Source organism: Sander lucioperca, chromosome 18, assembly GCF_008315115.2.
Source record: "Sander lucioperca isolate FBNREF2018 chromosome 18, SLUC_FBN_1.2, whole genome shotgun sequence".
NCBI lineage: Eukaryota > Metazoa > Chordata > Actinopteri > Perciformes > Percidae > Sander > Sander lucioperca.
Genome location: NC_050190.1, coordinates 20,002,751 through 20,063,698, shown reverse-complemented (window position 1 = coordinate 20,063,698; position 60,948 = coordinate 20,002,751). Strand labels below are relative to the sequence as shown.

Here is a 60,948-nt window from a genome sequence, read left to right as displayed (position 1 = left end):
TCTGCGTCACACTGAAATATGACAGATTTTCTGACAGCACACACTTCCTTTTTACACCAAAATGACTAGACAGTGAATTTTCTTCAATAACTTTAAGATGAGCAGTATGGATATCCTTGCTTCTTACACAAAATGCTCCGGACTTGACTTCTGTTGTTTGAATGTCTACATTTTCTGCTGTACAAAATCTGCAAACATATTTACCTGCAAAACTTTCCACAAAACCTGCAATACCATGGGCTCCGAGATTGTCTGCTACTACACAATGAACAAAGCCTTTCAGAGATTTCCCCAACTTGGCAATGAATAGTCCTTGTTGTTCTAATATAATAAGATCATCTACTAAGGGCTTCAAAACACTCTCAAATCCATAGCACTTAACATCCTCACTATGAATAAGTGCAGCTAAATATATATTAGAAAGCGATGAGTGACAACTAGCAGGCAAGTTCCCCAATGCCCAATATACACCACAAATTTTATGTTTTTTTTCTGGAGGTACCAAGGGGATTACATATTTCAAAATCATCTACATATAAAATAAGTGAAATAGCACACTCCTTTGACAACGGCAAATTTTCTCTGTAATTAATACCATCATAAAAAGACTTACACCAAATGTTATCAGATTGAATTTGATATGAAGATTTTAAATTAGTTGCTTTGTCCAAAAAAGTTTCACAACTTAGAATCTGCTGTAAAGATTTTAGAATAGAGATATACTGAAATGATTTTTTGTTTTGGTAGTCAAGCACAAATTCTACAGATTCTACAATAATAAAATGTTTTTTGTAGTAAGTCTTTCGCTTCCAGGCAGTGGAAAGAGGGCCACGGCCACTACAAGAAGTAGTGATTGGATTTGACTTACAGAGAGTAGATGCTAGGTCTTGCAGAATAGTTTCATCTACTTGACAGTTACCATTCTGTAAGTGCTGAGCTAAGGTTTGATGGATAAGAGGGACCGAAGCAGTGCCTATTAAATAGTCAAACTCTTGCAAAAGTTCATCAACAGCCACACTAGAAACAAGATAAATATGTTCTAGCTTTAGTAAAAGGGAGGCAACTTTGAGCTCAACATTACATGTCAAGTCATTTAAATCCTGCACATCAAAACTGGAATCACCCAAGTCATCTGTACTTAATTCATCTAAGGGCTCAGTACCAACACTATCAATCTGGATACTGCTACAATGACTTTCAGCAGAAAGATTTACGCTTGACTCCTTTTTCTCAACTACTTCAGGCTTTAGGTCAGTTTCAGAACAATCCTTATGATTTCTGCTTCTGTGAGTTCGGAACGAACCATAAACATTTGTTTTGTAGGAACACCCCTGAAACACACAAACTACTGTTTCATGTTTTTTCAGGTGCTCCGCTATATGTTGAAAATAATCTTTTAAATTTGAATGTTGATTGCAACTGCATAAAAGACATTTAAATGTGGTAAGTTCCGTTTGTGAGGATTGCTGATGACATCTTGACAAGTGGCTCAAAAGTGCATTCCAAGTCTTGCAGGTACATGGACAGTTGAAATAGATGCAGTGATAGGAATGGTGACGTCCATAATGTCTGTGTTCAAGCTTATAATGTTTAAGTAGCTCAGATCTTCGTGAAACAGATGTACCACAGTCTTTGCATTTCCACATTCATCAGAAGACTAGGAAAGAAAGAAAAGTAGACCCACCTTACCAATGTGCCACTTAATACAGTTTGCATGATGCAGAATGGTACATTTGCATGCAGTTTATATAAACAGTTGTGTTTTTGTCATTTACTTCAGCAGGAAAGCAACGCCTTTTTAAAGCAACAGATATTTCATTTTACTAGTTCATGGTGGTAGAGGTATCATTACTTGTCACCATATACCTCTACAACTGATCACACTATCCAGAAATATGTCCCTACTTTGCAATTATTCAAAAGCTGTAATACGTGAATAGGTTTATACAGTATGAAACACAATAAACTGATGTTCTTACAATTACTGAAATCATTTAAATCAATTGAAAGGTTACTTAAACTGCATGAAATGACTTACTATTTATTTAATAGTTTATTGCCTGGTCAAATGAACTTACAGTAAGGTGGGTAACTTTGTGATATTTGTTTTGACTAGAGATGTGACGAGACACTTTCATACTGCCATTCACTATATTATAAATGTAACTAAAGCAATTTTAATTACATTACTAATACATATTACATTAGTATATTGAAATATATTAGGCTATCAGCTGCATCTCTATTTTGGGTTTTTAATTCGTAATTGAACATACATGCAAATGTTCACTTAATTCCGGGACTTACCGAATTCAGTAATGGCTAAAATTGTGACCTTTTCAGGAAACAGCAAACCTGTAAAGACAAAGAAAAAGGCGAGATTTCACATTTAGTTTTACATGGGGATATTAGCATTATCCATTATTGTCACTAAAAACTATCAATTAAATCAGAAATATTAGCGGTATTGTATACAGACATATTATAGAATTAAACAAATTCCTTTTTAATCAGTACTCATGGAAGAGCAAGAGGACCAAAGTTATGATATCCCTCAAAGTAAAACTGTAAATCTGGATTAAAAAGTCTCTATGGCACAGAAAACGGTCACCTATTAATCCCTCTGTTGCTAAACTGAACAGATGCACAGGTAGCGATGTGCAGAGCACTTCTTTAAGTGTCATTAATCACTAAAACTAGTTAATTAAAAGTTGTTCAGTGCTTGAGCGGAGCTCCGACTGCGAATTCCAACTCATTGAACTGAAATACTCCCGTTTATAATTCTGGACGTTTTTTTTTCCATCGACTTTTAAAAGAAAATTGACCAGGGTGCATTTTATCAGACATGAAGCCGACACGTTAAATTGCTGTCGGATTAACACAAACCGACCACGAGCTGTGGCTGTGTATCTGCGGTGGATTAAAGACAAGGCGGGCAGGCAAACGTCTGTGACCACAGTCAAACTAACGTTACATTTTTATTTGTTAAATACACTTTTTTAGTAATTTGTTCTTTAGTATTTTACTCCGAAGGTTTATGCCACTTACAGTAACATGCATTTAAGCTGTCAAATGCGACAAAATGTCGACGTTGACGAGTTTTACCTTCTTCGCCTCACTGTGCTCTGCTGCCAGCTCTGTGAGTACGGCGTGTGCGAGCCGCTGTTGTGTCGAAGTCTGTTCCACCGTCGAATAGTATTTCCCTCCTGTTTAAATGCATATAGACACAACTGTGATTAGCGATAAGGTGGTTCAAATTCAGGTATTGTTAGGGGAAACATATCGACGGGGGAATAGTATTCCACATACAGCTTAATTTATGGTAGCGGCGGTGTTCCGGTCGTGAGGTGCACACCTCCCCGCCCTCAGTAAAAACACGTTTAGAGACCAGAACAGGCCCTCTCCTACTTTTTAAGCACGATTTAAATACGAGCATTATCATACTACCATTATTTTTTTCACACAGATGCAACAAACGAATCTCCCTGTGCATGTGTAAAGAATGCAAATAACTTCGTTTAGCTAACGTTACCTAGCTAGCTAGCTAGTGTTAGCTAAACATGTGCGCAAATTACAAAAGCAGTTGTAAAGTAGTTGCCCTTCCTTCCACTAACTTTAAATGAACATGGAAAACAAACGCTACCATTAAAACAACACAATAAGACTTCTTACCTTGTTTAAACGAGTTTCCTTGAAAAAAACCAAACGACGTCTTCATCGAAGCGAGGTAATGGCGGACAGTAGCAAAACTCAGAATGATGCGAGGTCATGGCCATGGGGTTACGCATAGGGGTTACGTCGTTACGTAGGTCACATGACATGAAAACCTCTGGTTTAAAGTGAAAATATAATTTAAGTACAATTGTTGCTTTTAATTTTTGCTATGGGGAGTGTTATCTGCTTTTATGCAAACGGAAATAAACAGGTTTATCCTAGAAACCGTGATTTTCAACTAGACTAACATAAAAATGCACTTTAAATAAATGACAGTGGTTTCACTTTTTTCAGTGTATACTGCAACCGATTAAGCCGCGATGAGCGGACCACACTAAGTCAAGCTGCGCTTTTTCAGTTATCCTGGATTTCTTCATTCTATTTTTGTGCAACAGGCCCATGGACTCAGGAGTTCTTCACCTGGTGCTTCGATTTATTTCTTCCCCATTCACAGGGAAAGTGCAGTAGTGCAAGGATGAATTATTACAAAAATATATCAAAAACAAAACAAGGAAACTAAGTACAAACTATTCAAATTATCATACTAAACAAATATTAAACAATACAAAAGCCTAAATCATGCCCTGACAATTGGGCTCTAGCACCTGCACCCTTCCAGGCCAAAACCGTTCTGCCCCAAGGAGCCTCTGCCTCCTTCCTTTATACCTGAAGCCCCTCCTACAAAACAAACCAAAGTTAATTGGAAATCAATCAAACCCCATCATGTTACCTCAACATTCCAAAACATTTCTGGCTACATTAATACACAATATACCAACTATAAAACCAGAAATTAAATGTTACATGCTGAACAAGCTTCTCAAAACAGAAAACTTTAGGCACTCCAGTACCCCCCTCTGTACTGGCTTACACTTGGACCGTTCCAGGTCTTCCCCCCTATAAATTACTCCAAACGCTGTCACTTCCTGTTTACCGCTTCGACCCAGATTGTCAGTACCATGGATGTATTAGGAGAACTGGATACAGTGTTCGGCGGGAAGCCCCGTACGTTCCAATGAGAGTGCTCAAAAGTGCATAAAGCAAACATGGAGCCAAGGTGGTAAGCCTCTCCTCAGACCACGAACCTCCTATGGCGCCATTTTAATGCTACAAAGCGATCACCTCCCGTTAGCATTCCATTGACTGCCATTCATTTTGGCGCCACTTTGACAGCGAATAACTTTACATCTGAAGCGTTTAAAGACTCTACTGTCGCATAGTAGAGGAATTACCGTATAGTACAGGAGAAGCGCGCAGGCAGTTTCGTCTCACATTAGCTGTTTAAGTGCAATTACTAATGTTAACTAGCATTTTAGTTAGCAATAATTAGCCTGTGCCTATGTTATCTCCTTACATATACCTACGCTCTCCGTCTCTGCTAGATTGGGAATGATTGAGATTTCTCTTGGCACAGCTACCAGAAGACTTACAACTTTCAGACACGTTGCTCACGTCACATTTACGTCGTCTCTCTCAGTTGGAGGCTGCGCAGTAACGCTCAGCGCTCACCGGAAAAGTGCTTCTAACGGCCTTCACTGGTCTCCGTCCAGGGCAACGAGATCTGTTGGTCCACTCTTATATACAGTCTATGCATGGAGCTCGGCTCTTCCGCATTGTTGGCCCATAACGCTGGTTGGCTCACGATGGGCATGCGCACTAGCAACAATTTGTTTGCGTTGTCGTAGCAACCGGTAGCAACATGCGCGTTCATGAGCTTCTCTCTCGTGTCTCTTACTCTCTTAGTGGTGAACTCATGAACTCGCCGTTTTCACTGTCTAAAATATTCACTAACGTTAAGCATTGTGTTTTCGTTGTTCCCTATCGTTTACATGCTTAGCTAAATAAACAATAGATGTATTTAGCTAGACAACCAAGGAGATTTAATAATTATGTTGTGCTACTAGCTAGCTAGCTACTAACTAGCGCTAGCTAGCAGTTAGCCTGCAGTTTTCGTGACTTCAGCTCTCAGCCACGTTACAAGCTTTACAGCATACGGCCCTCGGATGTATCATAAGAGAGAACCAAGGCGATGTAATCACTATGTCTGTAATAACGTTATGTAGGCATATAACTGGCTATGTATAGATCTTAACACAGCCATGCTAGCTACCCCTGATGTTAGCAACTAGCTAGCTAGCCGATAGCCCGCCAGTTTGGGAAACGCTAATGACGTTACATCCACGTAGCTAACAGGCTTTACAGTATAGCCACATACATCCATAGGGTGTATCATAACTTCATAAGATAATACCATGGACGTATTAATAGAACACATGGTGAATTACAACCATTAGCTATATCCATTATTACAGCTAGCTACATGAGCTCGGGAAAACAGTCATGTGAGCGGGCGGGCGCAGTCCCGCGGCTCTGCTCGCGTCCACTATGCACGTTCATCATGCCAAATTTAATAATTCTGGATTCGCTTCTAGTGAATGTTAAAAATTTTAAAAACGTAACGTTTTAAACAAGGTCCCTTTCAGTGTTCGGGCTGGTAAGTTGATATACCCAGAAACAAATTATCTGCTGAAATATAGACGTTTCTTTCGCCATGCAAAGTCTATGTGAAAAGTCTTTCTGGGCCATGGGGTGCAGTACCACCGTTATCCGCTAAGCCCATGGTGGCTTTTAGACTCGGCGCTCTTCCTGGGGGCTTGGTCAGTACCATAGACTGTATATAAGAATGGACCAACAGATCCCGTTGCTCTGGACGGAGACCAGTGAAGGCCTTTAGAAGCACTTTTCTGGTGAGCGCTGAGCGTTACTGCGCAGCCTCCAACTGAGAGAAACGACGTAAATGTGACGTGAGCAACGTGTCTGAAAGTTGTAAGTCTTCTGGTAGCTGTGCCAAGAGAAATCTCAATCATTCCGAATCTTGCAGAGAAGGAGAGCGTAGGTATATGTAAGGAGATAACGTGGACACAGGCTAATTATTGCTAACTAAAATGCTAGTTAACATTAGTAATTACACTTAAACAGCTAATGTAAGTCCAAACTGCCTGTGAGCTTCTCCTGTACTATACGGTAATTCCTCTACTATGCGACAGTAGTCGCGTGGTTATGACACAATCGTTAGCCTATTTTTACAAAAACGTATACTACGGAGCCATAACGTGAGGTACAAGGTAATGGAGCCTTTTATACATTGTCGTGTTTCTTTAGAAATAAACAATGGACAAATAAAGTCTTTAAACGCTTCAGATGTAAAGTTATTCGCGGTCAAAGTGACGTCAAAATGAATGGGTGATCGCTTTGTGGCATCAAAATGGCGCCATAGGAGATTCGAGCTCTGAGGCGAAGCTTACCCCCTTGGTCAGTACCCGATCCGTACCGCCTGTAAGATCCGTTCTGCGCATGCAACGCAACTCAATGTGTTTTATGACGCTGCCTGATCAGTTCTACGCTTGCGCACAGCTCTATGGTTACCAGAAGAAAACATTAGACAGTGACAGTAGATCGTTATGATGGCAGAGATGAAGTTTACAAGGTGTTTGCTGGAGTTTCCTAAAGTATCTGTTAATGATATACGGAGGGTCGTCCGGCCATCCAGTACAACACCATGTAGCAAATTAAATAAAGACTTCAAATTTTACGTTTCATCATTTCTTTGAAACTTTGAAGGTAATTTGCTAATGCTAGCTAGCCTGAGCTAGAAGCCTTGCTTTGGTGTTTTAAGTCATGACCAGCATACTCCTAGCTAACTATTTTGTAGCTCAATGCTGGACATTTCACCCCAAATTTCGGTCACTTTACTGTATTTGTATTTGTTTAGCTAGTATTTGGTTTAGAAGCTTTTATTGGTGATTTTTTACGGTACAACGTCCTGCTACATACGTACATATATAGCTAGCTATATATGCTCCGCTATGTCGCGTTAGCATGCAGCTACAATAGTTAGCTATGAGTATGCTAACGTTAGATTGTAGTGGAACGAAGCAGCACTTTCTAACGTCAAAAATCACAGATAAAGGCTTCTGAACCAAACACTACACAATCGGACATGTTTCAGCAGGAATGTGACCCGGAATTGGGGAGAATTTAACAACATTGCCAGCTAAGATGACATGTTTACTGCCGTTAGCATGTAGCTACTATAGTGGTACACAGCAGTGGTGTCTGGAAGAGCTGTCATCCCGTCTTCGAAAGGACACTTATGTACGTTTACACTTCATCGCATTAATAATATACAGTCTATGGTTATTAGTCAAGACGAAGTATTAAAAGTAAAAACATTAACATAAACAACACAACAACGACGTCGCTACACGGTTTTGGATCAGTGACAACAAGTCTTGATTGTTTGTAGCTATGACTATTGTATAATAAAGATTTAATTAAAAAAAAGTTGTGATGTTTGGTCGTAAAGTGTTTCAACGCATGCGTGGCACAAATCGCACAGGGACATTGTTAGTTTTCTACTACGTAATCATGCGCATGCGCAGAACGGATCTTACAGGCGGTACGGATTGGGTACTGACACATTTGAAGATGAGAACAGGTGAATGAGACATGCAAACATTTGGATGACCTTGGGTAAATCCAATAACCTAAAATAAATAACTTGAAATTAACTGTGTATGTGTCATATTTATCAAATCATGATTTCTACTCTTTCGACTAGTACTTAAATACACTGAAAGGAAATAACATGAATTGACAAGCCATGTGTCCATTGATGCTAGCCCACATGCTAATGGTAATACTAATGCTAACAGTCCTATGCTAATGCTCATGCTAGGGTTAGCTTAGCATGCTAGGACCAATGCTACCACTGACTTAAATGAAGGCATGGGGTAACCCCATGACAGTGTTCATTTTCAAACAGGTTAAAACTTGCAGTCTTCAGATCCAACTGACTATATATATATATATATATATATATACTATAGATATGAAGAACATATCTAGAGGCATTTAGTAGACTTTAAGCAGCTGCCTCTGGAGCTACTCCCCAAGACCTTTAAACAAACTTTGATGTGTAAAATCGGCACACATCAAAACATAAAATTTAAAGATCCCTCACAGCTCTGGGGGTAGGGACTTGGCTTGGCAACCAGAGGGTCACTGGTAAAATAAGATAAGAGATAAGATAGACTTTATTAATCCCACACTGGGGAAATTCCAGTGTTACAGCAGCTCAAAAGAAAAAAAGAAAAACAATGTACACACATCAGAATAACACAAATACACATTAAGTAGATGTGTGTTAGTACGGGTTTAGACTCGTAGCTGGAGAGGTGCCAGTTCACCTCCTGGGCTGGGAGTTCCAGTGTAAAACAAAAAAAAAAAAATACTTTTGGAAAAACATCCGCCCACTCCGATCTGTGCAACATACCCAATCTTTAGTATTCCCCAGACTTTATTTCATATTTTGGGCTACTCTTCCTGTTGCAAATAAAAAATTGTTCTTACTAAGTTAATTGCTCAGATCTGGGAACACAGCACATGGTTCAGGTTACTGGGCAGGTGCCACCAGTTATTAGATTTTAAACAAATGACATGCTTGTGTTTCTTACCCAGTCTGACTCATTGTTATGTCACTGCTTTCACCGTTGCTCATTTTGGTAGTGTTTGCTTGTTTACAACCTGCCTGATTTACCACTGTTGTAGCCATGACATTCTGTTCCAAGATCTCAGCAATTAACTTGGAAACAACAATGTTATAACCGAGGAAAAGAAATCTATGAAAATAATAACCAATATGCAATATACAGATATTATACTTTAATATTTGTGTCACGTTGAAAAGGAAAACAACCAGCCTTTTGCAGGATGGATTATTATTATTTTTTTTATAACATTCTATACTTAACTACAAAAACTTTATTCATCGTGAAAAGATGTCACAACTTTGCAGTGCTGACAAAAAAGAAATCATTCTAGAATTCATACAGTCACATAGGTGTAAGTTTATATATTTAATTTAATATTTGTTTTTGGGTGTTCAACAGTAAAATATTACAATACAGTAACAGCAACACCACGTAACAGTACAGAGACACAGAAAGACATATATACAGAGACATGCACACAGATGGGCGTGGGACATCTTACCATTAAAGTGTCATATAAAGACCTTGCTGTTACACAGAGACACAAAGTCTGTTTCTATCTCTTTGGTACATTACTTCCATTATCTTAGTTTGATGGCCATTACTTCTGCAATATACCACACAATCTGGTAATGCTGTTTAATTATGTAGCAGTGTTATTATTGTATTAAGTCTGAAAGCATTTCTAACGAAACAGTTAGGGCATAAGTGTTAGAATGGCATATATATATATATATATATATATATATATATATATATATATATATATATATAACGAAAGAGTCACATCTTCTCCCATGCATTAAAAATGGTCACGCTTTCCTCTGGTCTGTTGATATGACCAGTGAGGAGTGTTGATGTCTGGCCGTATGTGATCATCCAACCCGGTCTCACGGCAGTTTGTGTAAATGTCACGTTATTTTTAATCTATTGATACGTGTGCACGTGTCTCGCCCTCCTTCTCCCTAACTTTCCTCCTGAAGTGCTGCCTGCCCAGATAAGACATGGGTTCAGGACACTATTAAGAAAGGCCGAATTATGTTCCCCAGAAGACCTCCCTCCTCTTTTAGTCTTTTAGGGTTACAGTATGTCCCATGCGGCGCAAACAATCAAAGAGGGAGTTCAAACCTCACAGTGTTGAGCAGGGTCTTATTTAATGTGAATTCAGATTACATAAGTACTACTTCAAATAGTTTTCTTATCTTTTGTGAAAATGACTAACAATTTCATTATGTGAAATTGTAAAACAAAAAAACTCATTAAAACAATCCTGCAGATCAGATTGAGTTTACTTCAGGTTTAACACTTCTCAACAGGTTTGAGTCTGTAGAGGTGGTGCGGACGGTCATTGTTCTGTTAATGCTCCATTGCTTGAAGAGACCCCTGACTTTTTCCCTGAAGTTCTTTCCTACAATGACGTAGAGGATGGGGTTAAGAACACTGTTGAATAAAGCTAAGTACATGGAGATTGTGCGGCAGATCTGTAGGTTGGCGATGATGCTACATCCTTTCAGGACATCAGCTCTTTTGAGTGTTTCCAGTATCTTTACCACGTGGTGTGGCACCCAGCAAATCACAAACGCCAAGAGGACCACCAGCACCAGAGTGGTGGCCTTCTGCTCTGTTTTCTGGCTGTTTGACCTCTCAATTAACTGGTTATTCAGAGAGTGAATAATAATGAGAGTGCAGTAGGAAATGATGCAAATGGGTATGATTAAGCCAAATGTATTCTGCATCCCTTCAAACAGGAACTCTTCCTTGATATCGCTGTAATTAAGAAAGCATAGACTTCTATTATATTGAGGGAAGTAGGACACTTTCCTGTACATGAGTGTGGGGATGCTCAGGAGCAAGCCGAAACCCCACACAAGCAGACAGCCCAGTTTGGCAAATTTTGTCCTACTTATTCCTTTATGGGACAGTGGGTGCACCAGTGCAATATAGCGATCTATGCTAATCAGAACGAGGAAGTAGATGCTGCAGTAGGTGTTCATGTTGATGGGAAGGGAGAACAGTGAGCACAGGTAATGAGAAAAGGGCCAGTCGTATCTGTTGATTGCATATGCAGCCCACAAAGGCAACCACGCCATTAAGAAAAAGTCAGCAGCAGCCAGGTTACTCAAGTAGATCTCAGCCACGGTGCAGGCCTTCTTATGAAGGCAGAAAACCATCAGGACAAACCCATTCATCCCGATTCCCAGCACACTGATCAGCAGCATATACGCCGGGACCACAGTTGACTGCCAATCTTTGAATTCTGCTGGAGGACACTCGTCCGTGGTGTTGTTTTGGTCTCCAAATGTAGTCGCTGTGCTGAAATTAGCAGAGTCGCTGTGGAGAGTTAAAGGGAAGGCAAACCAGACAAGATTTAAAACAAAGACGATTTGAAAGTAACTTTAAAGCTTTCTTTAAAATGTTGCTATTATCATGAATACTAAGTTAATACTGTGAAATATTCAATTCAATTTTATTTATAGTGTCAAATCCTAACAGAAGTTATCTCAGGACACTCAGATAACGTAGGTCTAGACCACACTACCAGAAACCTGACAAAACCCCCAAGAGCATTCATTTGGTGCGACAGCGTCAAGTCAGTTTTACAATGATCTTATCACATCTCGTTGGTAGCTTTTCAAATAAATCAGGTTGGGTTTGATGAGTTCTCATAAAACTCTGCAGGTAAATACATTGTTATGGCTGTTTGTGGTCTTGCCAGAGACTTCCAGAGCATGACCTTGTATGTGTGTAATATTTTAGACAAAAACTTAGAGAAGAAAACACAAGGGTTCAAAGTTGGCCAATCCTCAACGGAGAGAGAGAAAGAGAGCGAGCGAGCTAGCGGTGGTGGTGGAGCAAACTAGAGAGTAAATTAAGAGGGGGAGCGCCACAAAGCAGTGAGTCAGAGGAATAAAATGATCTTTTCAGATTGTTGCATGACAGAATTGTTCTAAAGCACAACTATCCATACACACACCTCCGCAGAAAGGTGCTGTATTATGAGTGAATGCAGAGCTTCATCATGTCTGCTTCTTTGTGAACAAATGTTCCACAATCACCGAAAGAAAAAGAAAAGGGAACACATATGCTGAGGGCAGGGTCTCTGTAGATACAGACACCACCACACAATTCTAGTGGGTCATAAGAGAGATTACTTTTGTATTAGCTTATACATTGTGTTTTTTTTTAGAAGCACTGCATATCATACCTCTTAAGGTTGTATGTGAATTGTGAACTATATTTAAGGCCCGAGCGCTGACAGCGGCTATTGAAACTAAAGGAATTATTATTCCTTCTTTCTTCCGGCAAATGAATTGCCTTTTTGAGGGTTTTAACATACTCAAAAACTCACCAAAATTGGCGGTCGCATCAATCCTGGTGAAAATGTACGTATTTTAAGGGTTTCGGGAATAGGCGCACAAAAATGGCTCGCTAGCGTCCACTACAAAGTTAAAAAAATTGCATTATGTTTAATGTTGACTAACGAAACTTGGTACACATATGTAGCATGTCAAGACTTACAAAAAAGCTCATTGGAGCCATACCCTTAACCCAATAGGAAATCCGCCATTTTGAATTGAAAGTTCGAAATTAGTGTGATTTTTGGTCATTTCCACGTCGTACTTTAATGAACTCCTCCTAGAGATTTCATCAGATCAACTTCAAATTTGGTCTGTGCCATCTTAAGACGTTAAAGAAGAAGTTATTAAAAGAAAAACTTTTCGGCATAGGGCATGGGTGTGGCGGAGCGGCCATTTTATGCGTTTCGCCATAGAAACAGGAAGTGGGTGTAACTTGAGTGTACATTGTCCAATTGGCTCAAAACTTTTCATGATTCATAAGAGTCTAACCCTGACGACATCTACAGGCCAATATTGGCTCAAAGTCATAGCGCCCCCTAGTGGCAACAGGAAGTAGGCCTAAAACTATAGGTGCTATACTTTAACAAACTACTAGAGATTTCATCCGATGGACTTCAAATGTGGTCTGTACCATCTCAACACCTTGTTGTAACTTTAGTGTATATTGTCATCTGCCCGAAATTTCTCACGTTTGACAAGGGTCCAGGCCTGAGGACATCTACAGGCCAAAATTGATTTTTGGTCATAGCGCCCCCCGCTGGCAACAGGAAATACGCCTTATATGACAAACATCATCCAATTTACATGAAACTTATGTGTGGTCTACATGGGATACTGAGCTGCCCCCTATACTTTAACCATGCCCATGTACTTAGGCCACGCCCCCTCTTAGGGCTTTTGAACCGTTTAAGGCAGAATCTTACGTGAGTTATCAATGAACTCAGCAGAGACTTCTTTTTTTATTGGTAAAGGTTTGTCCCGACCCCTATGCTTTGGCCACGCCCCCTGTCACAGCTAATGAACTGTATGACGTAGAGTCTTGTGAGGTATCATTGAACTCAGCAGGGAGTTCCCTTTTCATTGGTAAAGATTTGCAGTGTATGAGTGCCGCGTTAATGCACGGTCACAAGGAGCGGCGTCCGCCAGTAACCTCGATGCGCGGAGAGGAGCGAGGGCCCATCCAACGCTGCTTGCAGCTTTAATTTGAGTTATTTTTATGTAATAAAAGAAACCATTTTGATTGATTTTACCTGGAATGTACAAAATGAAAGAAATATTCATAAAAAATAATAAAAATGAAAATCCTTTTCAAAAAATTCTTAGGGATAAATAAATTGTTTGATAGACTTATTTTGTGAGCTGACACTACTCTTAATATAGTGATGTTGGTGTGTATGTGTACGTTCCGAGAGTATGGCATAGTGTGTGACAGCATTGTTCTCACGAATGCCAATACAAAATTCTCCTAAGGAAAACAAGAAAGTCTTGAGGATCTTACTTTAAAAAAAGAGTGGGCATGATAGAGAGGGCGGAATGTTTGCAGACGTGAGAGACAAACAAAACTATCATTGTGTAATATATATATATATATATATATATATTGAGAATTTGACTGATCGTTTTCCTAAAGATTCACTCTATTTCTGGGGGTGATAGTGCAAAACCAAAAATCACTTGTGCAAGCAAGGGAAACGAAATTCTGGAATCAAATGTTTCCATAAACACTTAATAGTGAAATAAAAAAATAATGGAATAATATCTGAGTTACATGGGTAGGTGGCAGCTTCCCTGTCAAATGGGGGATGAAAGATGACATTCACTGGGATGCCGAGCTTCGGGGCTTAGGGCACTGAACATGAACAGTCTGGATCAACCGAAGTACATTTCCAAGCAAGTTTAGAAGAAAATTTGGATTGTGCAATAAGCCAGGCCTGCTTGGCTCTCTCTGGGAATGATTGTAAAGGTTTACCAAGAATATGTAAGTATGTAGTATCTTACTGGGATGTTTTGGGACAGATTGGTGGAGATTGCTATGGGTGAAGTACACACAGTGATACACTGGTAGAGCAAATTACGTTTAACCAACTGTGGTTCATTACATTTCTTTTGATTCCAATAAAGAATAAATTCATTAGAACTGTGTGGTACTGTAAAATTAGTGAAGATAGGGCTGCCACGTGAAGGCTCAGTACCGCTAACCCCTTTTATTTTTCATAGATGTTTTTATATTTTTTATAATGCGTTTAGTTTTTTTATACTGTTTTTAATACATTTCTTATTTATACATATCTTTTTCTATTTTCTTCAGTTGTTACCTCTTATTCTGGTTTATTTTTTATACTTATTTGCCCTGTGACCTTCACTAGATTTACCATTAGTCGTCACACTTCTCCTTCCATAGAGGTTGAATATAGTGATTCTCACAATTCCCAACTTGACATGGTCCACAAGCAGGCATGCATGGTAGTCCATATGCCCTGCAACTGCACCGTTGTGTTCGGCAGGCAGTTGTGCAATTACAGTGGATCATAGTCTTACTGGACATAACTGGCAGGAACCGATTGTCCACCGGTTTCCATCCCCAATCCACTGTGTTCATGTCACCTTCCTTTCCAATCAACACCATGATCTGGAAGTAAACTCTTTGTCAGTGGTATTTAGTTGAGGACTCAATTGGAGGCAGACGTTATGGGTTAACAAATTATTTTGGTTAATAATTTGGCGGTAACGATTTTCTTGCTAAAAATGTTGTAGGGCAAAGAGGCAAGTGAATTGGTACTCTTTCCACCAAACAACACTGCCATTGCCGTGGTCCCATGGTCCTCTATTACATTCCTTGCTTGATGTGGGAGCAGAAACACGTTTGCACAGGACTGGATGGTTGATTCATCATTCACAAGTTTCTGGAATGCTGTCTGTTTGCCAACACTAAAAGTGCGTGAAGTTGTATATTCATGTTTTCACAGGATGTGAAGGCATAACAAGCAACTCTCCATTATATGTACATACATGTTTATTTTATATAAACTTCATTTGACAGTAATAACAAGCAACACCAATATATCTACAGACTTTTCTTATAAGTGCATGGGATTTACTTCATAAACATTATTTGACAGTAATTACTATTACTATCCAATATATGTTCACAACTTCCTCATTAGTAAATGGGGTTTTGAATGTACAAAAACCAAAAGGGCTATGTAAAAGTGCATTTGCATCAACTACTTTTACACGCAATAAATATATACATTTTTCTGCTGACATTTTACAGCATTGTCCAATCCATTCACTGCAGATCCCTAATTGAGATGTATGAGATTTTAAGATGTATCATAACCAGAAAGTATTATAAAATGACCATTTACTGCATGCTTTACAAAGAAATGCACTATTTAAACAGTGCTATCCTTAAAGTTCACATATGAATAAACTTATGGGAGCAAAAACTGTCTGGTACATTGTATTATAGCAAAAGGGGAACTATGGGCAATTTGGGAATTCATACATGTGTGTTAAAAATGTCAGTGAACATGAACAACTCTCTCCAAAATCTAAAAACTCATTTGTGATGTCATCTGATATGTCTGGAGCTTTTCCAAAAACAATGAATTGAGAAAGATTTTAAAGATGACACTGAGAACACCCAGGGGGATGTTAGGAGGTAACGGGTAGAGTTTCTGTTTCAGAAATGAAACGCTAACATAGAATAAACCTCATTTGGGTTTTTTTTTATTCTACAAAATTAGTTTCACATTCATTGTCTATGAAGCAGCTTAGTAATTAGTACGATTATTTCGCATGTCAATATATTTTTTCGAACTGTTGTTTTTGTCACAAGTAGTGTTTACTTATGAGGATCACCAAACAACAACACAGAGGCTGCTGTCCGAACTACAGACTGTCAAGCAAACTTTATTACTCCTTTCAACCTTTACAAAGGCAGCGTATGCCAGAAACATTCTTTCCGTTTTTACCTTTCACAATAAGCCCTAGACATATGCTACACTGTTTTTCAGAGGGAATTCAATTGAGTATTAACTGTATACTCCATTAGAGTTGGAGGAAAGTCAATAAATAGCTTATAGTAGCTTAGTGTTACAGCTTTTCCTGGGACGTATCTGGAGCTAACCCCCGTCCCTCCACTCAGCAGCCTGGAAACCAGACAGGACAGCTTTTGGTACTTTTGAGGAGCTGCAGCATTTATTTGTTCTCAAACTGCAGAATCTAGCTGCTGTACAATCACTTTATATCTTCACCACTAAACGTTAACTCTCCTCTGCTCCGACTGCTCTCTCTTTCTCGTCCGCCCACACCACATCTTCCGTCACTTTCTCGCTCTCTTCAGCATCTGTCCTACCAACATGTTAGATGAGCTGGCGCGAATATCCAAAACTTTTATTGAAAACTGTTGCGAATTTGCATCCTGCAGTTTTGATGTGAAATATTCACAGGCGATTATTTTGCATATTGGCGTCGCTTATTCGTCACGCCCCCAGTGTGTAACGGTCTTAAGTCACACATGTACAAGTCACAAGTCTTAACCTTCACTGTCTTGAACAAGTCCCAAGTCACTGTGTTTAGACTCAAGTAAGGCTGTACCAACAAAAAGGGGTGTAACAATGTTACAAATCCACGTCCGGTTTGTTTTTGTTTACAAGCACAGACCAGGTAAAGCAACCGTTAACACTGCAGGGGCCCGTTTCAGGAAGGAGGTTTAACAAACACTGAGTCTAACCCTGATATCTGAGTTGCTTTACCCTGAGATGGAAAACTGAGTTTTCGGTTTCAGGCAGCATGAATGGAGCCATGATACTACGATTCACCATGGTAACAACCACAAACAAACTGGTGGGCGGAAATACTGCACATACAGCGAGTTTGAACATGTATTTAGTTAAAAAAGCAACACAGCGGCTGCTGTAAAAGAGAGAATTTGCGTGGGAGAAAAATTGCTGCTAGAGTAAATGCATTCCAATATAATGTATATCATATTTAATCATAAGTATAATATTACTCATGAAATGGTATTGAACCTATAATCTATAAAAGTCCTAGACCTACTAATCCCATTCTGAGGCTGCAGCACTATCATTAACAGAATTATAATTCATAATCTTTTATTTCAAAGAGTTTACATCATTCACCTGCAATACTGTGGAACTCCTTTTTAATGTCTCTTACTGGTTTGTGTCCAGGGAACACTACAAAAATGTTTAAAAAACGTTTCAGAGCGAGTCACACTCTTCTGACAGTGCTTTGCTATACAGTGGTTTTACTAATATGCTCCACATCACCAATGTTGTAAAGAAAACTGCCGTTTGCAAAAAAATGTAATGTGACACAAATAATCTACTGGGATGTAGAGCACGTCCACGATGGGTGACGTTAGTGAAATGAGCACGGATAAGGTTATGTAGGCTACATGACTAGACTGGGAAGAAAAACGGCACCGCTCAAATAGGTAGTTATCTGGAAATTAAAATGCGTCGGGGCCTCAATATCATCTCCCGACGTATGTTTAACACCCTGAGAAGTAATACAGCTTCTTCATCAACGGGATCGTCGACAAAAGGACATTACATGTTTTGAGAAAAAAAACAACGTTTTATAGTCTGCCTAATATGGTTAATAAACCAACCCTGTTTTTTCATTCATGCAAATAACAAACTGCGCTAAAATGCACCTGATACAGACTGCAATTATGAATGATGAAATGAAAGAGCGCTGTGTCAGAGGGAGGAGACTGAAAGAAGAAAACCTGCTCCCGACCAGGTTAGGTTCACAGAGTCCAAGGTTAAGTTACCTCTCTTTCTGAAACGGAAAACACAGTTACCCTCATCTCAGGGTTAACAAACAGTTTTCACTAAACCTGCTTTCTGAAATGGACCCCAGATGTCAGCTGTATGTGGGTTTGTGAACTCCTTGCTGCCTCCTTCTTAGCCTCTGCTGGGCTCCCTTTTGCTCTGGGCTATCCTTTTCTCAGCCATCTGATGCACGAGTCTTCAACTTCACCCAGGCTATTCAGACCGTAAAGCAGGTTCTCAGGCTAGCTGTGGGAGAGCTGTCTGGTCTGTTGATCCTTGTCAAACTGAACACCGAATGAGAGCGATAACATGGGTGAGAAAGATGTGGTAAGGTACAGCTGATAACGTGTGATACTGTATGGTGAACATCTCTTTACTTATAATTGTCTTTATCTCCTTGATCTTCTTATCTTGGTATCTTCCTTTGTTCCATCTTGCCTAAACAGGGATAAAGAATTAGGGTGAGATTTGGAAATTACTGTAACAGTACTATACACAGATTTATTTGTAGAGGCTTGCCAGCATTGACCACCAGGTATTTATTTATTTAGATTTACAGCAAAAATTAAACTTAAAAAATACATAATTAATTACAGACTGAGTGCAATTGTCTGGAGGGAGAAACACTTATAAATAGAGCAAGTAGCCAGCCTATATCTTATTTCTGAATTTGTTCAATTCCCTGTCCATTTATTTTTATGTGGAAAGCTAGAATGGAAATATTCTCTCTGGAAAGACAGAATGGTAATGTTAAGTTGGACACACTGAATCATGAGTTCAAATTAAGATGTGGTCCACAAAGCAGACGCTCCGTTTAATGTCATGTTGTAACTTGTTACACTTGTAAATCTCAAATGTAAATTGACCCTTCGCTAAGCCACGCCCTCCTTAGTTACTGTTGCTACACCTGTCAAGCTTTCGTGCCTGGCACGTCCATTACAGTATGTCTGCACCGGTGTCAGACATTCCCAAGGAGATAATTAGTAATTTTTGGCGAACAGGTGAAATATCTGAGCGAGCAAGACAAAAGGGACTGCAGTATGCATTCGAGGGATATATCCACGACATAATATGCAACCGATTAGAGAATAATTTCATCAAAATTTAAGCTAAAGCCTATAGGTCATGCAATAATGTGAGCCGCTTCATACGCTGACCATTCAAATGGGAAACACACAAATTGAGGAACAGCTATGTTCATGTAAGTGACATTTGAAAATAATGTAATAATTATAAATCAAACAGCTTATCCATAAATCTTGTGGAATAAACACAAGACATTAGCTTGAACACTTTGCAATGATAACATTCTCCTGCTTATATTTTTATCGATTAACAAAATGCTGAAATATATTTGAAAGTATGTCAGTGAGCCTCCGTCTTGCCTTTAATCATCTTAAGGACGGGTTAATAACAGATGTGTACCCACTCGATCGCTCTCTGGGACATGTTTTCATGCTAATCAAATGTGTTTGGAGCTTGGAACAAGCTAGCGTGGATCGCTGATTAGCTTACAACGCTAGTATTCGTAGCACAGGGAAAGTAAAAACAAATCGCTATTTATACTACTAAAAAGGCTCAAAATATCACCACACTTCAACGGTATCATAGCGAGGGTCCCTAAATGTTAACTGAAGCATTGAGAACTTTGTAAGTGTACAGACAGTTTGTTAAAAAGATAGTTTAGAAAGACAGTAGTTCCAAAGACGGTGGCCGCCTGTATACGAGAACGCAACTGTCTTTATAATCTATCTTTTTAACAAACTGTCTGTACACTTACAAAGTTCTCAATGCTTCGGTTAACATTTAGGGAACCTCGTTATGCTACCGTTGAAGTGTGGTGATATTTTGAGCCTTTTTAGTGGTATAAATAGAGATTTGTTTTTACTTTCCCTGTGGCCCGAATACTAGCTAGCGTTGTAAGCTAATCAGCGGTCCACGCTAGCTTGTTTCAAGCTCCAAACACATTCGATTAGCATGAAAACATGTCCCATAGAGCGACAGAGTGGGTACATATAACCCCTAGGTTTGTTTTGCGCCGGAATGGTCCTTGAATGGTCCAAATATATGCATTATGAACAAAGAACCGTCATTATTTCCAAGCAATGCTGTGCTGAGTTAGCTAGCTAGCTAGCTTAGCGTGTTTTTGCCTTGGAGCAAACGTATGTGTTTTTGTTAATACTGTCGACATTTAGCTAGTTGTGAATGGGGCCTCCTACACTGCTTGATCCACGCCCGGCCTTTCTCCCATTGGGTTTTAGGTTTCGGGAAGGGAAACTCCACCACCCCTCCAAACTTTTAGGATACCGGGTATCGGATTTGCACAACGCTTCGGCGTACGGTGTTTCCCTCGCTCGAAAGCTTGACAGACCTCACGCGCCTAGTTACGGTTGCTAAGCCACGATTGGCCTGTGGCGGTTTTCGGGTGTGGCTTAGCGAAGGGTCAATTACAACGTGTGGTTCACTGTTCATAAAGTAGAACCGACTTAAAGTTAGTCAGCTGAGATAGCTTATGTAAACTTGAGGCATAACCTAGCTAGGTAGTAACGTTAAACAGCGGGTTACCGGTTAGTTAACAGTAACGGTAACTACCTAGCGTTAGGAGCAACGGAGCGTTATAACGTTTCTTTAATTACTAGTATTAGTACCCAGCTAATCAAGCTAACCTGCTAAACTGTCTACTACTAACATTACGTTACTTAGCAAGTTAACGTTACTAAGCTAACTGCCACCTGTCTTTGTCAGGTCCGTGTTTGCACGAGGAAATAGAAACATGTAAACATAGTAAACATGGAACGTTGATGTTACTAAATTAACGTCAGCGTTAGTCAACGGACCAATATAATGTAGTTAACCGTTATATATATATATATATATATATATATATATATATATATATATATATATATATATATATATATATATATATATATTTAGCTAGCTAGCTAGCTAGCTAACATTACGATTGGTGCATGGTTCACATTCAAGGCTAACATTACGCTAAGGACAGTCTTAAAGGAGAATTCCGGCCAATTTTTACGTTAATCTTGATCGTTATAGCTACGCGAGTACTTTCGATAGAAAAAACCATGACCCGAATCAGTGCAGGTAACACGGAGACGCTGCAGCTATGTACTACAAGCGTCCCCTGAGCTAAAACAGCAGTGGTCGGGGCAAGTTTTAGAGTGCCTTTGTGCCTCTTGACAGACACAAAATGCAATTAATATGTCTGTGCCACATGAACAGGGCCCTTAAGTGTCAACAAGATGCGTTTTCAGCTCAGACAGTGTTTAAATTCACCTACCCTGGTCCCTGTCTCGATCCTGCCGGTAGCTAGCTTGCCCTTCTAGCTGATAGCCGTTAGCTGCCGTCCGGTGAGTGTATTCAGACAGGCTTCTGTGATAATCATCCCAATAACAATCCATGGAGCGGCGGTGGTGTGGCTATGTCCTCCAGAGGACAGGTCATGTCACTTCTTGAAGTGTATTCCCCCCTAAAAAAACAGTAGTGCGGTAGTAGCAGTTAGCTGCTAGCTGCCCTCCAGTGAGTGTGTACAGCCAGATAGCCGTTAGCTGCTAGCTGCCGTCCGGTGAGTGTATTCAGCCAGGCTTCTGTGATAATCATCCCAATAAAAATCCACAGAGTGCCCGGTGGTCTGGTGGATGTCCTGCATAGGACAGATCATGCCTTCGCAGCGAAAGGTTTAGATTATTTCCCCTCAAAATAGGTAATTGAGCACTGTAGTGGTTATGTCTCCTGGGAATTCAGTTGTAGCAGGAAAAGGTAAACCGTAGTGTGCAGATTGGAGCGTAGTGTGTGAAGAGTGAAGAGCGGAGTTGTTTATAAGGGAAGAAGCTTGGAGTAACGTAACTATGGAGAATATAGCAGATATACAACACACGGAAGAGCCTTTTGAGTTTGATGGTCGTCCTTATTTATTCAAACCCGAGTATACAGACGAAGAACTAGCCTCACAAGAGTTGGAAAGAACGAGACAGACAGAGGGGAAACAGGCAGATGAACTTGCTGCTACAAGCGCAAGCTAAAGCTAGCCTTCAGTAACTGGAGGACATAGCCACACCACCGCCACTCCGTGGATTATTATTGGGATGATTATCACAAAAGCCTGGTTGAATACACTCACCGGACGGCAGCTAGCAACTAACGGCTAACGGCTATCTGGCTGTACACACTCACCGGAGGGCAGCTAGCAGCTAACAGCTACTACCGCACTACTGTTTATTTTAGGGGGGAATAAACTTTAAGACGTGACATGACCTGTCCTCTGGAGGACATAGCCACACCACCGCCGCTCCGTGGATTGTTATTGGGATGATTATCACAGAAGCCTGTCTGAATACACTCACTGGACGACAGCTAGCAGCTAACGGCTAATGGCTATCAGCTAGCAGGGCAAGCTAGCTACCGGCAGGATCGAGACAGGGACCAGGGTCGGTGAATTTAAACACTGTCTGAGTTGAAAACGCATCTTGTTGACACGTAAGGGCCCTGTTCATGTGGCACAGACATATTAATTGCATTTTGTGTCCGTTAAGAGGCACAAAGGCACTCTAAAACTTGCCCCGACCACTGCCGTTTTAGCTCAGGGGACACTTGTAGTACGTAGCTGCAGCTTCTCCGTGTTACCTGCACTGATTCGGTTCGGGGTTTTTTCTATCGAAAGTACTCGCGTAGCTATAGCGATCAAGATTAACGTAAAAATTGGCCGGAATTCTCCTTTAATGTAACGTTAGCTAGCTAATGCCAGACACACTTTGATAAGGCACATAAACGGCAAATGCTAACGTTATCCCTGCCGACATTTTAACATTGTGAAACGTATGCAAGTGTTATCTTAACTCCAGTCCAGTTGATATCTTGTGAGGAAACTGCATGTAAATAAAAAGAAAAGTATTACTTTACCTTAAGTGAAAGCTGAATGTGAATCATCGTAGAAAAGTCCTGACTCCTGCGTTACATTATTATCCACACTGTCTCTGCATCGAGATGAGTTTGACGTTAGCACAGCCCCCCATGAAGTCAAACAATATCATTGGTCAAGATCGTCTCTGCCCGGCATGATTCATCCAATGATTGTGCAACATTCAATTATTTGAATCTGTGCACACTTTCTTGATATCTGAAGCACAGATACTAAAGTGACAATTTCTGTTTACATTTCTGTTTTTTCAACCATTTTAAGTTCTTACATCGCTTCACCCCCAGATTATCAATGTTCACGTTGATGCTAGAAGCCTTGGTTGAACTGTTGAGCCCTAGCATCATTTCCCAGTCTTTCACACATTGCATTTATTGCTAAATTAAAAAAAATATATAGCACACCAATGTAAAGCTTTATTCATACTGTGTCCTCCCTGTCTTTATTCACCTTATATTACCTCAGGCCATGACAAACTCTTTGTTCCCTTTGACCTGTAGAAATTGGGGAGAGGCAAAATGATTTGAGGGAGCAGTAGACTGCACAATGACCTTGCCTTTTGTTGAACACTGTGACTCACTTTGGGTCTTAATATTAAGAGAAAACTGTTTTTAACAAATGTATCATGCACCTTCATAAGGAAAAGAAGCAGCAGCTAACCCCACAGACGCTGGGTTATGACCGGGGGGTGGGATATCGCGCCGTCCAGCTATGACAGGGCGTCCTTCCGCCACGGCAATTGCCAGGGGGGGGACCCGCCAGCAGCTGAACCAGCGTCGGGAACCACGATGCGCTGGTGCGCTTCGGTGCCACCAGGATGACCGACAGATTCTCCTCCTGGATGCGTTCCAGGAGACGAGGGATCAGAGGGACCGGGGGAAAAGCGTATAGGAGGGTTCTGGGCCAGGGGTGGTGGGAGAAAGCGTCCATGCCGAGGGGTGGATTGTCCCGTGCGCTCAAGGAAAACCACAGAGCGCACTGCGTTTTCTCGTGAGGCGAACAGATCCACCTCCGCTTTCCCGAACCTGCTCCACAGATTCTGAACGATAGTGGGATTCAATTTCCACTCGTTGTGAGAGGGCCCTTCCCTCGACATTAGGTCTGCCGCCCGGTTTAGTATCCCGGGGATGTAAACAGCCTTGAGGGACAGCAGATGACAGTGTGCCCACAGCAGAAGGCTCCTGGCTATTTCCAATAGCCTGGCCGAACGTACGCCGCCCTGGCGATTTATGAACGCTGCTGCTGTAACATTGTCTGTCTGTACGACAACATGTCTCCCTGCTACCACTGGGGCGAAGTGCTTTAAAACCTTCAGCACTGTGGACAGCTCCAGTCAGTTTATGTGTGGGAGAGGGGGGGGTGGCCATTCTCCTCCCACCATCTGTGATTCGCACATTCCTCCCTAGCCAGTGAGGGACGCATCCGTGTACACTGTCACGTATGACGTCACCTTGCCCAGGGGAACCCCAGCTGACAAGGTCCGGGGGTTCCCCTGTGGTATATTTAGTTGCAACACTGCGTTGTTGATGTGTGGAGAAGGAACTTCTTGACACTGCTCTCATTATAAAAAGGTTTATTACAATCAGAGATTCAGCATCAATTTACAAACTCCTGCAGAGAGCTTGGAGAACGACCAACCCGAATTCTTCCACAAAGTCGTTCTGAAGTTCTGCTGTTAAGACATGATATATATCTGTGCATTTATGTAACCTAAAGTGGGGGTGTGAGTATATGCTTGGAGTAGGGAACTGACCATTTAAGGCCTTATACATAGTATAGATGGTGTTTTGCTCCCGCTGTCTGCATAGTGAGAGAGCGGTGGAGCTCTGTGAGCAACGGTGACCTGGTGTGTGCTTGTGTGGAACATCTGTCATAACATCAGTGTAATGTTCAGTGTGAACAAGGGCTGCTTGGTTGAAGGGAAACGGCTCTTTAGAAAGACTGGAGTGGCCCTTAAAAGGGCCGTTGTGTTTCCAGTTTCCAACCGTGGAGGGACAGATGTTCCCCGTGCCCCGTCATTGCCACCGTCGCCGCTGTTTGCTGGGTGGCTCCGGGGGCGGGTTTGACCAGGTGGGAGCCGCCTTCATGGTCCTTCGGCCCCGTGAAACCTGCCGGTCAGGGGCCGGCTGCCGCTGTGGGGAGGCAGGCGGAGGAGTGGAGGTTGAAGCCTGGGAGGGCGCAGCCGCAGCAGAGGCTGTGGGGCGTTTCCTCTTATGGTGGTTGGTGGAGCGGTGGCGCTGCTGATGGGGAGCCGCTTTCCAGGAGCCAAGCCACTGTAGCTGCCCAGCTTCCTCGGTCGCCTGGTGAAGGTGGGACGTGGCCGTCTGTAAGCGAGGCCCAAATAGCCCATCAGGAGCTATGGGGCTGTACAGAAGCTCATGTCTGACCTCTGTGGGTAGCTGTGACATGTGGAGCCAGATATTTTGCTGGGCCACAGTCTGCCACGCCTGGATCCTCGACAACACCACCATGGTCGCCGTGGTGAGGGTGAGGATGGCGGTCATAGCCTTGCCGATCTCCATTGCTAGCTCCGGAGGAAGAGCCTCCAGGTTTGTGGCCATGGCGAAGACGGCGGAGGCTAGCAAGGCTATGTTGTTTTCAGTGTTGGGCAAGTTACTTCCAAAATGTAATACATTATAGATTACTAGTTACTGTCATTTGAGAGTAATTAGTTATATTACAATATTACTGTCTCTGAATTGTAATGCGTTACACTACTTTTGCATTACTTTTGAGTTACTTTCACCAAAATAACAGGGGAAGTTTGATTTGGCAGCTAGCTTGTGAATTTCACCACCGGATCAATGAAGTCTCGTCTTTATCCACTTTAATACATCATAGATTATTCATATTTTGTATAATTAATATAAATATGCAAAGTAACTAAAGCTATACAAAATAGATAAGTAAAACATATAATAGGCAAGTAGGAGAAAATGAAAATACTCAAAAGTATGGCATTGTTGTAAAATGTTTGTTTATAGCACTTCAATAAGAAATTCATGTTTAGGTTAAAACACTCTAAAGGAAATGTTCAATTATAGTGTGATTAAAACTCACTATTAACATTATTTACAGTACTTGATTTACAGCTGATTTGTGAAAAGGTAGCCTACACAACCTTATTTAACAGTAATTTAGTTTTACTGCGAAGCGTCACAGGAAGTGCTTTTATTTTGAAGTAAGCTACACGGAAGTTGTCTGTTGTGTAGCCTACTCTTGCTAGCTTACTGAGAAGCAACATGTCTGTCAGGCTGAAGTTGTTCACTTTCTTGTTGTTCACAAACTGCAACATATTGAACAGTAAATGGTCACAGTAAAAGACAAGCGTTTTTGGTCGTCATTCGAAGCCATTCCACTACAGGCATAGTTACTCTCCACGGCTGATAAAATGCAATGATATTTACGTGTAGCAAGCCTCAACATTAATTCCCGACATGTTTATATCTGTCAGCCGCTGACGTACCGTCACCTGTTGGGACATACATGCTGTCCGTACCGTCTCTGGTTCTGACCACGGGAACAGAAACAGGACAGCTCACTTCAACGCAGCGTAATAACTCCTCAAAATAATATCCATCTCGCAAATGTATTTGTCTCTGCAGTCATCTCAACCATCGAATACAGCGAAAGGAAAATAATACGGCTTTTTTTTTTTTTTTCCTGTGAAGAAATGTGTCGCGGTGTTGGTGAATTCTTAAAAAAACCAATGCACCACTAAATGTTGCGTTAAAATGCGTTGTAACTCGCGTTACTGAGATTGTAACGAGTATAATATTACCGAAATTTAATTAGTAATGCGTTATATTACTGCGTTACAGAAAAAAGGGCATAACATACAGTTATGCGAATACATAACTGTAATTGCGTTACTTTTGTAACGCGTTACTCCCAACACTGGTTGTTTTGCGCCGCCAAGCCCTGGGCCGCACATTGGTGAGACCGGTCAGTAACCTGGGCGCAAACCTGATCCTGGGGGGATGGGGGGAGGTCGGCTTCCAGTGGCCAAAAAAAGTAGCCTTCGGAAGTAGGATCGACGCCAGACTCTGCTCCAGGGGGGGACTGAAGGGAAGCCCGCCTCTGTGTCGCCATGAACCCGTGTGAATGGGGCATAGCAAGAGACTGGGGCCCTCAGTTTCCCGGGCTGGGAGAGAGCCTCCTCCACGAATGGCCGAAGCTCCGTGAAGCGCGGGCAGAGTGGAGCCCGTTTGGACGGCAGTTCCTGAGAGTAGACGTCACCGCTCAGGAGGCCGCGAGTGGGGGCTGGAAGCTCCGCCGGGAGCGCTATGCCTCTCTGGTCCGCTGCCTTTTTTTTTTTATTTTTTTTATTTTATTTTAACTTTTTTAAACTTTTACAAAAAATAGAAAAAATCTGATGGGTATACAACATCTGACATTTGGTCCGCTGCCTTTTTTATGATGTCCGGCAGGTCCAGAAAAAGAGCTTTGGTGGTGGAGGGTGGAGCCGCCTGTGGCAGAGGGGAAGACCGCCGAGGTGGTGCCCCTGGCCGTTCTGGAGACGGGGAGAGCCGTAGTGGAAAGGCATCGATCCCTGTCTCGTGTTCCAGTTCTCCCAGCGGGGAAGAGGGAAAGCCGGCGAGGGAATCGTCATTCGGGGTGCCCGTCGAAGACGCCCTCTTCCAGCGGTTCCAGGGCGTCGACGGTGTCACGTCGGTCTGCCCAGCTGCCATCCCCCTCTCCGTCGACAAACGTTGGAGCAAACGTATGTGTTTTTGTTAATACTGTCGACATTTAGCTAGTTGTGAATGGGGCCCACACTGCTTGATCCACGCCCGGCCTTTCTCCCCTTGGGTTTTAGGTTTCGGGAAAGGAAAAATTCCACCACCCCGTCCAAACTTTTAGGATACCGGGTATCGGATTTGCACAACGCTTCGACGTACGGTGTTTCCCTCGCTTGAAAGCTTGACAGACCTACGGCGCCTAGTTACGGTTGCTAAGCCACGATTGGCCTGTGGCGGTTTTCGGGCGTGGCTAAGCGAAGGGTCAATTCAAGATTCCTTTATTGTTACATTAATTTACAGGTATAGGACACTATCAAGCAACATCTGACATTACACGTATGGTAAGGTGACCAGATTTCTGAGACAAAATCCGGGGACATTTTCACAAGCTCCCCTAGGGGGGGTCCATGGGCATGCTCCCCTGTAAGAAAATTTTGTGTATTTTAATGTTTAAATGCATCAATCTGGTGCACTTTGAAAAGAAATTCAGAGGTTAGACTTGATTATTCATACATCTATGGATGGGAATATTTGTGCTGTAGCCTGAGCTATTTTGCACTTCAGAATTTTAACCATGCACACACAGGTGGAATAGTTTTTTTCTTCATATTTTTGCATTAATGTCAAGTTAGTGGGATTGTCTGGAATCTGGCAGTATAATAACCATTATGGTGGAATACACTGGCTAAGCAATTTACAAAACATATCTGTGCTGACATAAATAGTTTACATGAGAATACATTATAAAGTTGTAGACCATGTAGAAAGTTTGTTGCAATTTCAAAACCGGATTACTCAGGGACCGCTTGTTGTACTGATGCATGTGTTGAGTGAAGAGTTTGTGAGATATTTCACAGAGTAATGGGTGTGCAGAGATTTATGCAGAATGCAAATATGATAACATTTCATGTAAGTTCAATGTTAATTGTCTTGCAATTTGTCACAGCAATGGGGTTAACACTTTTGCATGCGCCATATCCATGTCACATTCTCATTAGGGGCTGAGCCCCCCTAAAGGTCTGATCCTAGAATCGCCCCTGCTGCTACTTCATACTTGTACTCCACTACACCTCAGGAGGGAAATGTTGTAATGTTTACTGCACTACATTTATCTGACAGCTTTTGCTTTATTGCTTCAGGCTGGGCTTGTTTCTGCAACAGCTCATTGAGTATCGGATACAATTAAAATTAAAGCTGCAAGCAGCGATGGACGGGCCCTCGCTCCTCTGCGCGTGTCGGGGTCACCGGCGGTCGCCGCTCCTTGCGACCGTGCATTTGCGCGGCACTCAGACACCGCAAATCATCACCAATGAAAAGGGAACTCCCTGCTGCGTTCAATGATACCTCACACAAGACTCTACCTTAGATGGGTCAGCATTTATGAAAGGGGGCGTGGCTTGAACATAGGGGGCGGGCCAAACCATCACCAATGAAGAAGTAACTCTCTGCTGAGTTCATTGATACCTCACACAAGACTCTACCTTAGATGGGTCAGCATTTATGAAAGGGGGCGTGGCTTGAACATAGGGGGCGGGCCAAACCATCACCAATGAAGAAGCAACTCTCTGCTGAGTTCAATGACACCTCACACAAGACCCTACCTTAAACGGTTCAAATGGTATGAAAGGGGGCGTGGCTTAAGCATAGGGGGCAGGCCAAACCATCACCAATGAAGAAGCAACTCTCTGCTGAGTTCAATGACACCTCACACAAGACTCTTCCTTAAATGGGTCACCAGTTATAAAAAGGGGCGTGGCTAAATTATAGGGGCCGGGTCAACCCATCACCAATTAAAAAGGAAGTCTCTGCTGAGTTCAATGATATCTCACACAAGGGTCTACCTTAATCGGTTCAAATGTTATGAAAGGGGGCGTGGCTTAAGCATAGGGGGCGGGCCAAACATCACCAATGAAGAAGGAACTCTCTGCTGATTTCATTGATACCTCACACAATGGTCAACCTTAAATCGTTCAAATGTTATGAAAGGGGGTGTGGCTTAAGCATAGGGGGCGGGCCAAACATCACCAATGAAGAAGCAATTCTCTGCTGAGTTCAGTGACACCTCACACAAGACCCTACCTTAAACGGTTCAAATGTTATGAAAGGGGGCGTGGCTTAAGCATAGGGGGCGGGCCAAACGATCACCAATGAAGAAGGAACTCTCTGCTGAGTTCAATGACACCTCACACAAAACTCTACCTTAAACGGTACAAATGTTATGAAAGGGGGCGTGGCCTGAGTAAGTGGGCGTGGTTATATTATAGGGGCCGGCTCATTATCACATGTAGACCACACATTCTAAGTTTCATGTAAATCGGATGATGTTTGTCATATAAGGCGCATTTCCTGTTGCCAGCGGGGGGCGCTATGACCAAAAGTCAAAAATGGCCTGTAGGTGTCCTCAGGCCTGGACCCTTGTCAATCTTGAGAATTTTCGGGCAGATACGACAACGTACACTCAAGTTACAACAATTTATTTGTTCATCGCTCAACACTCAAAATGGTCGCCACGCCACTCCCACACCGTCAGACGAAAAGTTTTTCTTTTAATAACTTTTCATCTTTAAGGTGTTGGGATGATAGAGACCAAGTTTGAAGTACATCGGATGAAATCTCTAGGAGGAGTTTGTTAAAGTATAGCACCTTGACTTTTAGGCCTACTTCCTGTTGCCACTAGGGGGCGCTATGACTTTAAGTAAATATCGGCCTTTATTTGTCCTCAGGGTTGGACTCTTATGAATCCTGAAACGTTTCGAGCCAATTGGACAATGTACACTCGAGTTACACCCACTTCCTGTTTCGGCGGTGAAACGCACAAAATGGCCGCCCCGCCACGGCCATGCCCTATGACGAAAAGTTTTTCTTTTAACAGCTTTTCATCTTTAATGTCTTAAGATGGCACAGACCGAATTTGAAGTTGATCGGATGAAATCTCTAGGAGGAGTTCGTTAAAGTACGACGTGGAAATGGCCAAAATCGCACTAATTTCGAACTTTGAAATCAAAATGGCGGACTTCCTGTTGGGCTTAGGGTATGGCTTCAATGACGTTTTTTGTACATCTTGACATGATACATATGTGTACCAAGTTCCGTGAGTCTACGTTAAACGCACTGCAGGGGCTCAATTTTTTTTAACTTTGTAGGGGGCGCTAGCGAGCCATTTTTGCGCGCCTATTCCCGAAACCCTTAAAATACGTAAATTTTCACCAGACTTGATGCGACCGCCAAATTTGGTGAGTTTTTGAATATGTTAAGCCCCTCAAAAAGCCAATTCATTTGCCGGGAAAAGAATAATAATTCCTTCAGTTTCAATAGGGCCTTCGCCGCTGTCGGCGCCCTCGGGCCCTAACTATTGAGGAAATATTTTCCTTTGACATTGGTCCAGTATTAAACAAGATCACTGCAGTCGGCAACGGCGAAACAAGCTACAATGTAAGTTAATAGGACGTCAATTGTACAGCTTGTTTTTACGTTCATAAAAGTGCCTGTTTTGCCACTGACAGTTTCAGATTAATATTCCAAGTGTCTGACAACATAATGGAAAGTATTTCTAAGGAGGTCAACCTTTCTGTTAAAGAGTAAGATCCTTTTTTTAAAACATAAAAAGTCCACGAAATTGCATTCGCTAAACCCACCAGACTCCATGTAAATAAACAGTAATTTTAGCATTGTAAAATGGGCATTCTAGAACATCTCTGAGCTCTGAGCAGTGCTTGCTCTGGCTGTCTTGAGCCTGTGCGTGTAGGGTGCACGACTATTTCATTCCAATTTCGGGTCTGTCAGTTACAGTGAAAACCGGGGACATTTCCGGGGACAGCTTCAGCCGGGGACAGGTCACCGAAACCGGGGACTGTCCCCGGAAACCGTATTAATGTTACATCTAAATGAAACACACATTGCCCAGGCCATATGTGCATCAATGCCTGTGTAACCATTGCAAGTATATGGAAATTGTAGTGTAATTTCAGAGGCAGGGATGGTCAGATCACAGAGGTCTTGGTGAGGCATTTGAGGTACTGGACATGCATGAATATTCATTCTACCCCACATAAGAGAGAAGCTCATGCTCTGAGCTGTTTGCATGACATAGACAAGAACAAACATCAAAAGCCAGAGTGGACACAGTATAAGACATCACCGTAGACATCAGCAAAGTAAGCAGTCAATGGAAAAAGATGTTGGGCCATGAATCTGAAATAGGCCCATGGCCTCCACGGAAGTGAAATGAGGCAAGAACATCAGATGCCCCCTAAAATATTAGGATGGTGAAGATGTAGGCTTACCCAGGCTGTAGGCTGCCTGGGGCTACTGTATCTTCATCATGTAGGCCTATAGGGTTGTGGGCCTATGTGATGTGAACTGTGGCTGCACGATTCTTTTGTCAACTAATTCGACCAAAACATGATTATATAGTGATGAGCATATCACAGACTTGGACTTGTTTATTTTTACAAAGACAGATCTAAATACAGCATCTTTGTCTGCATAGGCCCCAGTGGTGATTTGGTGCACTACAGCTTCAGCATTTTTTTTAAGCTTGTATGCTGCCAAGTTGTTTTACTGTTTGTATTACTGTTTGTATTACAGTAGTGTAGTTTCTAATATAATTACATTGATCCAACTATAATTGAGAACAATTGCTTGTTGGGTTGTGCTGTGGAGTTGTTGAGGCCATGCAGTGAGGGTTCATGTCAGCCTCATTCAATGCATTAAACAGGTATGGCTGGTCCTACCTGTCTCACTAACTCTGTTAAGCCCTCTTCAAATAACTGCAAAGCTAAATACAAGTCCTACTCTATGGCTAGAATTTAGTAGACTTGCATTAAGAGATACTGGCCAGGATGAAGTTTGGCAGCGATTAAAACACTAACACACAGTATGTATGAGACCGCATTGAATAAGCTAAAATGGACCCTACATTATACCAATATTTACCCTCTGAAGAGTCTCTGATCCATATATTGGATAGTTAATTGTAAATATTGTCAAATGTTTTTACAAAGTAAACATACAGTACAGTAGAAGTTTGTAGATATATTGAATAGTTGCTTTTAATCACTATAAAATATTGTTTATATAAAGTAAACCTGATATATTAATGATTAAAGTATGTATATACAGTATATTAGATGGTTGCTTTTTAACACTATACAATATTGTTTATATAAAGTAAACCATTATACATGGTGGGGAAAAGCCTGTAGACATATTGAAGAGTTGCTTGTAATTACTGATAAATAATGTTTATATAAAGTAATGACTATAAAATAATGGTTCTGCAAGTTATCACATTGTTTTTTGTACAGTAGAAAACCAGTATTAAACAGGAATTTACTGTAAATTGATTGGATAATCATGTAAAATAAATGCCTAAAGCTTTTAAAGCAGCCATATTATGCTCATTTTCAGGTTCATAATTGTATTTTAAGGTTGTACCAGAATAGGTTTACATGGTTTAATTTTCAAAAAACACCATATTTTTGTTGTACTGCACCGCTCTCTCTCACTGCTGCAGATCCTCTTTTCAGCTGGTCTCTGTTTTAGCTACAGAGTGAGACCTCTTTTCTTCTTCTTCTGTACTATCTTTGATTGCACTGCACATGCGCAGTAGCTCAGACGTAGATCATGTCAGCTAGCTAGCTCCATAGACAGTAAAAGAGGCTGTTTCTACAACTTCGGTCAGTTACAAGGCAGGATTAGCTGGGAGACTTCTAAATGAGGGCGCACATGTAAGTAGTTCTTTTGTAGATTATGGTGAACTTGTGTGTGTTGTAGCAGTGCTTTGCTATTGAGAACGAGGTAGCATGCTAGCGGTAGCATGCTAGCGTTAGCATGCTAGCGTTAGCATGCATACGCTACGAGCTAATGGTTGCGGTTAGCCTGCTCGTTTCGGCTTGTGACGTCACAAGCCGTGCCGATTTTGAACAGCTCACCCAGAGACTGAAGGCAGGACACATTCAGAAACTGTATCTCACTCTAAACAGCATGGATGGATTTTTTTCAAAGTTTGTATGTGTGTGGAAGCACCAGAGACACAACATAACACCCCAAATCCCAGAAAAAGTGTTTTTTTCATAATATGGGCACTTTAAGATACTATTAATGGGCTGTCAAATAGGGTAATTTTATGTTAATTTGACATGATTTTTGTGTGTTTTACATACAGAAATCTGTACTTTAACAGGGAGTTCTTGTAGATGGATTGAATAGTCTTGTGAATTTACCAAAGAAAACCGTATGAAAACAGCAGTTTTCATTTAAATTATGTAATTTTAAGGTATTTTGCAATATTTTTCAGTGTGTGTACAGATGTATACATTTGTTTAACATTCTAAAGTATGTTACAATCTTTTCATTTTTTAAATAAAAAATTCTTTTAATTTTTTTTAAATGTGTACCCTTTTGAAAAAACGTATAAATGGAAATGTTGTGTTTCCTTTTTGTGTGTGAAATAACTTTTCTTTCTGAAAAAAACAGTAACTACCCTTCTGAAAAAGGGTAACTACCCTTCTGAAAAACAGTAACTAATAATTCGTTACCCTTCTGAAAAACAGTAACTACCCTTCTGAAAAACAGTAACTAATAATTCGTTACCCTTCTGAAAAACAGTAACTAATCATTCGTTACCCTTCTGAAAAAGAGTAACTACCCTTCTGAAAAACAGTAACCACCCTTCTGAAAAACAGTAACTAATCATTCGTTACTCTTTCAAAAACAGTAACTAATCATTAACTACCTATTTTTTTGTGTACCTTATTATAAAGTGTTACCCAGTACAGCAGTTTAACGGATCTTACTGACTAAACATTGGAGCTAAATCTCATCATCATCCTGCACTAAACGTGTTGAGACAAATATAGTGAGCAATGCAATCTAGATGTTGACATGTATGTAAAATACAAATATACTTGGTTTCTAGGATTAACCCTTTTCTGTTTGAGATCACTTTTTGTAAAGGGGAGTACTTTTTTTTAATAAATTATCTGTATACTGCCATTCACAGACAATGTTATGAAGCACAAAACATTGTTAAGCTGTTGATGGCCCTTGTTAATAGTCTAACTACAGTGAATAATGGCAAAACATAAAAAAGTACTATACAATCAAAATAAAGCTTATGCGTACCTTGTAGGCAAAAGATCCATTCTTCCTCAGGAAGTCCAGATGTAAAATGTCCAGATACACTGCACTGCTGAACAAAGGAGATGTGAGTTTACTACTCACAACTGCACAGACTTTATAAGATACTTCAAACAAACAATCTCTCCACATGGCTCAAGGCACATGTCTGGCAAACAAAGGAATCCAGTCAGCAGTGCACATGTTAGCAAAGTGACGCTAAATCATTACAAGGCATAAAAACACAATCAAAATGATAGATTGACTCACGTTAACTTATGAAGATGCACACAGGATGCATTGGAGTGCCAGCAGAGAGTGCAAAGGATAAGCCAAAGAATTCACAACCAATTTATAGTTAACAGGTGAGGTGGGCGTGGTCAGGTGGCAGGTAGCAAAAGTATCCTCCTGTTTCCCAAAGTGAATTGAAAGATAAAAAATGGAGTGGAAAGGAAATGGAATGGAAGGAGTCTTTTCAGCCAGTCTGTCTGCCATGGAGTGTGACTTTTATGATATGATCTCAGAGATGTTCATTTTAGCATTACATTTTAGGTCAAGATTGTTTTTTATACTTGACCTGTAAGTGGAAGTTTTTAAATAAAGTTGAGTGACATTGTATTTGCAATCTTTCTGTTTACAACTCAGTAGAGCAGGCTGTTCTAATTAACTATTCGTACACTGTAATTCTCATAGCTCACATTCCACTTAACTTGCTCGCCCAGGGTGTAATTCAATGTAGAACCGCCACTGCTGGTCGGGGTACCCGTGCAATACTGGTGTGCCAGACATCATCTGCGCACTTCGTGCTGCTGAAAGCCTGCCCTTTTCTCTTGGGTCCAGCTCTGCAGTCTAGCCCTTCTAGCCTCGCGTCGTGCTGCACCCCTGGAGAGTGTTTTGGTAGTTTTCTATCTACCACTGTCTAGTCCCGCACCACCTCCGGTCGTTTCCACAGCTCACTCCTCCTGCTCTCCCCCACCAGAACTATTATCACTCCTCGATCTTGCGTCTAACCCAGTCATTAGTTAATTAATGAAAATATGAAAAAGTTACGCACTACACACTATTTTCAACACCAGCTGTCAGGTTAATTGGATACATAATCAGTCAAAATGATTACACCTGATCTGCACTACTGCAGTCTTTTAAAAGCATACTATGCAGTTTCCGTTTTTTTGTCAAACAGCTACCCCTAGAGTTGCTGTGGAGTACTTGTATTTAACGTTACTGTCGTAAATACCACTCACGCAGAACCGTCTCTGCACTCACGGCCTGATCCCTTCCCCCCTGGTCTTATTATCAACAATGGATGAATCAACAACTTTGTAAATTGGATTAGATTAAATTCAACTTTATTGTCATTGTGCAGAGTACAAATACAAAGACAACGAAATGCAGTTTGCGTCTAACCAGAAGCGCAAAAAAACAGAAAAGTGCAATGTGATACAAAGTATAGGCAGGTGGTGGTAAAAACTGACATACAACAAGCAAGCGCAACAACATACAACATAGAACGCAAGCAAGTTTACTTGACATGTTGATAAAATGTCGGGAGTACAGTCTTCAAGTTGGCCTTATTAAAGTCTCCTGCGATTATGTGAACACCGTCGGGGTGGGCCCGCTGCTGTTCGTTTATGGTGTCCAGCAGGAGAGAGAGCGCTGTGTTTACACAGTTAGCTCACACACTGTTAGCTCTCTCGGTAGAAAAAAAGGCGGGCATCTTACAGACATGTACTCGAGGTCAGGGGAACAGTGTTTATCTATAATTGTCCCGTTATTACACCAGTTATCATGCACGTACATACAGAGCCCCCCTCCTCTGCTCTTACAGTCCTCAGTCCTGTCCCAGCGGAGCAGAGTGCGGCCTGCTAGCTGCATGCTAGCATCAGGTATCCCCAGGTGAAGCCAGGTTTCAGTGATAATCAAAACACAGCAGTCATGAACATAGCGATTTCCAGCGAGTTGTAATTCCAAGTTGTCCGTTTTATGCACCAGGGATCTGGCATTGGAGAGATACAGATAGAGGTGGCTTGTGTACTATGCTAGCTTTAACATAACACCAGACCTGCGGCCCCGCTATTCCTCTCCCTCTCCATCTGCGCCACCTCCTAGACCCGACAACAATCCACGAAGAGCCTGGTGGTCTCGCTATGTCGTCTGGGATGTTGTGCGTATAATGAAAGACACTCGAAATAGATATCTGGTGCTGGTCACCGATGTCCAAAAGGTTCTGGCGGGTGTAGCGGATGTTCGCAGAGCCGACAGTCGTAAAGCAATTTGTGATTCTCGCGAGATTTAGCGGGGTGCCACCTCCCAAACTTGCATTGCTGGTTTTCTCAGAGGCGTCCCTCCCCTGCTTTGCTATTGGGTTGATTCGCCCTACTACGAGTTTGTTTACCATCGAAATGACTTAGAAGCTGTTATATTAAGGTACAAATCTTGCATAGTGTGCCTTTAAAGCCTGCCTCTTCCTAACATTTCTGGTTTGTCTTTGTTGGTTGCTTCAGCTGTGCCACTGTTTGATTTCTTACTTGTTTATACATTTTACAACTTTATTAACACACTACAACTTTCTAATGTATTTTTTAGTCTGTATTTTGTTTAAATGATTTAAGATGGAGATAGTTTGTAAGAATGATTTCAGCTAAATTAAATTCCAAAGAAAGAATAACAAACATTATAAAACATGATTTCAAGTTACCTATAGAAAATAGAGACAGAATTGCATCTTATGCCATACAATTTACCTTTAGGGTAATAACAATGATAAAAACTCTTTAGAATTACTCTGAGACAAAACTGCTTCAAGGAATGGAATTGTTGATGACTTTAACTTTTGTTCCCTGAATGAGAGGAACGAGATACAGCACATATAGTTTGGGGATATCACGCCCCGCATGACCTAACTGAAGACACCTCTATTCACTCCTTTTAAGGCAGATGACCTGTAGTAACCTATGTGCCCCGCCTGCACATAAATACATCCATCACCATGGTCCTCCCTCAGTCAATAAAAATGGCATACAGCACCCATTACATCCACAGATTGTCCGGGCTCAAACCCATCCAAGAAAGGAACATCGCCCTCACAAAAAACTACATTCAGAGAGCCATCCACAACTCCAAGAAAAAATCCAGGAAGCACAATGGGCCACCGGAACCCCCCTGTCCTTAATCCTGCAAAACAAACCACCATAATCCCAATTCATAACCCACGATTACATTTTCACATTTAACATCATTCCCTTGACCCCATTTACACTGTACATACCTCATATATCGCTCTTTTTCACTGTTCCCTTCTATTTATCAAGTTTATTGAAAACTTTTTAACCTTCCTTTTTCTTTTTGTAGTAAGCTACTTTAATTTCCACGACTGCCAGGCAACCCCCCCACCAATACATGAACAAATGTAGGTTTCTCTTTGCTCAGTTCTGTTGGCTTTATCTTTTATTTGATCCTTCATTCTATTTGTGCCCATTATTACCAGTGTATCTTGATTGGGAATCAAATAAATACAAAGAAAGTGACTTATATACTTGATTTTAAGATTTGTATTTGTTTATTATATATTTAATCTAGTCACACATTTGAATTTAACAACAACTTTGAATGCACCACGAGGCTGTAAATTACCAGTTTCATTGAACGCACCATCTGTGTTTTTCCGACAACGGCAGCTGCAGATTGTTACATGCCGGTGTTAAATCCTCTACAGTGAAATACAGTCACACTTTACACGTTTAGCGTTAGCTGTAGTGATGTGCGATACCACTTAATTCCTATTCGATCCGATACCAAGTAATACCCAGGCTGGTATTGCCGATACCGAGACCAATACCAATACTTTTTACGTATTTTATTTGTAGTGTGATGTGACAACTAGTTTAAAGTAAAGTAAAAAAGTAGGCTGTAGGCTTACCAATTCCAAATTATAGCTGCATAATGACAAGACAATAAACTACTCTCATATTATTTAATTATAAAGAAAATCTCAGAGACCTGTACAGTAAAACAGGTTGAAAATTACACACAAATAAAAATGTTTTGACTCTTAACCTTGTCACAAAATATTCCATATCCACTTTTTGCTGTTCTTTACAACACATGTAAATCAGGCACCCTTAAAAACCGTTAACTCAAATTGTTGCAGAGGTTAGCGAGGTTTATAGTGTTACCACTGTATTTCACTGTCTTTCCACACACATCACACACAGTGTCACTGCTGTCTTTACAGCTAAAATACAGCCAGACATGACTCCTTTTGCGGTCAGCTATAGTCACTTTGCAGTCTGCAGTCTTCGTAGCGGAAAATTAAAGAAGGGCTGCTGCAGCGGCCGGCTCCGTCACAGAGCCGCAGTGCACACACAACTGACCGGCGGAAGGAGAAGTAGTTCCTTCCCCTAACCGGATATAATTAGACTTTTCTGGTGACAACAAGTTACTTATGATAACATAAACACTCACTCCAAATTACTGAGTTTAAATATCGATCTTTTTATATGAGAATCAATACTAGAGCAGGAGACGTTGGGATCGTAAATATTGATACTTTAGTATCGATCCGCACATCACTAGTTAGCTGTCAGCATTGTAACCGTGTTTAATCCAGCTACTAGCTAGCGGTAGGCTAACGTTAGCTGCTGTCGAGTGTAGTGTTAACTAGTGTCATGTGCAGCAATGTTTCTGTTGCCTGTAACGTCTGTAACATTTCAGAGCATCAGAGAGAAGTGCAGGCATATCAGTGGCACCAGAATGAGGCACCGAAATCGGCGTTGCTATTTCTGCAGCAGCAGGATGTGTTACGAGGAAGTACGGCAAAATAGTAGGCTGTTAGGCATGACGCAAAGCCGAGTGAAGTGAAAATAAATTAATAAATGGCGGCATGCGATTAATACGATTAAAAAAATTAACGCATTATGCTCAACCCTTAATCGCATCGCGATTAACGCGTTAATGCTGACAACCCTAATATATATATATATATATATATATATATATATATATATATCCATCCATCCATCCATCCATCCATCCATCCATCCATCTTCGTCCGCTTATCCGGTATCGGGTCGCGGGGGTAGCAGCTCCAGCAGGGGACCCCAAACTCCCCAAACTTCCCTTTCCCGAGCCACATTAACCAGCTCCGACTGGGGGATCCCGAGGCATTCCCATGCCAGGTTGGAGATATAATCCCTCCACCTAGTCCTGGGTCTTCCCCGAGGCCTCCTCCCAGCTGGACGTGCCTGGAACACTTCCCTAGGGAGGCGCCCAGGGGGCATCCTTACCAGATGCCCGAACCACCTCAACTGGCTCCTTTCGACGCGAAGGAGCAGCGGCTCTACTCCGAGCTCCTCACGGATGACTGAGCTTCTCACCCTATCTCTAAGGGAGACACCAGCCACCCTCCTGAGGAAACCCATTTCGGCCGCTTGTACCCTGGATCTTGTTCTTTCGGTCATGACCCAGCCTTCATGACCATAGGTGAGGGTAGGAACGAAAACTGACCGGTAGATTGAGAGCTTTGCCTTCTGGCTCAGCTCTCTTTTCGTCACAACGGTGCGATAAATTGAATGTAATACCACACCCGCTGCGCTGATTCTCCGACCAATCTCCCGCTCCATTGTCCCCTCACTCACGAACAAGACCCCAAGGTACTTGAACTCCTTCACTTGGGGTAAGGACTTATTCCCTACCTGGAGAAGGCACTCCATCGGTTTCCTGCTGAGAACCATGGCCTCCAATTTAGAGGTGCTGATCCTCATCCCAGCCGCTTCACACTCGGCTGCGAACCGATCCAGTGAGTTCTAAAGGTCACAGGCCGATGATGCCATCAGGACCACATCATCTACAAAAAGCAGCGATGAGATCCCCAGCTCACCGAACTGCAACCCCTCTCCACCCCGACTACGCCTCGATATCCTGTCCATAAATACTACAAACAGGATTGGTGACAAAGCGCAGCCCTGGCAGAGGCCAACCCTCACCTGAAACGAGTCCGACTTACTGCCGAGAACCCGGACACAGCTCTCGCTTTGGTCGTACAGAGATTGGATGGCCCTGAGAAGGGACCCCCTCACCCCATACTCCCGCAGCACCTCCCACAGTATCTCCCAGGGGACCCGGTCATACGCCTTCTCCAGATCCACAAAGCACATGTAGACCGGTTGGGCATACTCCCAGGCTCCCTCCAGGATCCTTGCGAGAGTAAAGATCTGGTCCGTTGTTCCCCGACCAGGACGGAATCCACATTGTTCCTCTTCAACCTGAGGTTCGACTATCGACCGAACCCTCCTTTCCAGCACCTTGGAGTAGACTTTACCGGGGAGGCTGAGAAGTGTGATACCCCTGTAATTGGCACACTCCCTCTGGTCCCCCTTTTTGAAAAGGGGAACCACCACCCCGGTCTGCCACTCCTTAGGCACCGTCCCAGACTGCCACGCAATGTTGAAGAGGCGTGTCAACCAAGACAACCCCTCCATACCCAGAGCTTTAAGCATTTCTGGACGGATCTCATCAATCCCTGGGGCTTTGCCACTGTGGAGTTGTTTAACTACCTCAGCAACTTCCACCAGGGAAATTGACGACAATCCCCCATCATCCTCCAGCTCTGCCTCTACCGTAGAGGGCGTATTAGTCGGATTTAGGAGTTCCTCAAAGTGCTCTTTCCACCGCCCTATTACCTCCTCAGTTGAGGTCAACAGCGTCCCATCCTTACTGTACACAGCTTGGATGGTTCCCCGCTTCCCCCTCCTGAGGTGGCGAACGGTTTTCCAGAAGCACCTTGGTGCCGACCGAAAGTCCTTCTCCATGTCTTCTGCAAACTTCTCCCACACCCGCTGCTTTGCCTCTTTCACGGCAGAGGCTGCAGCCCTTCGGTACCCTGCAACTGCCTCCGGAGTCCTCTGGGATAACATATCCCAGAAAGACTCCTTCTTCAGTCTGACGGCTTCCCTGACCACCGGTGTCCACCACAGTGTTCGTGGGTTACCGCCCCTTGAGGCACCTAAGACCCTAAGACCACAGCTCTTCGCCGCAGCTTCAGCAATAGAAACTTTGAACATTGTCCACTCAGGTTCAATGCCCCCAGCCTCCACAGAGATGCACGAAAAGCTCCGCCGGAGGTGTGAGTTGAAAGTCTGTCGGACAGGGGCCTCCTCCAGACGTTCCCAATTTACCCGCACTACCCGTTTGGGCTTACCAGGTCTGTCCAGAGTCTTCCCCCACCCCCTGACCCAACTCACCACCAGATGGTGATCGGTTGACAGCTCTGCCCCTCTCTTCACCCGAGTGTCCAAAACATACGGCCTCAGATCAGATGAAACGATTATAAAATCGATCATTGACCTTTGGCCTAGGGTGCTCTGGTACCAAGTACACTTATGAGCATCCCTATGTTCAAACATGGTGTTCGTTATAGACAATCCATGACTAGCACAGAAGTCCAACAACAAACAACCACTCGGGTTTAGATATGGGAGGCCGTTCCTCCCAATCACGCCTCTCCATGTGTCTCCATCATTGCCCACATGCGCGTTGAAGTCCCCCAGTTGTTTGGTGCATATGCACAAACAACAGTCAGAGTTTTCCCCCCCACAACCCGCAGGCGTAGGGAGGCGACCCTCTCGTCCACCGGAATAAACTCCAACGTAGCGGCGCTCAGCCGGGGCCTGTGAGTTTCCCCACACCCGCCCAGCGCCTCATACCCTGTGCAACTCCAGAGAAGAAAAGAGTCCAACCCCTATCCAGGAGTATGGTTCCAGAACCGAGACTGTGTGTAGAGGTAAGCCCCACCAAATCTAACCGGTAGCGCTCCACCTCCCGCACCAGTTCTGGCTCCTTCCCCCACAGAGAGGTGACATTCCACGTCCCCAGAGCCAGCGTCTGCCGCCCGGGTCTGGTCCGTCGAGGCCCCTGACCTTCACAGCGCACCCGACCCCAGCGGTTCCTCCCACAGGTGGTGGGCCCATGGGATGGAGAGATAGGTGCCACGTAGTTTTTTCGGGCTGTGCCCGACCGGGCTCCGTGACAAACCCGGCCACCAGACGCTCGCTGACGAGCCCTCCATCTAGGCCTGGCTCCAGACGGGGGCCCCGGGCTTCCTCCAGGCAGGGTCACTCTATCTCTTCCTCGGTCACTCATAGGGTTTTTGAACCATTCTTCGTCTGGCCCCTCACCTGAGACCACTTTGCCTTGGGAGACCCTACCAGGAGCACAAAGCTCCAGAAAACACAGTCCTCAGGTTCATAGGGACACACAAACCTCTCCACCACGATAACGTGATGGTTCCCGGAGAGGGACTTGACATTCAATGTAAAAGTTATTTAACCAGTACTGGGCAGGCCTTAGCTCTGACCTTGTCATCGAGCAGACATTGATGCGATCCTTGAAAAGCAGTGGAGGCTTGACCCATGGAAGTGGAATGACTGAAGAAATGCGAGCATTGTGGAACAACAACGCAATGAGATCATTGAAAAGATGATTGGAAAACCCGTTTTTAGAATATCCTTCAAACGGAAAGACCAGGCAAAAACCCTTGCAGATGACTCCACCATCACCATTGATCCTGCTTTGCTGTTCCAACGGTTCCTGATCATGTCGAAAACTGGACAGTTTTCACTGGAAGATGTAATGAGCTATGAGCTCTGCTCATTTCCTGCAGCCCTGTTCGAAGGCAAGGAAATCTTCTGTAAAAGAAACAAGCCCCAACTAGCGCAGGCAGTCACTGAGTTCTCAAGCAAGAAATCTAACAAAACTGTCCTGGATTCCATCCCACCAACTGAACATTATGTCCTTGATGGTGGCTCCTTGGTTCACCGCTTGGCATGGATAAAGGTTACGGTTACGGACAGTTACGGTGCTATTGCACACTCATATGCAGACTTTACCATACGCCATTATGGTAAAGCAACGTCGTTTCTGATGATTAAAGCCAGTGGTGGAATGTAACGAAGTACAAATACTTAGTTACTGTACTTAAGTACATTTTTCACGTATCTGTACTTTACTTAAGTAGAATCAATAGTGCATACTTTTGACTTTTACTTTGTTACATTTTGCAGCAATTATCTATACTTTCTACTCCACTACATTTCTACAACGTTCCATTACAGTTTTGTTACATTTTCTGATCAGTTTTTCCCCCTGTCAAAACGTCTTCCTGACCGTCACACGTTTGTCTCACTAGTGAAGTTTGGTTGCCATTGATATGGGGCACCGCCGATCCGTCATCGGCTTCCAAGACGGCTCCGGTGCTCCAGAGCCTGGGCGCAGCGCCGCTGAACCTTGGTAATACAGCCTCCAGTAAAAGTTTGGGTTTGGGGGGCAGACACCGTCACCATATTTAAGAATAAACTGAAAACACTCCTCTTTGATAAAGCTTATAGTTAGGGAGTGAATAGAGTAGAGTAGAGGGAGGCAGGCCGATACAGCCCAGTCCGGTTGGGGAGAGTTCTAGCCCTAACAGGCACCTCTCTTTAACCTGTCTCTCTTAGTTATGCTATTATAGTTCTAGACTACGGGGAAAGTTCCTTCCTCCCTGTGACACACCGAGCTGCTCTTTCCTCTCTCTTTCCTTTTGTTTCCATTTGTGTGCATCCTTGCAACCAGAAATGCTTGTTACTAACCTATCTCTGGGGAGTTTACTTCCCAGAGTCCTTGTGTTTCTTTTCCTGCCCAGAATATTCCCTCGGATTAGGGTGGCACCACGATCTTGGTTGGAGCTGTCAGTGTGGTCCAACGCTCTGCAATGCCCTGCAGTGTCCGGCAATGCCCTGCAGTGTCCGGCTGCGTCCTGCCAAGCGTCTGCATCTTGCTACGCCCAACGACGCTGTGCTGTGCCATGCTACATCCTGTAACGCCCTCAGTGCCCTGTTATGACATGAACTACTACGACTACCATTTGTAGTCACTGTTCCATTATCCTTGTGACTATTATTGCCACTGTTCAGCACACCCCCAACCCCCAACTGGCATCGTCAGACACTGCCTACCAAGAGCCTGGGTCTGTCCGAGGTTTCTTCCTGAAAGGGAGTTTTTCCTCGCCAATGTCACATTACACATTAGCCATTACTAATGATTGCTCTTGGGGGAATTACTGGAATTGTTGGGTTTTTGTAAATCATAGAATGTGGTCTAGACCTACTCTATCTGTAAAGTGTCTCGAGATAACTCTTGTTATGATTTGATACTATAAATAAAATTGAATTGAATTGAATTGAAAAGTGAAAACGAAAGTTTGTTTTTTATTATTCCCGTTTTTAAATCATAGTTGCCATCTATTTCTCTCCACAACGTTTTTTACTTCTCCGCCAGGCTCGTAAGTCATATCTTATTTATTTGGCTGGACCTCTTCATATCCATATTGCATATTACCGTTTAAAATGGTAATATGCAAATAAGATTAAGAGAATAAATCGTTATGCATGTACTTTTACTTTTAATACTTAAAGTACATTTAAAATCAGGTACTATTTACTTTTACTTAAGTAGGGTTGTCATTGTGGTACTTCTACTTTTACTAAAGTAAATATGTCTCTGGTTATTTGTACTTTTACTTAAGTACTGAGATTCAGTACTACCTCCACCACTGGTTATAGCGAAGGTCCATCAAAGACAATACGCATCAGAGACATGGTGAAAACACTCACCCCATCGTTAACTTCAATGCAGAGACTGAGTTTGTGGGAAGAAAGGATGATTTCCTTTCCAGATCTTGCAACAAACAAGGACTTATCAATCTTATGACCGAAGAGCTGGAGAAGAAGGGCTGCACTGCTATCAATGCATCAGGTGATGCAGATGTGGACGTTGTCAAAGCTGCAGTCAAGGCCTCAGAACATCAGGCCACAACCTTGATAGGGGAGGATACAGACTTACTCATTCTTCTCCTCTAACATGCTGGGACGAACAATAGAGGCCTCTATTTTCGTTCAGACAAGTCCAAAGCTATTAAAGTGTACAACATCAGTGAGATGAAATAAGTCCTGGGTAGTGACTTGTGTTCCCAGTTGCTGTATATTTCATGCCTTCACAGGATGTGATACAACTTCATGCACTTTTAGTGTTGGCAAACAGACAGCATTCCAGAAGCTTGTGACTGGTGAATCAACCATCCAGTCCTGTGCAAACGTGTTTCTGCTTGTTGCCATCAAGGAGGGAATGTCATAGAGGACCATGGGACCATGGCAATGGCAGTGTTGTTTGACGGAAAGAGTACTGATTCACTTGCCTCTTTGCGCTACAACCTTTTTACTAAGAAAATCGTTAGCGCCAAATCATTTGTTACACCATAACGTCTGCCTCCAATTGAGTCCTCAACCAAATACCGCTGCCAAAGAGTTTACTTCCAGATCATGGTGTTGATTGGAAAGGAAGGTGACATGAACACAGTGGATTGGGGATGGAAACTGGTGAACAACTGGTTCCTGCCAGTTATGACCAGTAAGACTGCTGCCCCAGAAAGCCTTCTACAGATGATCCACTGTAGTTGCACAACTGCCTGCCGAACACAACGGTGCAGTTGCAGGGCATATGGACTACCATGCATCCCTGCTTGTGGACTATGTCAAGTTGGGAATTGTGAGAATCACTATATTCAACCTCTATGGGAGGTTGACTAATGGTAAATCTAGTGAAGGTCACAGTGCAAAAAAGTTTAAAAAATAAACCAGAATAAGAGGAAACAGCTGAAGAAAATAGAAAAAGAAATGTATAAATAAGAAAAGTATTAAAAAAAAGTATAAAAACAAAAGCCAAAATAACAAAATGCATTATAAAAATATAAAAAAATCAATAAAAAAAATAAAACACAAAAGAATAAAAGGGGTTAGCGATACTGAGCCTTCACGTGGTAGCCCTGTTTTCACAAATTTTACAGTACCAAACAGTTCTAATGAATTTATTCTTTATTGGAATCAAAAGAATGGTAATGAACCACAGAAACCACCAACACTAGGCAAAACAATATGAGAAAGGAGAAATATGCAATTACTTAAGGGAAATTGTATTATTAAATTGTATGTAATTGTATTCCCCCCCTATTTTTCGCATAAATATGCTTGTAACCAATTGCTTTAATATATAATTGTACTTGTAATCCCTTATCTATCATGCAAATATGCTAATTAGAATATTACATGGCCAAAACATGTATCAGGCACCAGTATTCCTGGTCTAGGAGGAATACAAAGGAGTAATGGTCATTTTAAGGACCTGATGGCTGCCATTTTGAAAATGGGGCCTTCCTTGGAGTCAAACTTTGGTAAACTTTTAGTATGTTTTTAAGTACATCTGATACTACTGTAAACCACTGAGAAATCTTTGGTTAGAATTTGTTTGGGGTCAAGCCATATTTGCAGCTGACTATACAGTAAATACAGTAAAACCTATTCAATCTATTAGTCTCTTAGTTTACATTACAAATGGCTTATGTAATATATTGTTACCACACAACTCTGCTGATGCAGGTTATTTAGTGTTAGGTGAAGCATATTATCTGGCATTGATGAATGGATGGAAGAAAGAGGCAGGACGAGGACTCACATGGAAGAGCAGGTGTCCTTGCCAGCCTTTGTTGTTATGAAGGCAGGATGACAAAATGTTACATTTGAAACACCTGAGAATAAAACGTTGCAAACTCTTGCAATTTGTCACAATATAAAAAGTGCATTTTTAGAGTGCATTATGTGGGTTCACCTCACATCTGGGGACATAAAGCTGCTCCCTGGTTGTTTTTTAATGGTCAAAGCCTGTGTGTGCATGTGTGTGTTTCTATGTTTGTACATGCCTTTGTGTATGAGCTGCAGGATTGATACAAGAGGACAATGCTTATGGCATACATCTATTTCTGTGTTAGGTTTAATTGCTGTAATAAAACACTACAGGTTATGTAATAAAACATGTAAAACGTTGTGCAAGGGCACCACAGAAGATATATATCTGAAATGATCAACTATACAAGTGTAAACTGTGTAGAGACAGTTTGCTGCATTTCTATAACTGTCCACTAGAGAGCTTCAGATATCCACTTTTACTCTGCCACACCTCAGACCAGCACTTGTACAATTCACTGTCATTACTGAAAAGGTTCTTGAGCCATTTATTTCCAAAATCACAGCATACTGTGTTGGTAGTGAGTGATGAACTTTTCTATGAATCTGTCCTTCCGTAGAGTGTTTTTAATGGGATGATGGCACTCAAGGAAAGGAGGAAATAATGTTTGGCTGTTAAATTCAAATAGTGTGACACAAAAAGCTGAAGTGAAACCATAGTCAAATGGGTTGTCATATAGTCACAGGGCTAGTTAAAATATTCTTTTCCTACTCACACATTATTATTAAAATCCCTCTATTTTCTTTGTATAGAGAAGGTTTTCTTTATTTGAAAGAGAATGCCTTTATTTATCCCGCGAGGGGAAATTCACAAATTCACAATTTTCACTCTGTTGGTACAGTTGCACACACACTGAACACAGGTCAGGACCTATACATGCTAAACACACTAATGGAAAGATGTCAGAGTGAGGGGGCTGCTCCTCGGGGGAGCTGGGGGTTGCCTTGCTCAAGAGCACCTTGGCAGTGCCCAGGAGGTGAACTGGCACCTCTCCAGCTACCAGTCCACACTCGGTACTTCGGTCCGTACGGGGACTTAAACTTGCCCATTGAATGATGTATGGGCAGAGTTTGACACTAGAAGGCTGTTTTAAAATTCATCTGCTGTGGGCTTTCTGTGCTTAACATTAGTTTAAGATACGTGCATGCAAACATGAATTTGTAAACTTACAAATATTTGGATGCCAATTAAGGTCCAAAATGCAAACGTACGCAAGTGTGATGTGGCAGCATACTGAGAATGGACTTTTACATATTTTAAAAGTAGGAGACATCTTGTGTCCAGTGGTTGGAGAGCATCTTTAGAGATCCATGTTATTATTAGGAATGTTTGGGGTTCATTAGTGGTAGCCTACATCCATTTAAGTACTGTACTTAAGTACAAATTCAACATAGTTGTACTTTACTTTCATGCACGTATTTCCATTTTATGCAACTTAACCTTTTAATTCAATCTTTGAAATCAAATTTCACATTTGGAAATTACGTGTTTTTAACTAACTAACTAGCTAGCTAGCTAACTAGCTAACTAATGAATATACTTCTACTGCACTACATCTCAGAGGCAAATACTGTACTTTTTATTCTACTTAATTTTACCTGACAGCTTTAGTTACTTTCTTTCCAGATTACAGTTTTTCATACACTTCCTGTCCAGTTAAAACCACGTATCTCTAAATTTGGTGATTTTGAATTTGAATGTATCTCATAAAATAAAGGGTTCCGTTATGGGTTGAGAAATTATCTTACTTCATAGGATAAATAAACTTTGAGAACCCTCTTGGATCAGCTGAAAAATGCATTATCACAAAGCTGAAAACAGGGCTGTTTTTCTGAGCTCATGAAAAGTCGACTTAAGAAATATATGGTTCTCACAGGACAGCGACCCTACGAACATAAAATGCAAAAATTTGATGCATTGCTATAGATTGCAGCAGTACAATGCAATATACTGTTCACATAAATGCACCAGTAATATTAATCCAATACCTGACAGGGACCATTTTACTGCACAGTGAGTACTTTTATTTTTTATACTTAAAGTGCCCATATTATGAAAAAATCACTTTTCCTGGGATTTGGGGTGTTATTTTGTGTCTCTGGTGCTTCCACACACATACAAACTTTGAAAAAAAAACATCCATGCTATTTTGAGTGAGATACGGGTTTCTGAATGTGTCCTGCCTTCAGTCTCCGGGTGAGCCGTTCAAAATTTGCAGGACTTTCTACGTTAGGGATGGGCGTATCGATCCTGTGGTATCGATAGATCGATATACTCACGCTACTCATTTGGCATCGATTTCCTTAAAAAAATATCGATATAAACTAAAAAATAATAATTGGGGGTGTATGCATTACTTTCAGCTGTTTTAGATTACTTACTTAAATGACTATGTGCCGGGACACCCCTGTACCTGGCGGCGTATTGACCTGGCCCATGTCACGTGACAGGAGACGAGCGAATGAGCGTCAACGTGCGACACAGCTGACAGCGACACAGCCAAGGGCCTGAAAATGTGTATGTTTTTGTTCATATTTAATTTATTTCATTCATATTTATGTTATTTATTTTACTTTTAATTTTATTATGTATTGACCATAATACATTTTGTATAAATGGTCTGTATTTGTCCTGTGATTTGTCTTAAATGTAATAATATTTTTACTGACAAAAATTGGCAATAAGAAATTAACGGTATCGGTATCGGTATCGATATTGATGAAAATGCAAGAAAAAGTATCGGTATCGTATCGAATCCTAAAAGTGTGGTATCGCCCATCCCTATTCTACGTAACTAGCCGAGATGAGGGGCCTAGGGGGCTAACTGTTAGCATGCTAGCTCGTTGTCAATGGCAAAACACTGCTACAACACACACAAATTCACCCTAATCTACAAAATAAATTGTATAGAACTACTTACATGTCCCTGTTCTGCAGGTATTCCACACAAAGTTGGAAGTGCGCCCTCGTTTAGAAGAAGTCTCCCACCTAATCCTGCCTTGTACAGGCCGAAGTTGCAGAAACACCTAGCTAGCTCATGTAATCCTTACCTAGCTACTGCCAAGGGGGTAAGCTTCTCCTCGGACCGCGAACCTCCTATGGCGCCATTTTGATGCTAATAAGCACTCACCCCCCGTTAGCATTCCATTGACTGCCATTAATTTTGGCGCCACTTTGACAGCGAATAACTTTACATCTGAAGCGTTTAAAGACTCTATTTGTCCATTGTTTATTTCTAAAGAAACACGACAATGTATAAAAGGCTCCATTACCTTGTACCTCACGTTATGGCTCCATAGCAGACGTTTTTGGAAAAATAGGCTAACGATTGTGTCATAACCACGGGACTTACTGTCGCATAGTAGAGGAATTACCGTATAGTACAGGAGAAGCTCGCAGGCAGTTTGGACTTACATTAGCTGTTTAAGTTTAATTACTAATGTTAACTAGCATTTTAGTTAGCAATAATTAGCCTGTGTCCATGTTATCTCCTTACATATACCTACGCTCTCCGTCTCTGCAAGATTGGGAATGATTGAGATTTCTCTTGGCACAGCTACCAGAAGACTTACAACTTTCAGACACGTTGCTCACGTCACATTTACGTCGTCTCTCTCAGTTGGAGGCTGTGCAGTAACGCTCAGCGCTCACCGGAAAAGTGCTTCTAATGGCTTTCACTGGTCTCCGTCCAGAGCAACGGGATCTGTTGGTCCATTGTATATATGTCAATGGCTACTGCGCATGTGCGACTGACAACAAAGATCTTACAGAAGTTGAGAGGTCTCACTCTGTAGCTAAAACAGAGACCTGACACAGGGTGAAAAGAGGATCTGCAGCAATGTGCAGTACAACAAAAATATATATATATTTTTTGTTAAACCATGTAAACCTATTCTGATACAATCTCAAATTACAATTATGAACCTGAAAATGAGCATAATATGGCCACTTTAAGATGAGAAAATGTTGCTGATAATACTAACATACTTTTTACCTGATTAAAATTTTAATTTTGAATACAAAAAAAAGATCTGAATGCTTCTTCCACCAATGATGTTATGCTAGGTTTGGGCAGAGTGCCACAGACAAGCTGTCAGAAAGTTTTTAGAGACACACTAACCCATTGTTGGCTTTGGTCTTTTAATGAGATTTGTTAACACTGCCAGCTTTGTCCTTTAATAGCGGACAACTTTTTTTTTAACAACTGTTTCACATTTAAGGCCCTGTCTGTACTCTTCTTGTTAACTTCAGGATTGTGTTGTACTGTTTAATGTCTAACTGTTAACCACAAGGTTGTTATATTTATTTGATTGTTCCAACCTTATTTAACCTACACCGGATGAAGAGAACAACCTGTTTGACATTTGCCTTCCCCATTTTAGTAATGAAGCAGTAAAGGAGAGGGTCTGCAAGGCAGTTGAGGCTTGAGATAGCTATGCTGATCTTGTATATATAAAGAAGCCATGCATTAGTCCAGCAGTCATTGACTACTATGCGGAGGAGCATCATGACGTGGGTAGGTCCAAAGCAAAACAAAAGGGAGAGTAGGATTACCGTCAGAAGCTTTGAAATCCGTCTACGTTCCTGTTCCTCTGTGGCCTGGTTGGATTTCACCGCCACACAGATCCTCCAGGTGGAAAACACCAACAGGAGAACGGGAACAATAAAGCCTAGGATGAAGCGTGCTACATTAGCTCGAGCCAGGTTCTCTGACAGCGGGATAAAGGTATCAAAGCACAATGAAAACTCATTGTTTTCACTGTATGAGTCCTCCCAGCTGATGGTGGTGGCATTGAAACAGACCACCAACACCCAAATGACAACACTGACCGCAGTTGCAGTGCTAACCTTCCTCAAGAAAGTGTACTTTAATGGATGAACCACTGCCAGGTAGCGGTCAATAGCGATGCAGCAGAGGAGAGCATCGCTGGTGTAAAAGTTAGTGAAGAGAGAGTAGACAGATAGCACGCAAACATAGCCCCCATGGGCCCAAACTCCATTCCACAGGAAGTCCAGCCACAGAGAAAGGCCGATAGTAAAGATCAGGTCACTCAGGGCCAGATTGAATAGATACACACCAAGCTCGTTCTTCTGTCTAATATGCTGCCAGGACACATAGAGGGAGAAGATGTTGGACGGGATGGCAGTGATGATGATAGCCAGGTAGAAAAACAGAAAAGGCCTTCTCCTGGATGCGCTGTCAACCGAGTAACATTCTGAATGATTTGCGGCCAGGGTTAAATTTTCCATTGCAGATGTGACGTTTGAATGCACACACCTTGTAGAGAAACAAGGAAGGAAATAAGTAAGGAATAACACAATGTATATGAATTCAGTTTATTCATCAGAGAGTACTATTCAGCCTGTGAAAACAGTTAAATAATACATTCTATGGCATTGTTGGGAGCTTTCTAAAGTCTGAAAATTGAACCCTGATGTCATCAGGGTTATCTCGACTTGAAAGCCTGTATTATGAACTAGAGGCGTGGAGTTCGAAAGCCATGGGCATTTAGAAGTCAGAGAGAATCTACTAAAAGATGCTATTGAGTTGCATCATGGGATATGTAGGATTCTGTGTATGGGGGCTTGACACATGCTTGAGACTAAAAGTCAGGATACCTCAGCCTCTGCTGCTTTGATTTTGACATTAAATAACACACAATGTGTCATGTGAGAGCCCCAACTTTATTGAAGTAAAATTCTAAATTGCTGGAGAAACCCTTTAAAGTACTACGCTACGCAAGACGTTTTGCTCTATTTTAGCAAAGTAATGACAAATTGCTTTACCCTACTGTTGAACATTTTCTCAGAAGTCTTGAGATTTGTTTCCATCTTCCAGGAAACTTTTGGTTTTAGCACATTTCAGTATATTAGGATTATCATCTTTCAGGGTGTAGTAACTTTAATCTGCTTTATTTTCTATTGTCAGACTACTGAAAGTGATCTGCCTAAGACATTTCATTCACAACTTGTGTAGCCACTTTCAAAATCTCTGATGAATTTTTTTTTTTTTTAACAATTGTTGATCAGATGTTATCTGTGATGGGCTATCATTGCATTGTCTTGTGAAGCACTTTCTAACACCTGTTTTAAAAAGTGCTATATAAATGTATTATTGTTATAAAGCAAGTTTCAAGTCTAAATGTAATTCTTTACACTTTTCTCAAATTAATCGAAACTAATGGCCTCCTGGAAATTAGAACATCAGTCTAAAAACTTGCTTTGCTTTAATGCTTTGGAGCCTTTAGCAATAATTTAGTATGGGCCTATTAGTACACTAGTAACACACTACTTAATGCACTAAAGAATAACCAACCTATTGTATGGTCCTTTTAAGTCTCAAAGTGTCTACCATAAACATACATTTACAGTACTCAATTCAACTCATATTAAGGTCTACTTACTCTTTATTCAGTTGTGTTTTTGCTCCAAATTTTGTTCATAAAATGTATTATTATCAAAATGGATGGATGAATGAATGGATACATCCAGTTGTCTTGTCTTCCACTGCTCAGTCAGTCAGCTTAAAGAAACAGGAAGAGTCAGCAGCTGTCGCATTGTCGGCCCTGACTACCGAATATCATTTACTGGGAGATAGGCCATGACAGAACAAACTACCGGGGTTGGAGGACCACATGGCAGATTTAATTTAGGTACTAAGTCTATGACGTTGCTTGTCTTTATGTTTGGTGTGTCAATATAGATATGGACTAAATTAAGGTGATGCTGATTATTGTCTGATAAAGGAATACACATCTGTTTGAACATAATTCTTTCCATGGCGTTGCTATCTTGTTATGGCTGAGTCTACGTGCTCCTAAAGGATAGGTACATATATATATATATATATATATATGTACTATACAGACTATACAGTATATATATATATATATACTGTATAGTCTGTCTTAAAAACAATACTCACATGTCTATATGTACATTAAAAACATTATTAGTTGCTGTAACCATTCCGCTTACCCATGCTGGCCACAAAGAGACCCCTTCTTAAAGTAATTTCAATGTAAGTGACAGGGAAAAAATACACACTCCTCGTTCTGGGTAAAAATAAATTCAAAAGTTCAGCCAAAGTTAATGTGAGGCTTCAGCAAAGTTAGACAAATAAAAAAGGGATCTTCCAAAGTAGTACCAATCTTCCTGTTTGATGTGATACTATCCATCTGTTGTGGCTCAGCAAACATACACTGTCCGTGGAAGCACAAAGAGCGAATTATCATTGTACATTTGGGCATCCAAGTACTGCAGTAAGAAAGACTTGAATCTTTAACTAAACTATCCTTTAATGAAATAAGGCAACAGATATGACAATCCAGAGGAGGCTATTTTATATTACTATTGCTCAACTTGAATAATCAATTATCAAATCGATTAAGAAATACATGTAAATGTGATCTTGTTCACAACCATTGTACATTTCAACAATAAAAGAGATGATTTGTTCAATACAAAAAAAATAAAGTTTAAAAAATATTTCCCCAGAGAAAATTATGCCATAGCATTAACATAAAATTGTCAGTAAAACGGTATCAGTATGTGAACACTTAGTTTCCACCTTTAGTATTACCTCCTAAAATACACAGTCCCAAATAATAATTTGTTTTCCATTTGATTTGCTAATTAAAATGGAACAAATAGATAATTGTGTTGTTAGGAAACAGACTGAATTCCATAAGAGCTCTCTGACCATTTCTTCCTCACAAAAACTCCCCAAAATTTCTCTAAAGCTTTCCTAATCTCTTTCTGAGCAGTCTCAGTGGTTAAACAGTATATTATAGGATCCGCTGTACTGTTTATGGTAGTCGTGGCAACTGTGACCAGGTATAGATCTCTGAGCTTTATGGCCCAGACGCAGGCCCTGGGCTCCAGTATGGCCCTGAGAAGCATGACAGTCTGATAGGGCATAAAGGCCACTATGTATGTTAGAATAAGGAAAAACAGCAGCAGTCCCACTTTTCTGCGCTCCTCTGTCTGGATGGAGTTGCTCTGTCGCAGTGACCACATGATCTGCTGAAAACAAAAGGTCATGATGAAGACAGGGACCAAGAAACCCAGGGTGACTCGTGTAAGGGCGATGTTGGCATCTTCTTGTGTCATGGGTATTCGCTCCTCACACAAGTTTCTTGAGGAGAAAGCTTGCAGCACCCCCTTGTGGTCAAGCAAGATGATGTGGATGGCAATCTCCAAAGTCCAAACAGCAATACTCACAACTGCTGCAGTCTGCACCTCTCGGACCCAGTGAAAGTGGAGAGGATACACCACTGCTAGGTAACGATCGACAGAGAGGCAGCAAAGGAGGCCTGAGCCGACATAAAAGCTGTTGTGCATGATCACAGCCACTAAACTGCAGAGACCACCCAGAGGCCTCTGCAGGGCCAGCTCAATCCACACAGGTAGAGAGATTGTGTAGAGCAGGTCTGAAATGGACAGGTTGATGAGGTAGACCGCCGTGCTGTTCCCATTCCTCATCAGCATCCAGGCTACATACAGAGACAGGCAGTTAGCCGGAAAGCCCACAATAAAAAAAAGAGAATAGACAGCTGGATACATGTGCTTTTCCACTGAAGACTCCACGGTGCAGGAGGTAGATGTACTCGCGTTTGTTTGGTTGAGAAGCGCTGCATCCATTGTAACGTGATAATGACTGAAACTGACCAAACCTGAATGTGGATGGAAATGGAGAGAGACCTGTGTTCTGTTGAACTGAGATAAGCTCCGCAATGCAAATAGTTCCTGGTGAAACATGCTTTGCCATGCCCGAAATGAAAACAACATCCAATGCTTTCATTGTGACTCGTCATTTTATTTCCGCAGCTTTTATAGTCAACAAAACAAAACCAACCCAAAGAGTTAGCTGGATATAAAAGTTTGTAGGATGAATAAATTATACTGTGCTGTCAGGTGTTCCACCAAAGACAAATTTCCTCTCTAAACCTCTCACATGTTTACATTGAAATAATAAAGAGGGGAAATGATCTAATATTTCGTAGAAAAGAACATGTTAGATAATTATGAATTTAAAATTTTAAATATATATATATACTGAGAAACTTGTGTGGCAAAATTCAGTTTTTTCTTATTTCATATCCCATCAATCATGTCAAATTTATCTTTTGACATTTTGGAGGGGGCCAACCCCTAGGTTGTCAACCATTGAAGCATCAGTATTAAAAATCTAATAATATAGTGTTAGTGTATAATAATAAACCTGTCAGGTCATGTGCGAAAAGACTTTGGAAAACAGCATTTTGATGCTAACACATACTTACTCTGACCAAAATGTGAATATTAATTATATATAACCCTTTAAAAAATTAAATAATGGAACCACCCTTTAAGTGAAAATTTGTCAAAGCATTGTGCTCTTGAGGCAAGGTTGGCTCAGACAGCCCAGGCCCCCAGGAAGTGCGGCGGACTTTGAAGTAAATAAAAAAATAGCCCTCTGGACCAAAAATGCTTTTTCCCCATAGACTTGCATGGCAAAAGGAGACGTCTGTAAATCAGTGGATAATTATTTTGAGCGTCACAACCCCCTTGAAATGAGAGAATCAGAATTTGATTCATTTGGTCCGATAACATTTGGAAAGTGTAGAAGAGCTGCACAATTAAATCATTTAAGTTAAGTTAGCGGAGCGCCAAACCTGAAGTAACCAGCTCGGTCTGGGGAATTCTCTAGTGCGCCTGCTCTATGGGCCACACAGTGCAGAAGCAGTGCTGATCATCCGGATCCATGATGCATTCATGCGTCACTAAGCAACTCTCATAAGAATGAACGGGGCTCCGTCTCAAACACTGTAACCAGTTCTTATACATCCGTGACACTGCCCACTAAGCAGAACCAGAGCTCAAAAGTGTGGTCCAGGAAGTAAAAATCCCATTCATTTTCTCCATAAGGATTTTGATTATTAGCCAGCAATGTCTAAACTGTTAACATGTTATTTCCCCTCTACACGGTTCACTACGGCAGAAGGTTTTTCCCTGTGTGTGTGTGTGTGTGCAGGTTAGCGCATGCGTAGGGCGGGGGGACGGTTAGTGTGTTGGAAGATAGCTGACATGTGTGTCCTAGCTAGCTGTATACTTAATAAAAGTTTGAACTGATTAAACGTTGTGTTTATTAAAAGTAACATTGGTAACAGAGGATGGTTGTAAGATGGCAGCTAGTTATAAAGTTCCGCCGAAGTTTGATGAAGCCAGGCCATACGAGTGTTGGAAAAATTAAGTCAATATCTGGACGAGGGTTACCGACCTCGACAAAAAGAAACAAGCCCTTGCTGTTGCCTTGGGGCTTGAGGGGAGAGCCCGTGAAACAGCGATGGAAATACCCGCGGAAGATTTGGACAGTGATGACGGTATGAAAACCTTGCTTGCTAAGCTGGACGGTGTGTTCCTAAAGGAGGAAAAGGACCGCACATATGAAGCCTATTCTTATTTTGATGGCATAACGAAAGATAATGCCGCTTCTATGGCGGACTACATAATTGACTTTGAACAGCGAAACAACCGAATGAAAAAGTATAATATGACGCTTCCAGATGCTGTGCTGACTTTTAAACTTTTAGACACGGCCTGTCTTGACGAGAAAAGCCGACAGCTAGCACTGACGGCCTGCACAGAGTTGAAGTTCTCCTCCATGAAGTCGGCTCTAAAAAGGATTTTCGGTGGGAAACGCTTATTAAACGGAATACAAATGAACCAGGACGTGGCATTTTTCACAGAACACAGACCACAAGGAAGAGGAAAACGGAACGCAACATGGCCAACTGGACAACTAAAGCAGCCATTACCGGGGACTAATCCACTGTATAAGTTCGGTAAGAGGTCCAGATGTGCTATTTGCCAATGCACGTTTCATTGGGCTAAAGACTGTCCTCACAAAAAAACTGAACAAGTAAGAATAACTGAAGATGCGAATGTAGAGGAATGTAACATTACATTGTTTACAAAGGCCTCCATGTCAAACGCTGAGATATTTATGACTGAATCATTGGGATCTGCGATTATTGACACTGCCTGTACCCGTACTGTGTGTGGGGAGAAATGGCTGGAAAGCTATATTGATGACCTCACCCCAGATCAAGTGAACAGACTGATGCAAACAGAAACTCCCAGTTGCAGACCATTTCGGTTTGGAGATGGCAATTTGGTGTATTCCACAAGAAATGTGAAACTACCAGCTAAGATAGGACTGACAAAGTGCCACATTGAATCTGAAATTGTCAACTCTTTCATTCACACTTGGATTAGTGTCCATGGCGCCTCCCAGAGGCTGTACAGTGACAACGGTGGAGAATTCAACAACGAAGAGATCAGAGACATGGCTGAAAACTTTAACATTGAGACAAAAACAACAGCAGGATACAATCCCTGGAGCAACGGACAATTCGAGAGACATAACCAAACACTGACTGAGATCATCCAGAAGGTCAAACGAGAGAATGGATGTGACTGGCACACTGCCCTTGACTGGGCCCTCATGGCTAAGAACAGTATGCTGAATGTTCAGGGCTACAGTCCATATCAATTAGTGTTTGGATGGAATCCTAACCTTCCATCTGTATTAGTTGATAAACTACCTGCTCTAGAGGGTACCACCATGAGTGCTAGAGTAGGAGAACACATTTCAGCTTTACATGCTTCTAGGAAAGCATTCACAGAAGCCAAATCTTCTGAGCAGATAAGAAGGGCAATGAGGAAGCAGCTCAGGCCCTCAGATGACATGTATGTGACAGGAGACAAGGTTTATTACAAAACAGCAGACTGTCCTGAGTGGAAGGGACCAGGTATAGTTATTGGTCAGGATGGAGCTGTTGTATTTGTAAGACATGGGGGGATTCTAGTTAGAGTGCACCAATCCAGGCTCTGTAAGGTAAACACACAGGAATCTCAGGATAAGCCAACTATGCAAGACAGCAGAGAGACAGCAAGCAAAGGAGGCAGTCTAAACAATGTAACAGAAAGCTCAGATAGTGAAGAAAATACAGACAGCAAACAGGGCAACACCAATGACAGGGGGAACAACACAGGAGAAGTGGTTCATCCTACAATAACACGAAACAGATTGCAATGTTTGTGGTAACTCTGTCTCTTCTGTTGGTGTAAAGCTAAAAACAGGACAGACTGTAACATTTAAGAAACCTGATGATAGTCGTCTACAGAGAGCCAAGGTTTTAGGCAGAGCAGGCAAGGCTTCTGGAAGACACAAAAACTGGTTTAATCTACAACATGTTGAACCTGATGGCAGTGATGGACAAAAGGAGTCAGTTGATATGTCAAGTGTTGATAATCTTAACATTGAATCTGAAATGGACACTGATGTACTCATAACAAAAGACATTTCATTTGATGCAGCCAAACAGGATGAAATAATGAATTGGTACAAAAACAATGTATTTGAGGAAGTTAATAATGCAGGTCAAAAGTGTGTCAAAAGTGTGTCTCTACCAGATGGATCTGCACTCTCAAAGAAACTCCTAATGGTATAGTGCCAAAAGCCCGACTTGTAGCCAGGGGTTTTGAAGAGCTTAATATTCACGAGCTGCAGAAAGATTCCCCAACCTGTGCTTCTGAATCTCTCAGGTTATTATTAGCAGTCATATGTCAAAACAAGTGGCAAGTCCATTCTATGGACATAAAGTCTGCTTTCTTACAGGGCATGCAGTTGTCCAGAGAAATTTATGTCCGGCCACCTCCTGAAGCAGGACAGGAAAATATTCTATGGAAACTAAACAAATGTGTCTATGGCCTTGCAGATGCATCAATGTATTGGTACAACAAGGTGAAAGAAATAATGCTGAGTACAGGTGGCAAAATGTCTCAAGTAGATCCAGCAGTATTTTATTGGTTGGATGAACAGTGTAAAGTGACTAGAGTACTCGCATGTCATGTTGATGAATTTCTTTGGGCAGGCTCGGAAACTTTCTCAACAGAAGTGATCCCTACGCTTAAGTCTGCTTTCCATGTTGGGCGTAAGGAACATAAAAAATTCTGCTATGTGGGAATGGACTTTGTTAGTAATTATGGTGTAGTTCACGTACATCAGCATAGTTACATTGAAAACCTACAGCCTATCCAGCTGCAAGCAGCACGTGCAGT

The 60,948-nt window shown here is 41.7% G+C and overlaps 2 protein-coding genes and 2 long non-coding RNA genes across 4 annotated transcripts; 1 reads left to right on the top strand and 3 right to left on the bottom strand.

The window, feature by feature from the left end:
• The first annotated feature begins 304 nt into the window (after positions 1 to 304).
• Positions 305 to 10,425, top strand: LOC116057599. Its single transcript, XR_004106855.1, has 3 exons — positions 305 to 315; positions 796 to 798; positions 10,293 to 10,425. It is a non-coding gene; the product is annotated as an uncharacterized LOC116057599 (long non-coding RNA).
• Positions 787 to 3,759, bottom strand: LOC116057598. The gene is made up of 3 exons (XR_004106854.2): positions 3,673 to 3,759; positions 2,308 to 2,355; positions 787 to 1,657 (listed from the first exon to the last, which is right to left on the bottom strand). It is a non-coding gene; the product is annotated as an uncharacterized LOC116057598 (long non-coding RNA).
• Positions 10,404 to 35,307, bottom strand: LOC116057596 (B2 bradykinin receptor-like). The gene is made up of 2 exons (XM_031310135.2): positions 35,239 to 35,307; positions 10,404 to 11,597 (listed from the first exon to the last, which is right to left on the bottom strand). Exons 1-2 carry the CDS (start codon positions 35,256 to 35,258, stop codon positions 10,544 to 10,546), a joined length of 1,074 nt encoding a protein of 357 aa, XP_031165995.1. The 5' UTR covers positions 35,259 to 35,307; the 3' UTR covers positions 10,404 to 10,543.
• A 16,836-nt stretch (positions 35,308 to 52,143) lies between these two features.
• LOC116057662 (psychosine receptor-like) lies at positions 52,144 to 56,331 on the bottom strand. Its single transcript, XM_031310224.2, has 2 exons — positions 55,544 to 56,331; positions 52,144 to 53,119 (listed from the first exon to the last, which is right to left on the bottom strand). Exons 1-2 carry the CDS (start codon positions 56,329 to 56,331, stop codon positions 52,144 to 52,146), a joined length of 1,764 nt encoding a protein of 587 aa, XP_031166084.2.
• Positions 56,332 to 60,948: the final 4,617 nt, after the last annotated feature.

Excerpts from the sequence above, each read along its gene's own strand:
- LOC116057596 (XM_031310135.2), bottom strand. The coding sequence starts at position 35,258 with ATGGATCTTTTGCCTACAAG. Across the intron at positions 11,598-35,238 it reads ATGGATCTTTTGCCTACAAG|CGACTCTGCTAATTTCAGCA; the intron begins GTACGCATAAGC and ends AACTCTCCACAG.
- LOC116057662 (XM_031310224.2), bottom strand. The coding sequence starts at position 56,331 with ATGCTGATGAGGAATGGGAACAGCACGGCGGTCTACCTCATCAACCTG. Across the intron at positions 53,120-55,543 it reads GTTTTTGTGAGGAAGAAATG|GTGTGTGCATTCAAACGTCA; the intron begins GTCAGAGAGCTC and ends TTTCTCTACAAG.